This window comes from Zingiber officinale, chromosome 4A (assembly GCF_018446385.1).
Source record: "Zingiber officinale cultivar Zhangliang chromosome 4A, Zo_v1.1, whole genome shotgun sequence".
Classification (NCBI taxonomy): Eukaryota; Viridiplantae; Streptophyta; class Magnoliopsida; order Zingiberales; family Zingiberaceae; genus Zingiber; species Zingiber officinale.
Window position 1 is genome coordinate 92,461,360 of NC_055992.1, and position 71,392 is coordinate 92,532,751.

General features: G+C 38.5%; 4 protein-coding genes across 6 annotated transcripts; 2 read left to right on the forward strand and 2 right to left on the reverse strand.

Annotated features, from left to right (window-relative positions):
- The first annotated feature begins 24,380 nt into the window (after positions 1-24,380).
- On the forward strand, positions 24,381-37,312 carry LOC121970166 (coatomer subunit beta'-1-like). 3 transcript variants are annotated; one of them, XM_042520680.1, is made up of 26 exons: positions 24,381-24,588; positions 24,803-24,823; positions 24,971-25,032; positions 25,141-25,195; positions 25,621-25,657; positions 25,756-26,081; positions 26,166-26,297; positions 26,378-26,526; positions 27,099-27,167; positions 27,396-27,546; positions 27,620-27,685; positions 29,509-29,697; positions 30,028-30,168; positions 30,244-30,318; positions 30,471-30,647; positions 30,731-30,822; positions 30,911-31,027; positions 31,352-31,466; positions 31,572-31,643; positions 32,665-32,861; positions 32,968-33,061; positions 33,225-33,331; positions 35,153-35,285; positions 36,052-36,166; positions 36,726-36,761; positions 37,033-37,312. In XM_042520680.1, exons 1-25 carry the CDS (start codon positions 24,586-24,588, stop codon positions 36,743-36,745), a joined length of 2,715 nt encoding a protein of 904 aa, XP_042376614.1. In that variant the 5' UTR covers positions 24,381-24,585; the 3' UTR covers positions 36,746-36,761; positions 37,033-37,312. The 3 variants fall into 3 exon arrangements, 2 of the variants coding, with proteins under 2 accessions (XP_042376614.1, XP_042376616.1); XM_042520682.1 differs by having other exon boundaries at positions 36,052-36,151; XR_006108862.1 differs by having other exon boundaries at positions 24,382-24,588; positions 36,052-36,241.
- Positions 37,313-38,988: 1,676 nt separating this feature from the next.
- Positions 38,989-41,071, reverse strand: LOC121970167 (transcription factor NIGTH1-like). Its single transcript, XM_042520683.1, has 4 exons — positions 40,441-41,071; positions 39,726-40,352; positions 39,550-39,626; positions 38,989-39,463 (listed from the first exon to the last, which is right to left on the reverse strand). Exons 1-4 carry the CDS (start codon positions 40,643-40,645, stop codon positions 39,029-39,031), a joined length of 1,344 nt encoding a protein of 447 aa, XP_042376617.1. The 5' UTR covers positions 40,646-41,071; the 3' UTR covers positions 38,989-39,028.
- Positions 41,072-49,790: 8,719 nt separating this feature from the next.
- On the forward strand, positions 49,791-56,601 carry LOC121970168 (coatomer subunit beta'-1-like). Its single transcript, XM_042520684.1, has 12 exons — positions 49,791-49,925; positions 50,009-50,100; positions 50,189-50,305; positions 50,630-50,744; positions 50,851-50,922; positions 51,954-52,150; positions 52,257-52,350; positions 52,514-52,620; positions 54,443-54,575; positions 55,341-55,455; positions 56,014-56,049; positions 56,322-56,601. The coding sequence occupies exons 2-11, from the start codon at positions 50,018-50,020 to the stop codon at positions 56,031-56,033; spliced, it is 1,053 nt and encodes a 350-aa protein (XP_042376618.1). The 5' UTR covers positions 49,791-49,925; positions 50,009-50,017; the 3' UTR covers positions 56,034-56,049; positions 56,322-56,601.
- A 2,031-nt stretch (positions 56,602-58,632) lies between these two features.
- LOC121970169 (transcription factor NIGTH1-like) lies at positions 58,633-60,874 on the reverse strand. Its single transcript, XM_042520685.1, has 4 exons — positions 60,236-60,874; positions 59,521-60,147; positions 59,345-59,421; positions 58,633-59,259 (listed from the first exon to the last, which is right to left on the reverse strand). The coding sequence occupies exons 1-4, from the start codon at positions 60,438-60,440 to the stop codon at positions 58,825-58,827; spliced, it is 1,344 nt and encodes a 447-aa protein (XP_042376619.1). The 5' UTR covers positions 60,441-60,874; the 3' UTR covers positions 58,633-58,824.
- Between the last annotated feature and the right edge of the window lie 10,518 nt (positions 60,875-71,392).

Sequence of the window (71,392 nt, forward strand, 5' to 3'; positions counted from 1 at the left end):
CGACTAACAAGTAACGCATAGAGGCAAGATCTGGTCGAGGGGTGTGAGGTAGATGCAGACCGCGATAAATAGGACGAGCTAAGCTGTGCAGGAGTCGAAGGATCACAACTGTCTGTCAAGGGTAATCATTGCATACCAGGGAGATGTGCGGAGGCGGAGGTTCCTAAGCGAGAGGATGCTCTCATAACCAATGGCAGCCTGACAGATGTCCTTCACTACGAGACAAAACCCCTGTAAAGGCACAGGTTCCTAAACAAGAAGATACCTTCACGACCAATAGCAGCACGACAGGTGTCGGAGATATACGACAAAGACCAGCGTCTAACGTTTTCTGACAGGATGGCAGGTTCTGGAAGCAAGGCGGGTGCATAAAAAGGAGGAGATTCCTCGTACGCGGGTACGCGCTCTCTCGTCACTTTTTCCACAACTTTTCGTTTTTAGTCTCTCTGCTTTTTCTGGGGAAAAAGGACCTGACTTGAGCGTCGGAGGGCCTGATCCGGGGACTTTTTCCCTAGGTTCTTATCTCTAACGTGAGGGAGGGAGATCGTCTGAGTGTGTGCAGGGTCCTGCAGCAGCGTCAGCCGCCCGTGGGAGTCGAATCGCCCACGACTTTCCATCAACAACTAGGCCACCGCGACCAGCCTCCGTCCGACTCAGCTTTCGGACAGGATCAATACTGTTAGGACCCAAAGAAATTTAGATATACCCATAATGGTATAATATTATCCACTTTCAGCCTAAATCCTCATGGTTTTATTTTTGGGCTATATCCAAAATTTCTCATATCAATTAAGATATCTTTGCCTTATAAATCTATGATCTTTCCCATATATTTTCAATGTGGGACTTTGTTTACAATATTGCAACCCAACAATACCCCCTCAAACGAAGGACCACAGGCTTCCCATGTCTGATCCTTGACCCAACAGGTCTTCCTATCCCTTGGTCCACCAGACCTACTATGATTTCCCTTATAAATCTATGATTTTTCCCATGTATTTTTAATGTGGGACTTTGTTTTCTATCTTGCAACCTAATAATTCCTCCCTCAAACGAAAGACCACAGGCTTCCCACGTCCGATCCTCGACCCACCAAGTCTTCTCACCCCTCGGTCCACCCGACCTACTAAGACTTCCTGCTTGGTGTCTAATCCTCTCGATTCAGACATGGAAGCCCCCACTTCCTTTGTTCGAGGTCAATATTCTACTTACATAGCTCAATTAGATCATAGTTCTTATGCATAGTCAGTGGTTATACTTTCTAATAGTTTAGACTCTAAAACCAATTGTTAGAACCAAAAGGAATTTAGATATCTCTACAATGGTATAATATTGTCTATTTTGAGCCTAACCCTTCATGATTTTATTTTTAGGCTCTACCTAAAAGGCTTCATACCAATGGATATATCTTTCCCTTATAAATTTGTAATCTTTCCCATATATTTTTAATGTGGGACTTTGTTTGCAACCTTGCAACCCAACATATACTCCTCGTTATATACTTCCTTTAAGCGAGATATATGTGACCTCTTCTCCTTTAACAAATCTATTGTCGCCATATTATTTGAAGCATTGTCTGTTACCACTTAAATTATTTTTTAGGGCCCAATTTCTTCAATGCACTTGTCTACATATTTAAGTATATAATTCCTGATGTGTGCTTCATCCGATGCTTTCCTAGAAGAAAGGAAAGTTGTACCTTCTTTACAATTGACAAACAGATTCATGATCCATCTTCTTTTCTGGTCGATCCAAGCATTGGTCAAAATTAAGCAACCATTCAAAACTCATTCTTCTTCTTGTTTGTTTAATAGACTTTTAGTTCTATCTACATCTTCCTTTAATAAGGGCTTCCTTAATAGGTATTGAGTTGGAGGATGATAACTGGGGCCAAATTGACCAACTACTTCTATAAACCGCTTGAAGCTATCATTGTCAATAACATGAAAATGAATACTGGACTCGTACACCAATCGAGCTAAATATTGGAGCACACTTGTGTCCTTTGCTTCAAAAGTGCATCAAAAATATTTTGTTATTGTTTTATCTTCTTACTTCCACTCAATGAAGATTCAGAAACAATGACGGATGCAAATCAGTTCATAATTCTTGTCTCTAGACTCCCTTTATCTTTCTCATATTCTTTAAGAACAACTTCTTCTCTCACCTTCATTTCATTCATATGTTAGAGTGTATACTAAAAGCCTAGCTTTTTGTAAACATTTATTTTGAAATAAAGAATCACATTAGTCAAATGTCTACATTTATATGCTAAGTGTAGTTGTTCAATTAATTTATATTGTAGATAACATGGTGTGTGGTGTCACACACAGAAGATTATGTTATCAGTTCCTTATAAGTTATAAAAAGTAGCTCACGACTAGGATGGAAAGGAACAAACATTGGAATAGTCGTAGTGTAATTTAGTATTAATTTATCTTAACTATAAAATTACACTAGTGCACTTTGAGTGTATTGAACAGGACCATTTGAGGTAGTTTCTTTTTATACTGACTATATAAAAGAACAATACCTCTGTTATTATGGAAGTGTGTACTCTTAATCATGATATAATCACAAGCACATATACTTAATACTTATTTCTTTAATTTATCAAAGGGTGTGATTTAGCTCGTTAAATTAATTGGTCTGATAAGTTGGGAAATGATATTATTTATATGGTGTATTGTTGATTATAAAATGAAACTGTGTCCTAGTAATCTAGGTTGATGATGTCCCCTTGAGGAGCTTATAAGGATTGTCATGTAAACCCTGCAGGTGGACTTAGTCCGACATGATGATAAGGTTGAGTGGTACTACTCTTGGAGCTAGATATTAATTAAGTGAGTTGTCAGTAACTCATTTAATTAGTGGGCATTCTATATCTTAAACACAGGGAGACTAACACACTCATTATAAGAAGGAGCCCATATAGTAATATGAGATTGGTGCGGTAGTGCAATAATAACTCTTTAGTGGAATGAGATATTATTGATGAACTCGAGTTGGGTGTTCGGGGTGAACACGGGAAGCTCAAGTTCATCGGGAGACCAAAACCAATTCCTCCTCTCGATTCCTGTCATAGCCTCTTATTTATAAAGTTTTATACTCACCTAAACCCATCTTCTTACCCATCCATAGGTGGTCGACCAAGCCAAGCTTGGGGCCCAAGCAAGGGCCAACCAAGATAAGCCTTGGATGGATCAAGTGGTGGCTGACCCTAGCTTGGAGCCCAAGCTTAGGTGGTCGGCCACAATAAAAATAAAAATAAAAAGGATTTTATTTTAAAATCGTTCCTAATGTGGAAGACATAATTTTAAAAGAGAGTTTTAAAATTAAAATTTATCTTTTATAGTTTCTACAAAGGATTAAGAGAAAGGTTTGATATCTTTCCTTATTTGTAGATTGAAAGGAAGATTTTAATTTTGGAGAAAACTTTCCTTATTGTAATCATCCACATGTTTTAATAGAGATATTTTAATTTATAAAAGTTTTCTTTTATAACCAACCATGAAGGGAATTTTTAAAAGAGAAATTTTTATTTTAAAAATTTCCGAAAACAAATTAGGAAGTTTTAATTTGTGTTTAAAACTTTCCATGTTTGGAGGACTTGTAGGGGTCGGCCACATTAAAAGTTTATGAGGAAATTTTAATTAAATTTTCCTTATTAGCTATTGGCAAGGAAAATAAGAAAGTTTTAATTATGTTTAAAACTTTCTTTATTTGCCAAGACCAAGAAATATAAAAGAGAGGGTAGAGGTGTCTCACCTCACAACAACACATCTATTATTCCTCTCTTTTCTTCCTTGGTGGTGGCCGGCCCTCATCCCTCTTCTTCTTCCTATTCTTCTTCCTTGGTGGCCGGCGGCATCTCATCTCAATGAGTTCAAGGTGGCCGGATCTTGTTAGAGGAAGAAGGAGAGATAGGAGGCATTGTTTCTTAACGTCTCTTGGAGCTTGGTTGGTGGTCGAAGTTCTTCATCTCTAGGAGATTGTTGGTGGCCAAAACTTGCAAGGAGAAGAAAGAGGCTTGGGTGATTCTCATCTCGATAAATCGTCGCTCACACAACGTCTGAGATAAGAAGAGGAATACGATAGAAGATCGTGAGGTTTATTAGCTACAAAGAAAGGTATAACTAGTTGTCTTGTTCCGCATCATACTAGTTTTCTTTGTACGGATTTTGAAATACTAAACACAAGAGACTATCGATTCTAGGTTTCGAATTTATGATTCGAGTTTGTGTTTCTTTTGTTTTTTTCGATCTTGTGATTCGATTGTTCTTAATGGTTAAACCTAGGGTTACTATAAGGAGATTAAATATTGAATTTCATTGAAAGGCTTTGTCTAAGAAGTGGTGGATGATCACATACCCAAGAAGGCCTAGTACCTCGCCATGTTTAACCTAGAAGCCGATCTCTGAAATAAATATTTAATCAAATTTGTAACATGGGTGAATTTGGATTAATAATGTTAAGCATCGTTTGCGATCCAAGTCTAAACCTCTAAGAACAGATAAGTTGAATTTGGAATCAATAATGTTAAGTTCTGTTTGCGATTCCAAATTTAATTTCTAAAGAACACAATAGGTTGTTAAGAATGGTTCAGGACTTGTACAAAATTTTTGTACAGGGGAGCCAGTATAATATTCCGAGTAGCAACCAGCATTATATTCTTTTATTTCTTTTTTTTTTTCTCTTCAATGACATTCTTACACTTCATTTTACCTTCATCTAAAGATTTCTTACACGGGATAGCATTTTCCTTGATATTGACAACATATTGTTTGATCCTATAAATTCCACTACTGGTAATTTTTCCACACAACTTACATTTCAACTTATCCAAATTATTAGGATCCACCAAGTCTGCAAATTCCCATCCAACACTATTCAAATTATGCAAATTACACTTCAAAGGGGTATGAATCTCCAATATTGAATTAGATACTTCAGAAGATATAGTATTCAACATTTTACTACACAAGTAAAAAATTATCAATATCAATTTTTTAAAAAATATATATTTGAGTTAAGCAATGGTTATCAAGTATTCAAAAAAAAATAATTATCAATTCAAGCCAAGTGAAACAATAACATACAAGATTTAATAATATACAAATATATAATTAAATTTTATTAACCAACTTAAACCTAGGGATGTTACTAACCTGGCAGAAGAAAAAGAAGGAAGTTGTCGAAAGCTGGAAATAGGGAACAAGGCGCTGCACTCCGTCCCAGCAGTTAGAGTTGCTTTTCCTTCATCATTAGCAGCCTTAGCTAGCTATGGTGAGCTTCGACGACTGTTGTCAAGAAACAAGGTAAGGTGCTAGTGGTTGTTGGCTGAGATAAAGGCAGCAGCTACGGTTAATGTTATGGCTGACTGGCTGCTAGAGAAGAAAATGGCAACAAAGATGTTGCTCTTTGATAAAGAACAAGAAGGGGAGGGAAAGGAGGAAGATGCGGTGGTTGCTAGAAGAGGAAGAGGCCCTGTTGCTCGAAGAGGAACCTAACTTTAAAAATTAAAACGATTCAAAAATCACAATATAGACCTGTTTCATCGCCGCTAATCAATTTTGCATGCTTCTATTTCTCACGAAACTCATGATAATCGATTAGATGTGTTTAATCGATCAGCCAATCAATTCAGCATGCTTCTATTTCTCATGAAACTAATGCAAATTGATTTATCAAGCAATTAGAAATGTTCAATTGATTCAGCATACTTCTATTTGTTGTTTCTCGCAAAACTCATGTGAATCAATTGGCCAAATAATTAAAAGTGTTCAATCAATAAGCTAATCGATTCAGTAGACTTCTTTTCTCTCGAAACTCATTCGAATTGATTGGCTCAATCAATTATAGGTATTTAATTGATCGGCCAATCGATTCGGCAGACTTTTATTTAAAAAAAATCAAATACCTGCGCTTAAGCGATGCCTAGCCGCCTAGGCGGCCGACTAATGTGGCGACACCTATTGGCATCGCCTTTGCAAAAGGCAGGGTGGTGGGCAGCCCGCCTAGGTGGTCCTAGGCAGCGTTAGAACACTGAAATAAAGTGGAATCAATTTGTCCTTGTTTAAAATTTTTTGAGATTAAGTATATTGAAAGTCTTTCATACCAGATTCTAGGGGTTTGTTTTAGACTATATAAGGTCTTTTTTTAGTTTGAAAACATGATTAAGATAGTCTAAGTTTTCAAATCTAGGTGGTTGAGCTACATATACTTCTTCTTTGATAAAGTTGTTTAATAAGGCGGATTTAACGTTTATTTGATATAATTTAAATCCTTTATACGCTGCATAGGCTAGCAACATTTTAATGGATTTTAGTTTGGCCATTGGTGCATAAGTCTCGTCATAGTCTAAGCCTTCTACTTGACTAAATCCTTTAGCGACTAAGAGAGCTTTATTCCTAACAATATTTTCTTGGTCATCTAATTTATTTCAAAATCTCGACTGATGTCGAAATTAGAGGATGAATCATAATCATACGAAGAAGATGAAGATGCAACCAGCAAAATCATAAACCTAGTACAAAAGATATTCAAGAAGAAGGGATACATTAGAAGGAACATCAAAAGAATAATCCTAACACAAGACACACCAAGCAAGCCGATATCGGAGGCAACCTGCTTGGATATAACAAAAAAGGACACTATAAATCTAAGTGCCCCAATCAAAAGGAAGATAAATTAAAGAAGAAGAGATCTCTCAAAGCAACATGGGATAAATTATTTTCAGAATTGAAATCAGATCAAACCAACTTTATGGCTGTAGTAGTAAAGGAACAAACAACCGAGTTTGAGCCCAAGTATGAGTCTGAGTCCAAGTCTGAATCTAAGTACGAATCTGAATTAAGCCGCAGATTCATATCCAATTCAGAAGATCAAGAAGATGAGGTAAACTCTCCTTTATTTGATAAAATGTACAATATAATTACATGCTTAACTAGAAAGTTAGATAAATATAAGAAATGGTTAAATCTCTTCAAAAGGAAGTAAAAGTCCTTAATATGAAAATTAGTCTAAACTCTTCAACTAGCCAAGTTCAAAAAGAAACTTCAACTCAAGTTCAAAAACTTAAGAAAAAAAATTCCTTCCTAAAGTGTCAAGTTGAAGAGTTTAAGACATCATTGGAAAAGTTATACTTCATGCTATAAATATCTAAATATAATACTTGAAACTCATAGGGTTGTGTATAATAAAACTGGACTCGGATACAAATCTAACACTTAACATAGGACTTACATGTCTTTATTAACAATAAATGATAAATATGTTAAAGTTGTTGGGTCACTTTGGAGCTAGGGGGTGAATAGCTCGCTCACATCGTTGATGAAGATCTTTTGCAGTGGAAATACTCAAAGCAAGCTCTCAATGCTAATAAGTAGATTTACTTGGTATCAATCTCAAGTAAATGTGACTAATTTGTTTGAACCCCATGGTAGTTTTGATGTGATCAATCAGGTTAAGTTAGGTCCTGTTATATTTGATCATTGTGTCTAAGTGTGCAGGAGCATAAGAACACAAGAAGTCGAGTAGAAGATGCAGCTAGTGAGAAGGATGGCACGGGAAGGGAACCGACGGGCTCGGTGCATTTGAGGAACAAGTTGCTGTGGAAGAGTACACCAGTGGACGAGGAGGACGTGATCGACGTTCTGAGGGATGAGAAGCCTGAGCGAAAGCTTGCTTGAGGAGAAGACCAGTAAATGAGTTCATGTGAGCCCTATCCTGGATGGCTGCGATCACCCAGGCGATCAGAGCATCAGAAGAGCAAAAAAAGAGCTAGAAATACTGCTGGAGGCATCTTCAAAGGGAGTTGAAGGCGTTTCCGCACCTTCACTGTGGAAGACGCCTTTCGGCCCTATGGAAGGCGCCTTCGACCAGGTAAATTCTGCCGTTGTAAGAGGATAAAGTTTTATCTATACTTACCTTGCTAGAGGCGCCTTCCAACTTGTTGGGGTCGCCTTCCAGCATCAGATAAAGTTTCCCGGGAGCTATAAAAAGATCCCTGGACCTAAGAAATTAATATCAACTCTGGTAATCATTTCCTAGCAACTGTTTGAGTTTTTTAACGAGTGTAAGAGACTTCTCCGCCTTCAGAGATTTTTATTGTGTTTTTACTTGTCTTGGATTAACAACTATCTAAGTTGTAACTAAGTAAAACTTGTGTCTCTTCTTTCTAGTCGTTATTTTAATTTATCATTATTGTTTCTTTTAATTAGAGTTGAAAAGAACGGGAAAGGTATTATTTTTCAGGCAATTCACTCCCTCGAGTTGGCCGCCAAGGGTTCTAACATAATCCAAGGATTCACACACTGAGCACACTCTCCACTATATAAACCCTCCTTTTTAGAATAATCGGAGGTGGAGAAACCTTTTACAACACTCACACAAATATATAACTAAAAGCAAGAAGTAAAATGTACACAAATACAAATAAAACCTCTTCTTTCTTGATCTCATGTAGCTTGAGAATGCCTCTTGACTCTTGGAAGTGCAGCAACACTTTTCCCCAAGATCCTTCAAGAATCGACAATGATGAGTGTAAAGAGGCGGAGAGAATCGTGTGTTAGCACCTCCTGTGTTTGAACCTCACTGTTGCCTTTATACTCCGTGATCTAGGACTCCCAGTCGATTGACTTACTTCCAATCGATTGTCATGTAAGATTTGAGCAATCCCAGTCATCCAAAAGTCACAACTTATACAATGGTCATATCTCAATCGATCGGGTGATCAATTGGGAGTAGTTGGATTGATTGGTTGATCGATCCAGAAATCTTCTGTGCTTTCACAAAAGACCCCAAAATTGATTGACTAATCGATTCCAGCTTCCTCACGTCATTACGAGAGAATCAACCCTAATTGATCGACTGATCATTTAGAATATCCCAATCAATCGACTGATCGATTGGGGAGCACGCTGTGCTCTTCGTGCGAGCGACCTCCAATTGATCAGCTGGTGTAGTCCCAATCATCGACTAATTGATTGGACTATCATTGCTTGTGAAACTCCCCTAATCGATCAATTGATCAATTGGGTTGCAGTTCAATCGATCAACTGATTGATTGACCCACCCTAACTTGACTAATTTAAGTCTAGAGTCCTAATCCCAACATCCGATCAATTGTGACTTATTGGAACTCCATTATGCCTAGCATCTGGTTAGCCTTGATTTACTGGGACTTTGTCACTAAATGTCCAGTTAATCCTTCGATCTACTTGAATTTTTCTCCTCGTGTCAAGTGCATAGTCCTCCATGACTCACTTGGACTTCCAAACACTAGATGTCTGGTCAACCTTGACCCACCTGAATTTCCACTGCCTAGTTTCACTCACTAGGACTTTCTGACTGCCTAACTTCACTCACTAGGACTTTCACCTGGTTTCACTCACCAGGATTTTCTAATTAGCTTCACTCACTAGGGTTTTCACCTAGCTTCACTCATTATGATTTTCCTTCTGTCTAGCTTCACTACTAGGGCTTTCACAACTGTATGACTTCACTTACCAGATGTAAAATACCGAAAAGGGCGAATAACAATAAGGGATTTTTTTTTAAATTTTTAGAAATTTTCTGAGAATTTTTCGGAACTTGTATGCCGGGTTTTGAGGGGACGAATTTATAGGTACGGAGAAAGCCTGTTTAGGTTGTCCCATTTTAACGAGGAAAAGTTTATTTATTTTATTTCTTTTTCTTTTTTCTTTTATTTTCCTCCCCGACACTGTTTCTTTTCTTCCCCCAAGCCTCACGCGGCGTCAGCCATTTCCTTCTTTTCCTTAACCATCGTCGCACTCGACGTTCCTCCTCCCCCGTGTACAAAAGCAATCGGCCAAGACAAGTCCGAGCCTCTGCCCTGATTCTCGTCTCCCTCCCCCTTGCCCCTCTGCCCTAGAGTTCGAGCCCGACGCTGTCGACCGAGACTTCCTTTGCCCTAGCGTCGGCAGCTCGGTCCACGCCCACCTTTGACCACCACAAGAGTAAGCCAAGCAGTGTCGAGCCCGCGTCTCTGCTCGACACTGCCGAAGCCGACATCGTCGGTGCCCTGCAGCCGACCGAGCCCTTCGTTCCTCCTTTCCGAGCAGTTCACAGACTCCTCAACCAAGGTTCCCAAACCGATCTCTCACCGTGCCCTAGCAAGATCTTGAAGGTAAGTGTTTACCTAGGTTAGGATTTGGGCTTAGATCTTCCTCTATGCTCACTGTCCTTCCTCTGTTCTGCACCTGTGCCCTAGGTTTCTACCTTCGCCTCCGATCAATTGTCGCCGCACGAAGCTGTGTCCTAGTGGCGATATTTGAGGTAGGCGAATTGTTTAGCTGTGGATTTGATCCGTGATCTCCAATTTTGTGCTTGATCAATAATCTCCCTGCTTGATTGCTTCTTGATCCGATTGATTCCAGTAGGTTGTACTGTTCAGTGGATCTGGAAATTTGGGTGTTGTGGGGTGTTCCTGGTTCCAGCAACAACTCCATCTAACAACTCACTTTGTTCCAGTAGCCACAACAACGGCTAAATCGAGGTAAGGTGTAGGGATTTAGTTGATACATGTTGTAGATTATGTGTTGAATGTAATCTTGTGATGATAGTTTTGATTTAGGGTTAAAGGGTCGGGTCTAATCTAAGCTGCGATTAGATCTAAATTGTTAGTTAATCGAGAATAAATGAACGAAATAGGATTCTGGTAATTAAGAAATTATTTTAGCTATGTGATATATATATATATATATATATGTAGCTAAATTAAATGTGGCTATTACAGGATTCGGATTCGGATTCGGGATGAACACTTCGACATAGAGGTTGATTAGCTCGATCTACATTTGAGGCGGGTACCTTGACCTATCTATTTTGATACGTCTTGTTGATATGTTTAGTAGATTTTTTAACAAGTAGTAATAATTATGTTTATATCTGTATCGGCATGTCACTATTTATTTCCGAGCATGTTTTGTTTGTTACTTGTTTAGTGTTCATGCCCTGTTTGTTATGTATGTTATGGAGATAGTGACATGTCATACTTTATGATATATCAGACTGGTTAGATATTATACCTAACCTGTGTACGTAAATCATATTATTTGATCTACGTATTTTGGTACATGTTTATTTTTATAGAGGTAGATAGGATCAGGATATTTTGATGTTTAGTGGCATGCACCATCTCACATGATTGCATTGCTGTGCAATAATCGACTCCATTATTATTGAGCTCATCACCAGTTACATGGATCTGCACACACCACCACTCACGGGTTAGTGGTATATCAGACAGGGTGTAGTGCTGGCTCTGTCAGTGCTCCGCTGGTCCACTCATGGGTAGCGTGACGTAGCTGTTGGTGCAACTTTAGGTCAAGGTTGACCTGGTTGACCTGACTCGAGTTGACTTGACTCGAGTTATGTTTTGATGTTTGACGATGTTTGACGAGAAGAGAGTTGTATTCTTGATGTTTGACAAGAATATGTGTTTGGGAGATTATAGGTGCAACCTGGTTGACCTGATTCGGGAAAAGTCCAAGCAGGGAGCTTGACACGCGAAAAGTCCAAGTATGGAGACTTGGCACTGGAAAAGTCCAAGTACGGAGACTTGGCACGGGGAAAAGTCCAAGCAGGCAGCTTGGCACGTGGAAAGTCCTAGTGAGTGAAGCCAGGCAGTGGGAAAGTCCTAACTGGGATGTTAGGCAGTTAGAAAGTCCTGGTGAGTGAAGCCAGGCAGTGAGAAAGTCCTAACTGGGATGTTAGGCAGTGTGGAAAGTCCTGGTGAGTGAAGCCAGGCAGTGGGAAAGTCCTAACTGGGATGTTAGGCAGTGTGGAAAGTCCTGGTGAGTGAAGTCAGGCAGTGGGAAAGTCCTAACTGGGATGTTAGGCAGTTGGAAAGTCCTGGTGAGTGAAGCCAGGCAGTGAGAAAGTCCTAACTGGGATGTTAGGCAGTCGGAAAATCCTGGTGAGTGAAGCCAGGTGAAAATCCTAGTAAGTGAAGCTAGGTAAAGTCCTGGTGAGTGAAGCCGGGCAAGGGAAAAGTCTAAGTGGGTCAAAAGGATTGACCGGACACTTAGCGGGGAGTGCTAGCAGGTCAAGGGAGTGACCAGATGCTAGGGATGATGTACCAACAGGTCAAGGTTGACTGGATGTTGGTGTGGAAGCCTTAGGTTTAGGGCTGAGAAGTTTGGATCGGTCTGGTGACCGATCCAGTGATACTGCGGTTGCCCTGATCGGTCTGGTGACCGATCAGAATCAGATCAGTGGCTCACTGATTGTAATCTGATCGATCTGGAGACCGATCGAGGCAACGCAACCTCGCGGAAGAAAGCCGTGGATCGATCTGCTGACCGATCCATGCGCGAACGGAGCGTCCATGGATCGGTCAGGAAAGCCCGATCGGTCTATGGACCGATCAGAGGTTCCTGATCGATCCATGCATCGATCGAGACGCCGATCGACGAGGATCGGCTCGATCGGCGTGGACCGATCGGGATCTGGCCGACGCAACGCGGCTAGTTCTTCTTCTCTTCTTCGCAAGTGGATGCAGGTATAAGAGGCTGAGGGCTTCTACTGTGAAGGGTCTTCTTCTTGCTCTTCTTCTTGCTGCTGCAAGTTCTACTGCTGTGATTTGAGTTTGCTGAGCTCGATTCTGCTTGAAGCTTCGCGTGAGCTTCCTTTCGGCCGGGTTGAAAGGCAAGTAGCGAAGGTGTTTCATACATTTGTATTGTACTTTGCTTCTTGCTGCTTTCTACTCCTGTATTGCTGTTGCAAAGTTTGTGGCGAGGTTTCTCCACCCACAAGGAGTATTTATTAGCCGGTTATCCGGGGACTCATCCACCAACGGATTGATAGGCTTCGTCCACTTTACGGACACGCCGAGGAGTAGGAGTATTATCTCCGAACCTCGTTACATCTTCGTGTTGAGGTTTGCTTCTTCTTTTGCGTTTCTATTTAGTTATTTCCGCTGCGCTAACCCTAGTTTGTAGAAAGAAACGTGAGAATTTGGGGCGGCTATTCACACCCCCCTCTCTAGCCGTGTCCATCGATCCTAACAAGTGGTATCAGAGCGAGGTCGCTCTTCGCCGGATTAACACCCGAGGGAGCACAAGCTAGAGATGGATCAACTCGGAGACGACATCACCATTCCACCCTTCTACGATCGCGACGACTTCGCGTTTTGGAAGGTAAGAATGAAATATTTTCTTATGACTAATCTTGAGAATTGGAGTTGTGTCCAATTAGGTTTCAAGCCTCCGACGGACAAGAAAGGAGAAACCCTAGAGAAGAAGGAGTGGACCAAGGAACAAGTCCACAAATCCCTAGTCAACGATGAGGTATTGAAGATTTTGAATTTTCTTTACCTAATGATGTTTTGTGTAGGATAGGTGGATACAACAATGCCAAGGAGTTGTGGAACAACTTGGCTAAGTTCCATGAGGGGAACTCCACTTCAAGCCATGAAGAGGAGTCAAGTGAGCCAAGTAGCTCACTTCATGGAGATGTGGATTTAGAAGTTGAGGGACACTCAACATCTAAAGAAGAAGAGGAGGAGAGTTCTTCTTCAAGTTCGGAGCAAGAAGAAGCTTCTACCTCCGGAAGGGATGAAGGAGAGAGCGTTCATCCATCCTCACCTCTAGGTAACTCAAGCCATTTAGTTTCTAGCAAATTACACATAATGTGCTTTGAGTGTAGGGAATTTGGGCACTACAAGAGTAAGTGTCCAAAGAGGATTAGAAAGACTCCACCGGCGCCAAAGGTCAAGAAAGTCGGAGTCCCGATACGCAAAGGCAAAGAGCACGTGGTGTGCTTTCAATGCAATCAAAGGGGACACTATAGGAGTCAATGTCCGAGGGGGAGACAATCTCACAAGGACAAGAGACCGAACACGTCCATAGGGGGAGCTAAGGTAAACCCTAAGGTAATCTCTAAGGCTCATTTTTGCAATTCAAATAGAACACATGCTAGTAGTTTGATTGCAATTGTTAACAATAATGATAAGCATGATAATTATAGAAATCGATACACATGCTTAGGTGCCAAACATGCGAGCCTAGATAAGGATAACACTAGGAAAGCCAACCCTAGGATCAACTCATCTAAGGTTAGGGATAACCTAGGTAGAAATCCCAAATCATCTAGACATATGCCTAGGAATACCTCAAAGACAAATGACAAGTTAAAACTTGAGGTATTAGAGAAGGAAAATCAAGTCTTGAGGTCAAGACTTGATACTTTGGAAAAGGCTCTTAAGAACTTGGAGAAGTCATCTCTAGGGTTTAAGGGTCAAAAACCAAAGTCCAAGGACAAGAAAGGTTTGGGTCACAAACCTAAGTCCCAAATGGTCAAGCCCACTTATCACAATGTTCCATTCGATTATGGAACAAAATCTAGGGCTAGGAAGACCATCACCAAGGTCACAAGGGGAGTCACCCCTAGAGTTGATCTTGATGAGTCCCAAATGACCAAGGCTTTAAAGTCTAGGAGGGTCATTAGGAGGGTTGCTAGGGAAGTCATCCCTAGTGAATATTTAGTGAACCCAATGAGCTCCAATAGGTATTGGGTTCCTAGGAGTGTGATTCCATCACGCTAGATGGATTAGAGTGTGCCAACCTTATTTGGATAGATAGTTAATCTATTCATAACAAAAGGTGGCATTTGAGGAATTTTCAAAGGGTAATCAAGCCTTGAAAATGAAATTAACAATTATTCCTAAGGTGATTAGAATGTGTCAATCAAATTTGAGGAGTTTTCTAGAATCAATCTAGTTGGCACATAGTGATCTAAACATCTTTGGTATATGATTTGAGGTCTATCACACTTAGGAATATAGAATTTATGGCAAAATGATCAAAATTATCAAAAATGACAACTAAAGCTAGAATTAGGTATTTTCTATACCTTTATGTGCTATTTACCATATATTGTTTGCCATATGCCATGTCATGACATCATATTTATTTTATGGTCATTTGAAATGTCATGATAATGCTTAGGTTAGTTATATGTCATGCTTTATTTAAGTTTCATACTTTATGCCATGACATCATGGCATTAGCACATGTTTTCATTTATGATATCATTTTATGTCATGTCATCATTTCTTGCATTTATAATCAATGAAATTGATCTAAGGATAAACAACACAATTTGATATGGAGATCAAGTTGTTGTTTTAGAAAATGCATGAAAACTTAGCCTAAGATAACCTAAACCCATATCTCACATCAAAATTGACTTGGATGTGTTTGATACACCTTAGATGTGTGTGAGATATTAGGATGATGAGTTAGGATCAAGGTGCATAGTTCTTGTACCTAGATAGCCTAATTCAAAAATTGGGGGATCATAGGGAAAGCTTATGTACAAGTCATGTACATATAGCCCTAAGATTGTGGTCCTAAATTAAAAGGTTTAAAATTATTTTAAAATTGATTTGAAAAACCTTGATGAAGCTTTTCTAGTGATAGCATTCATCATTGAACATTGTGATACAAAGTTTAGTTAAACTTGAACTATTTCAAAGTTTTTGAACTTTGTATCAAGATTGAAAAATGGAAGTTATTTTCATAGAAAACTATTTTTCCATGATAGTGTATGATATGAGGAATGTATCCTCAAAGTTTCGTAATTTTTGGAATTTTCTTGAATTTATTAGGAGTTTCTGATTTTCCGGAAGGGAAAATCAGAAGTTCTGATTTCAGTGGCTGGATCGGTCCGGGGACCGATCCAGGGAAGATCTGATCGGTCTGCGGACCGATCCAGTGAGTTCCAGTAGCACGAGTGCGATCTGGTGAAGGGCTGATCGGTCTGGGGACCGATCAGGGCGTGCCGAATTTCTGATTTTTCAGCTGTTGTCTGAAATTTCAGTTATGGAAGTGGTGTTTTTGGATTTCTAAAGGTTTGGAACTCTCAAAGACATTGTTGGTGCAATGGTCAAAGGGGGAGTTGACCTTTAGGGGGAGTTTTACCTAATTGTCAAGGGGGAGTTGACTTTTAGGGGGAGTTTTTACTCCTTAAGACTTTTGAGGATTAGTGATATGAGATTATCACTAAGTTGATTGTTGAGTTTAGTATCAAGGGGGAAATTAAGAGTTTCAATGAAAGGTATGGGACTTTCATTAGGAAGAAACTCTTGACCTTGATACCCTCCTTTTTCTTTTTGATGTGTGTCAAAAAGGGGAGAGTGTTCATTGGAGAATTATTGTAGAACCTAAGTTAGGTTATCGGGTTAACCTAAGCTAGGGGAAGAATGTCAAGGAATGTTCAAGGAAGAACATTGGAATTCTTTTTGATGTGTGTCAAAAAGGGGGAGAATTATTGGAGAACCCAAGTTAGGTTATCGGGTTAACCTAAGGGGAGAATGTCCAGAGAATATTCAAGGAAAGAACATTGGACATTGGAAGATGGTTGGAAAACCTAAGTTAGGTTATCAGGTTAACCTAACTTGATTATGAGTTTTGTCAAACATCAAAAAGGGGGAGATTGTTGGTGCAACTTTAGGTCAAGGTTGACCTAGTTGACCTGACTCGAGTTGACTTGACTCGAGTTATGTTTTGATGTTTGACGATGTTTGACGAGAAGAGAGTTGTATTCTTGATGTTTGACAAGAATATGTGTTTGGGAGATTGTAGGTGCAACTTTGGTCGAGATTGAAAAGTCCAAGCAGGGAGCTTGGCGCGCGAAAAGTCCAAGTATGGAGACTTGGCTTGGAAAAGTCCAAGCACGGAGACTTGGCACGGGAAAAGTCCAAGCGGTAGCTTGGCAGTTGGAAAGTCCAGTGAGTGAAGCCGAGCAGAGTCCTAACTGGGATGTTAGGCGGTTGGAAAGTCCTGGTGAGTGAAGACTGAGAAAGTCCTAAGCGGGATGTTAGGCGGTGTGGAAAGTCTGGTGAGTGAAGCCAGCGGTGGGAAAGTCCTAACTGGGATGTTAGGCGGTGTGGAAAGTCCCGGTGAGTGAAGTCAGGCGGTGGGAAAGTCCTAACTGGGATGTTAGGCGGTTGGAAAGTCCCGTGAGTGAAGTCGAGGCGAGAAAGTCCTAAGCGGGATGTTAGGCGGTCGGAAATCTGGTGAGTGAAGCGGTGAAAATCCTAGTAAGTGAAGCTAGGTAAAGTCCCGGTGAGTGAAGGCAAGGAAAAGTCTAAATGGGTCAAAAGGATTGACCGGACACTTAGCGGGAGTGCTAGCAGTCGAGGAGTGACCGAGATGCTAGGATGATGTACCACAGTCGAGGTTGTTGGATGTTGGTGTGGAAGCCTTAGGTTTAGGGTCGAGAAGTTTGGATCCCGGTGGACCGATCCGGATATCTTCGGTTGCCCTGATCGGTGCAGTGACCAATCGTAATCGATCGGTGGCTCATCGATATGAATCGATCGGTGCGGAGACCGATCGAGGCAACGCAACCTCGCGAAGAAAGCCGTGGATCGGTCTGTTGGCCGATCCACCCATACCCTGATCGGTCGGCGGATCGAGGTGATAATCGCGGAAGGGAAAAGGGAGCTCGATCGGTCTATGGACCGATCGGGAGGTTCCCTGATCGATCCATGCACCGATCAGAGACGGAACAGAAGCGAAGCTCGATCGGTCGTGGACCGATCGAGGATGCCTGTTCGGTCTCATGGGGTACAACACCTAATTCGTTCTCTCTCGACTCTTCTTAGCAGGTGGAGGAAAATTGAGCTCGATTGATTTGAGTTTGCTGAGCTCGATTCTGCTTGAAGCTTCGCGTGAGCTTCCTTTCGCCCGGGTTCCTGCTGTTGTAGGCATCGCTTGAAGTTGTTGCTTCATCCAGTCGAAGAGAAGGCAAGTAAGCGAAGGTGTTTCATACATTTGTATTGTACTTTGCTTCTTGCTGCTTTCTACTCCTGTATTGCTGTTGCAAAGTTTGTGGCGAGGTTTCTCCACCCACAAGGAGTATTTATTAGCCGGTTATCCGGGGACTCATCCACCAACGGATTGATAGGCTTCGTCCACCTTACGGACACGCCGAGGAGTAGGAGTATCATCTCCGAACCTCGTTACATCTTCATGTTGAGGTTTGTTTCTTCTTTTGCGTTTCTATTTAGTTATTTCCGCTGCGCTAACCCTAGTTTGTAGAAAGAAACGCGAGAATTTGGGGCGGCTATTCACACCCCCCTCTCTAGCCGTGTCCATCGATCCTAACAGTAGCGTGGTAGCACGTCAGGGGTCCCTCAACTGGATTGTCTCAGGGAGATGAGAGCATTGAGCTCCCCCACTTATGATTTGGGGTAGGAGGATAGGTGTACTCCGACAGCATCCCGTCCACTCGGTCACTCATCAGGAGCAGTGATGGCAGAGTGCACGGTTGTCACAACCCTACCCACTCGATCTCATCATCGTGTGTGAGATGGCTGACTGACATCAGGGGTGACCAGGACATGTTATTAGCATCATATGCATTATTTGCATTTATTGTTTGTGGCTGTTGCACTTTATATGTTGCATATTGGATGGATGCATTGTTTGACATGCATACATGATTTATGATACTTTGGGTCTGACGACCTTGATATCCCTATACCCAGGTTCTGGTTAGTACAGTTACTCCTTACCTTACAGTTTACACTTTTCATATGTTATATCCAGGAGACTGTACGCATATTTATTTCTGCTAGTTATTATTTACTATGTATGTCAACTAGGTATCTGCTGAGTGTTGGACTCACACCCTCCTCCGTTGATATTTTCAGGTGATGCTGTCAGGAGGTTCCAGTCGCTAGTCCCCCACCACTGCGCATCGCGACGAGTTCGCACATTACGATTTTCTTATTATGTTAGACTATGTTTTCAGACTTATAGCTTTTGACATATGGATATTGTATGGTTTTGTTATTTGGCGATGGATTTTCATTTGGATGTATGCTGGAGTTTTGTACTTTATGGGTGTAGTTGAGTAGGATATCAGTTTTGTGCTTTATGGATGTAGTTGAGTAGGATATCAGTTTTGTGCTTTATAGGTGTAGATGAGTAGGATTTTTACGATGTTTTCCTTATCTTTGTTTTAGTTTAGTTGTTACTATTAAACTGCGTGGATGTTTCCTATATTTGTACTGCTATATATTATTATTGTTTCGGTCGTGTTGGCCGAGGTATATGTGGCCCTGAGGGCATTGTAGGAAATTTCATATTGTCACCGGTACAGGGGAGATGCTGCCAAAATTTTCTCTGGCAGGGACTACCTGGGGCGTGACACCAGAACTTTTCATACCAAATGTCCAGTCAATCCTAATCCACTTAGATTTTCATCTTCTGTCAACTTTCCCATTAGATTTACCCTTGCCTAACCTCCAGTTAGAATTTCCTAGTCAAGTATCTGGTCAACATTGACCTACTTGACTCTTCTTCATATTAAATTGGTCAGCCCTGACCAATCTCCCCAAATAGATAATTACATTTATAATCTCTATATATTGTCGAACATCAAAACTCAAACTTAGTCAACTTAATCAGCTTTGACCCAGGAGAAATTGTATCAACAAAAGCATAGGTTTTAAAATCACATTTGATCAAGAAAGTAGGAAATAATGAATTTTTTAATTCCAAAAGAGTTGATTTACTATTTAGATAAACAATACCAAATTTGTAATTCAGCGGAGGGAAAAATTAACTCATCATTAATTTAGGGAGAGCATATTCTTCTACTTTGTTTGTTTATTTTATGCTTTATAATACCATGCTTTCTTCATGTTTAACTTAGAATCATTAGATATGAAAAATATATAACCAATCTTAATAACCTATCATCGGAATGAATTGGGATGATAGTAAGCTAAGGAAGTTTTGTCAAAGCCATGTCTAGGTTAAATCATATGTGTTCTACCTGATGCACTAGACTTAGTGAATCTAGTGGAAGCTACCCCAATCAAACATAAGCTAGACACCAAAACTTAGTATTAAGTTTTTTGGGTTGGTTATTTTTGGGATGCTTTGTCTTAGGTATGTGGTTAGTTTAATAATGTTCGTTGTAACTCACCATAACTTGAAAACTTATCCTATAAATTCCTTCTTGATGAACCCAAAACTAAGTTTAAATCTAACAAAGGTTAAATATTTTTTTTAAATAAAATAAAAACTTAATAATTAATCTTGATACAAATTTTCCTGGTTTCTCGTTCAAGTTCACGATCTGTCCAAATCGTATCTTTTGCGAAATCAGTTTTTATCGATCGACAGAATTCTTCTTTGGTCGACTGAACATTAAAACTTCCTTTGCTGTTTGATTTGATCTTGTCTAATCTTTATTTGCCAAATATGTTTGGTCAACTAAAAATAGGTTCGGTTGACTGAACTCTATGATTTTCTTTTTGCTTGATTTGAATCTGGATTGACTCATATTGAAGATCGATCGACTGAACCACTTGTTCGGTTAACCGAACCTTTTAATTACCTAAACTTTATTTTCCTACCAAACCAAGTTAGCATAATATAATAATAAAGATATTGTAAAAAGGAGTTAGAACTAGATAAATATACATGCATCAATATGACAGTTATGGCTATTTGATCTCAACTTAGAAACCTCTATTGGTTTCTTTAGAGCCGTCAATTTAGGTTAGGTCCGTCGAGTTGGCCCATCCCGCCAACCAATTTAAGTGGGTTGTGTTAGAATTTTATTAACCCAAGTCCGCCGTGGGCTGACTTGCCTAGGCCCGCGACCTACGCGGGTCGACCCACGACGAGCTTGGGTTGGCCTGCGGGTTGAGAAACACATGTAAGCTAAGTTTTATGTCAATTTATTATCTTTCTTATTATAATTTTAAAAATAGTACTTTTATCCAACATAAGTACTAGTTTGTATCTATTTATATTTAAAATATATATTTCTGGATATATTTGATTGATGAAACCTTTTCAAAGTAAAATGTTGAAGATATGAAATATTTTTTTTTTACTTTTTTTTTAAAAAAAATTTGATGGGTTCACAGGTTCGTCTGCCAAACCCGCAACCCACCTTAGATTGGGTTGGGTTGGAAATTTTCCAACCCGCCAAGTTGACGGGTCGATCCGACCCGCCTTGCCAAATGGTCGACCCTCCACGGGCCGACCCACCCCGCCACGGGTTGGCTCGTCTAATAGCCGTGGGTTTCTTCGATCAGAGTAATACTAAGGTTTGTCCAACCAGAACACGACCTTATTGCACTGCATTCTTGTAGCTTACCTTGATTTACCCATTAAACATCTAGTCTAACTGACCTGTTTGGACTTCTACTTAGGAAAGTCCTAATGGTCAGTAGAAGACCATATCTTCAACGTTCTAATCTAGCTGACCCATCAAGTTCACTGCTAGATCAGCTCATTTGGTCTTCTGCATGGTGGTCTTTCTGATCCACTAAGACTCCTTGCTTAGTGTTTGGTCATCTTGACCACTTTGTCTTCTTGATGTCTAATGTTTGGTCTTCCTGACTAACCCATTAGGGCTTTTCATGTTTAGGGATCTACACACTTAGTTTACCCATTAAACATATGATATCTAACTTTAGGTCATTTGTCATATATCAAAATAATATATGTTCGATTATTAGGGACCAAAAAATGGTTCGGTTGATCAAATAAAAAAGTTTTAAAAGAGGCCCCGAGGTTCAAGGTTAATAATCAATTTCTTTCAGCAACTCTGATCAATCTCTCTCTACTGCTTTGTTATGTACAAGTGATGATATGCTAAAGTTGTCCGACAACTTATGCCAAGTTCTATGTATTTGTTGTTAGTAACTTTTTATTATTACGTGTATTAACTATTAGAGGGATAGTAGCTTATTACTATCACCTCCATCCCTGTACGCTCTCCTCCTTCTTCGAAAGCTTTTCAGAGAGGAGATTTTAGTGATCACCCCTTTAATGATCTAAAGGATCGTGGGTCTTGAAATAGTATTCACTGGACTATGAACTAAGTAAACTATCCGAGTCGTTCTTGTCTTGTTATATTTTCCACTTCTTATCTCTATTTTTGTATAATGAAAAGAATTTTCGATGAGTAATGATATCAATCCCCCTTCTTTTATCTTACTTTTCTGTCTTACAGGATTGACTAAGGGTGCACCATACTTTGATAATTATCAAAGAGTGCACTAATTTATCTAGTCTTTCTATTCTACCCATCTCGTCAAACCTGACTTTTTATTCTCTTTTCTCTCTCATTTGTATGCAACTTTCCTCTCTCTCTTATATTTCCCCCTCTCTTTTCTTCGATTAAAATTTTCTTTTTTCCCCCTCTTTTACACATCCCATGGAAGTTTAATCCTGAAGCATCTTTGGAGAGCCCGAAATAAGTAACGAAGGACATCTTTGAACTCTTTGTAATCTTAATTAGAAACCAATATGACCTGAAATGAATGTAATTTGAGCTCTTTAGGTCAATTAGTGCATTTTAATCAAAACCATTAATAGAGCTAGGTTATTTAGATTTATGTAAACTTGCATCCATCCGATAGGGTTGAGTGAGAGGAAGGTATATATGACGTCAAACCTTAGTTCTGATCAAGGAATACAATGGGCATGGTGTGGAGAAACTAGGATTGCATTGGGCCTGATCTGCTCTAAGAGTAGGCCTAACGTGGTCCTGTCTCTCCACACCAAGCTCACGTTGGACTTGATATACTCTTAGATCAGGTACAACATAATCCTGGTCTCTACGAACCAGGCTCAAACATTCCAACTAAAAGTTAGTATAATACTGGAGTATCTCTAGGGAGTTCAAAATAAGTAATAGAGAACACCTTTAGATTCCCTGCAATCCTAGAAATTTATAAGACCTGAAATAAGTATAATTTGAGCTCTCTAGGTTGATCAGTAAATTTTGATTGAAATATATTGATGGACCAAGCTATTTGAATTTCTATAAACTTACACCCATCTGATAAAGTTGAGTGAGAGGAAGGTAGATATGATGTCAAATCTTAGTTTTGATCAAATAAAACTATGTGCTTGGTCTGTGGAGACCAAGAGGCCAACATAAGCTTGATTTGCTCATATCACACCCATGTTAGACTTGATCCTCTCAGATCAAGCTCACGTTGGGCTTGATCCTCTCAAATCAGGCCCAACACGGTCTTGTCTCCTTAGGACCAGACCCATAGTTTTTCTTGATCAGAACTAAAATTTGACATCATATTTACCTTTCTCTCATTCAATTTTATGGTATGAGTATAAATTTATAGAAATATAAATAATCGTAGTTCATCAGTGAATTTTAGTTAAATAAAAAATTTATTGATCAATTTAGAGAGCTGAAATTGTATGTATTTTCAGATCTGTGAATTTTTGAGAATATTGTAATGAGTCAAAAGATATCTTCTATTTTTGATATCGAGCTCCTCTAGATGGGGACATGTACCGAAAGGAAAGGTCTCCTCGGATGATTCTAATGACTAGCACATGAGGTGTTGTCACAATGAGGTCTGGGGTTCGAATCTCGGCAAAGTCGAGATAAATGCCTCCCTTATGTGCTAGTTACTATTCCAAAGGCTAGTAACCGTCCTGGGATGGATTGACGGGGGCGCTAGAGACGAACATATTCGCCTTTGATCATAATATATCGAAAGGAAAGAATAACGAGTTTAATATGAAAAAAAAAAGAATAACAGAAAAGTTATATGGGAATGGGACAGGATTGAGAGTCAAAAGTCAGTTTGAGGGAGATAAATTAATGCGCACATCTCATACGTGCAATTCCCGAATAAACAAACTTCAACGCGTCTATGTGCTCTGTTAATTACACCCCTAGATCAATCAAACAAACACTGACAATTTACAAATAAGGACCAGTTCTTCTCCTTCGTTTTGACACCTCTACACGATGTAATTATCCTCTCCACGAATGAGATCTACCTCTCAGGCTGCACATCCGACGTGTGGGTCACACACGCAGTGTGTGTACATACGTTACTTCCCAAATCGTCGGTAAAACTGGAAGGCAACGCTCGGAGGCGCGGGCGCCGATAAAAAAAAACACAAAAAAAAGGAATACACTGCGGAAATATATCCTTCAGGGAAGGGAAGAAAGATAGAAAGGAAAGATGAGGGTTTGGCTACGGCTGCGACGCGCCTTGTCCGCGGCTGTGACCTCGCGGCGAGGTCATGACCTCGTTCAAGATGGAAAAATGGACTAAAATAAATTCGCGAATGAATTTAAAATCCCTCCGTTCATTATAAGTAAACAATGAAAAATACATTGATTTATGTGGAATCATCATTTCTGTCGTTTGCGCTGCTGAGTAAATAGGGCATTAGCGACGACGACTACAGATACCAACGCACTACTACTAGTTCACTCATGGAGACAGAAACAGAGCATTCCTTCGACCCGCGAACCTTAATCAAACCGGGCGGCAGCAGAAGCAGAACCGGCCCAGGGCCTTTTTGTAAATAACTTCTGCCCTTCTCCCGTTTCGTGTACTCCCGTTAAAGCCGAAACTCGTCTCCTCTCTCTCTCTCACTGCCCTTCCTGCGATCTATTCGCTTCCTTGTGTCGCCGGCTCTCAGCTATCTTCCCCGATCTCTGCCCTCTCAATTCCTCGGCTCCTGTGATCCGGCCGAACCGGTCCGCGGACGTCTCCGCCTTGGCGCATCTCGTGCTCTCAGTGACTTCGGGAAGATGGTACGTTCATCTGCCTTTTGGCCTCCTCGTTCGGATCTGCGTTCTTTCGCCTTAAGTTCACATGGTTTAGTTGGATTTTTAGTGTTTGTTTATATTCCATGGCTCTCGCGCTTAGGAATTGTGAATCCGCGAGATCTGAAGTTTCGATTGATCGCTGACGATTGTTTGTTTCTCTTTCTTTTTGTTGTTTTGGCGCCTTGGGGACGGATTCCAGCCTCTCAGATTAGACATCAAGGTATGTGCCACTGGCCCTAGTGATGTTTTTGGTAGAAATTGTGTAGATCTCGTGCTTTTGTTGAACCCCCCCTGATCCACGGTTGAAATGCATGCTGCATTTAATTGGTTTGTTCTTGGATTTTGCTTACAATTGTCTCTGAATCAGAGGAAACTTGCTCAAAGGTCAGAAAGGGTAAAATCTGTGGATCTTCATCCAACTGAGCCATGGTAAAAATGAATGTCTTCTCTGTACCCACACCTCTAATAGCCATGATTGATGCTGTTAGATGCTAATACTGAATGATCCATAACCTGGCTATCATTTCCGTGCTGCAGGATTCTTGCGAGTCTTTATTCTGGAACAGTTGGTATCTGGAACTATCAGTCACAGGCAAGCAGCTTCTTTTTCATATTTTTTTTATTTGAAATCTATTCTTTTGGCATGAAGCAACTTAGACCTGATTAGTTCTCTGAAAACATACTTTCGTCGCTCCATTCTGGTACATGGTTGTTTTTTCATGATTGACCAAGTAGACACCATGCCAGCTAATCATACATTCGCCCCAAAATGCTCAGGATGCAATCACAATTCTCTTGTTCAGATTCTTTCATGCATCTCATTTTCAAATTGATCCTTATGATTTTAGGGTTTGACAATTTGAAGTGCTCTGTCTTAAGGCACATTTTAATTACAATTTGGATAATGAATTTGATTTAAGGATGCATTTTTTGTGAGATCCTGCAATTTCGAATGAGACGTGCATTTTACTCACGTTTGATTTGACTGATAGAGTTTAAACAATTGTTTTGGTGCAGACAATGGTAAAATCTTTTGAAGTAACTGAACTACCAGGTATACTAAAGACTGCATATGATATTTGGTTTGCATTCTCAGAGTTATCTGCATACCTGAAACTTTGTAAAGCTAAACATCTAGTGTTGAACTTTCAGTGAGATCTGCAAAATTTGTAGCACGCAAACAGTGGGTGGTGGCTGGTGCAGATGATATGTTTATCCGTGTCTACAATTACAACACAATGGACAAAGTTAAAGTATTTGAGGCGCATACAGACTACATTAGGTGTGTGGCTGTACATCCAACCCTGCCATATGTGTTGTCATCATCAGACGACATGTTGATAAAGCTTTGGGACTGGGAGAAGGGTTGGATGTGTACCCAAATTTTTGAAGGACACTCTCATTATGTGATGCAAGTGACCTTTAATCCAAAGGACACCAATACTTTTGCAAGTGCCTCGTTGGACCGAACAGTAAAGGTGTGGCCCTAATATCTTTGAAATTGGATCTGATTTTGTTATGGTTTCTGGAACAACTTATGACTGTTTGATCTGATTGACCAGATTTGGAATCTTGGTTCTCCTGACCCAAATTTTACATTAGATGCTCATTCCAAAGGAGTCAACTGTGTTGATTATTTTACTGGAGGCGATAGGCCATATTTGATTACTGGTTCTGATGATCAGACTGCCAAGGTCTGCCTCATTCAATCTAGTTTAGATGTGGCTTCTGTGTTCTACCCTGAGCTTTCTGTTAATGAGTTTTATTGAATCAGGTTTGGGACTACCAAACTAAGAGTTGTATACAAACACTCGAAGGCCATACCCATAACGTCTCTGCTGTATGTTTCCATCCTGAGCTTCCAATTATAATAACAGGTTCAGAGGATGGAACTGTTAGAATTTGGCATGCAACTACCTATAGGTACATCTACAAATTCAAAATCTTGTTTTGATTATGAAACAGGGAAGATTCAAATTTTAGATCTACCCCTCTTAATTAAAACTTTAGATCTACTTCTTACTCTGCTATCATGTTGCTAGCCACTTTATCTAGAAGCTTAAATTGTTAGGAAAGAAACCAGATTCATCTAGTGAATCATCTTACTTGCCCATATGGAACCAATGGAAGTGGAGCCTCCTAACTTCAACAATGGCTATTGATTAGTTAATAATTTTTTTATTTCTACTTTGGTAACCCAAGACCTCTAACTATAGCCAAGAGCTATACTAATTAATCTAATCTGTAATTTTTTTTCCCACTTACAAACTTGAGTGTATTGTCTTTAACCAATTAAAACTATAATTGTTTGCTAAATCTTTTATCCATTTAATTACAAGTGGTGGTTCTTGAAACAGTGTTCTAGTTAAACTACAGATTTTCAGATGTAATGCACGTGGAAACATAACACTTTTGTGACAGTCTACATTCACTTTGTTTTTTTTTTGAGTTTGTATCTTCTCCTTCTCCTAGATTATTTTATTTCCATTTTACAGACTTGAGAATACATTAAACTATGGTCTGGAACGAGTTTGGGCTATTGGATACATGAAAGGATCAAGGAGGTATGAAGTAGACTTACACTTTTGTTATTTTTTTCGTGTTATATTATGCATTGGATTTGGAGATGGATTTGACAAAATCTGTTGACAATTTTGAATGTATCATTTTTTAAAAGTTTCTTAAATCTATGTAATGCTTACGAGGTATGAGAAGCTCCAAAAATTTACTTCAGGAATTCTGTTGTAAGTTCTTTTTAGTATTTCTGATTAATTTTCATGGATGTTTTCTAGAGTTGTAATAGGATATGATGAAGGAACCATTATGGTGAAGATTGGTCGTGAAGTTCCAGTTGCCAGCATGGAGGGCAGTGGAAAAATTATTTGGGCAAAGCACACTGAGATTCAAACAGTTAATATCAAGACAATTGGAGCAGACTATGAGGTTTGAAAGTTCTAGTGTTCTCTTGAGAAGAAAACACGAACCTCCTGAGGACATAGTATTTGTTATTCCACAGGTCACAGATGGTGAAAGATTGCCTTTAGCTGTCAAGGAATTGGGAAGCTGTGATCTGTACCCACAAGTAAGTTTTAGCTGAAAAGCAACAATTTTGTCTAAGTGATCTTCTCCAGTTTAACTGGTGGAAATATTCACCAAAGAACCCCCACGATCTGAGAGGTTGGGAAAACCAAGGACTTTGCCTTTGTAGTTTGCTGCTACATTATGCATGAATGGAAAAAAAAATACCGGGGTAGTTTTAGCAAATAGTTGAAGAACCTGCAATATTTGCTGCTTGTCCTTAACCACATAACAAAATTTTAATGATATTGGGAAGTCAGAGTTTTGTTATTTCACTGAAATCTACACAGTTTGTAATAACACTTCCATCCTGAGTATTCAGTATAGGTATGTTCATCAGACTTGCAATACTTGCTGCTATTTAGTCACATTGTTTTGACTGTTGAACAATGTTGGTGAAAGATTCAAGTGCTGACTAATTTGCTACTTAAAACTACTGGCCTACAACTTATAAAACTATTGTTCTGAGGGGTTGGGAAACCCCAAAACCAAGGACTTTGACTTTTTAGTTTGCTGTTACATTATGCATGAATGGAAAAAAATATATAAAACTATTGTTCTGAGAGGTTGGGAAACCCCAAAACCAAGGACTTTGACTTTTTAGTTTGCTGTTACATTATGCATGAATGGAAACAAAATACTGGGGTAGTTTTAGCAAATAGTTGAAGAACCTGCAATATTTGCTTGTTGCCCTTAACCACATAACAAAATTTTAATGATATTGGGAAGTCGGAATTTTATTATTTCACTGAAATCTACACAGTTTGTAATAACACTTGTGTCCTGAGTATTCAGTCTAGGTATGTTCATCAGACTTGCAATACTACTGTTGAGCTAAAACTATTGTTAGGATATTGTTGATATTAAATACTAGTTTGAAGATTCATCAGCATTTCCATGAATTCTACCCCATTTTGAGATGCTATACTGGATACAATAATTGCTTCCTCTATGCTGAATTTGGTGCTACTTTTTGTGGGTTAACACTGTTAAATTTGGATATGGCTGATGCATGTTTGTGAGTGCATGGGTGGATCAGTGGATGTGAGGATTTATTCATGGTGTAGGACCATCTTTGTGGGAAAGATTCTCCAATGTGCTATCTTTTCTTATTTATGACCTGACTAGGCTTCCGTTCTTTGCTTCCTGGAACACTATCATTAGCTATGCAATTCAATTTTTAGTAATTCCTTGTTTGCCTGGGAGAGATGGTTCAAAGGATGAATATATAAACGGGCAGAAAGGTGGAGGGGAGAGATGAAAAGGATATTCTTTGTGTTGTCTCCTTGAACTGATGTAAGAGAAAAAGGCTGGATCACTTTTTTATAATCAACAAATGATAAGTAATTTTCCATCTGATTTTGGGCATCTGATTTATGGACTGATGCTTAAATTTTTTCTCATCAAATATCCTTCTCTTGTCTCTTGTCTCTTGTTTGACAAAGGAAACGAGTGATAAATGATCACATGCATGTAACTTCATGTCTTTGAATTTCTTGTTTCAGATCATTCTGCCTTCTTTGTGTTTACTTTCTGGATCCTGATTGATCTACATGTTAATTTTATATGTTTAAAAGTAAAAGATTACTTCCATAACATTTTACTCTTAAATTAGGTAATCTAACAAGAGGCTAAGAAGGGACTTTGGTTTCAATTATAGTCAAATATTCTTTTGGTAGTGTTGATCTCTAGTGAAATGTACATTTTTGAAGTTGCCAAAACAACTTGATCTAATACTTTCAACATGCCTATCGCTTGTTATTTTTTGAAGTTATCTCTTTCAATTAATACGCATTGTACATTGGTTTGCTCTGTTTGTTCTTTCAGAGCTTGAAGCATAACCCAAATGGAAGATTTGTTGTTGTCTGTGGAGATGGAGAATACATTATATATACTGCATTGGCATGGAGAAATAGATCATTTGGATCTGCATTGGAATTTGTCTGGTCTTCTGATGGAGAGTATGCAATCAGGGAAAGTACATCAAGAATTAAGATATTCAGTAAAACCTTCCAGGTTTGACATTTCTCTCATGTGTTTCTACAGTAGAATTTGCATGATTGATAAATTTACTCGCATGGAAGTTAGAATGAAAAAGTCACTGAGAGATAGTCAAGAGTATTCTTTATTCAGTTCTCTTTTATTTTCTCAATTCTGCAACGTCACCACCAAGTCATGTTTAAAATGCACTTTCTTATTTTTTGAAGACAGTTAATTTAGATTTATAGTCATGGTTTTCTTAATCAGATTTGCATGCGTACATATGCTATTACTTTATAGTGGAAGTGAAGTATATTAACTATTGAGACATTTCCTCTGATTATTGACCGTGATGGATTATTTCAGGAGAGAAAAAGCATACGGCCAACCTTTTCTGCTGAGCATATTTATGGAGGAATACTATTAGCAATGTGCTCCAATGACTTCATTTGTTTTTATGATTGGGCTGAATGTAGATTAATACGTCGGATTGATGTTGGTGTTAAGGTATGTTCACTACTTCCCTTGTAATATGTTGCCATACTTTAAGCTGGTTCCTCTTAGCTTTGTTGATTGCTGCAGAACCTGTATTGGGCTGATAGTGGTGATCTTCTAGTCATATCAAGTGATACATCATTCTACATACTGAAATACAATGTAAGTTGTCATACCAAATTTGCCCCTTCAGTAAATATATTACATGTATTGTAGAGATATTAATTATTTACTATGGATGTGTATGCTGCTTTACCCATATAACATACAATATATTGAAAATTGTATATTTAATTATTTTGTGTTTCTTTCAGCGAGATGTTGTTTCCTCTTACCTAGAAAATGGTAAGCCGGCAGATGATGATGGGGTAGAAGAGGCATTTGAGCTTCTGCATGAAGTAAATGAACGTGTTCGAACTGGTATATGGGTTGGTGACTGTTTCATTTATAATAATTCTTCTTGGCGACTAAATTATTGTGTTGGTGGCGAGGTAACCTTCAAATTTTTTTGCTACCTTCTTTATTTCAATGTATGTTTTACACAAGTATAATATTATTGGTTTGTCATGCTTAGGTCACCACCATGTTTCATTTGGACCGCCCTATGTACTTGCTGGGATATCTTGCTAGTCAAAGTCGGGTGTATCTTATTGACAAGGAGTTCAAGTAAATTGGCATGAGGATATTCTCATTTTTTCATGTTTCATTTTTCATTGATGGGTTATCTTTGTCTAAAAACCTCTGTTCATTTCAGTGTTATGGGCTATACCTTACTCCTCAGTTTGATTGAGTATAAAACTCTTGTTACACGTGGGGATCTAGAACGTGCCAAAGGAATTTTGCCATCGATTCCAAAGGAACATCACAATAGGTACATAATTTCTCCTGGGGTTCCAGTTTTTCTTGGCCTTGTTTGCTAGTAGAGCCGTTTAGTAAATCGAGTTAAGTATCTTGATCCTTTACATTACACTAACCATTGTCAAATTTTATAGCCCTGATCATATATCTAATTATAATCCAAATTCAAAATGCACTTGTTTTCTGACACCATCTTCCTATAATTGTAATTACAAGGCTCTTGAATGGAGTTGTATTTACATTAGCTCAAACGTCCAAGTAATTTTGCTTTGAACATAGTATATCCTTATTATTTTTAATTTGACATTGAATATTAATTGGAACTTCAATATGTTAGTGTGGCACATTTCTTGGAATCCCGGGGAATGGTAGAGGATGCTCTTGAGGTAGCAACTGATCCTAATTACAGATTTGATTTAGCTCTTCAGCTTGGTCAATTGGAAATTGCAAAGGTACATTTTTGGATACTTCAATGTTATAACATGCTTATTCTTTTTCTTAGCATTGTACTTGTGTGACTAGTGTCTTCTATTATATTATTGTTGTTTCGTCTTCAGGAGATTGCTATTGATGTACAAAGTGAATCTAAGTGGAAGCAGTTGGGAGAGCTGGCTATGTCTACTGGAAAGGTAATATGAAACCTTGAAAACTTTAATTTGCCTACAAAGGCATGAATATATAAGTTGGCAAGATTCCCTTGTAGTTCAGCAATGAAAAGAATTGAAATGAAAAAGGAAATGTTTTGTTATTCAAGTAGATTGACTTATCAATAGCAACTATTCTGGTAAAAATGGACTAAAGTTCTAGCCTTGAGTTTCAGCCAGCAATTGGCATTGAATGCCATAGGATAGCCTGAAATTTTGTTGTGGCAATAAATGGATAACTACACAAGATATGGGTGTTGGAAAGAGTACTGAGAAATACCCATTTAGTCCTCTAGCCTTCTCATCGCCATTTGCCCTTCCTGTTTCATAGCTACAAACTGAAATGGGAAGCAGGGAGGAGTGGTTTCTTTGAATATGATTTGCAAGCATGTTAATACAATGCTAGAACATGAGTATAAGTTTCGATTATCTTTTGGAAGGACTTTGGTCATCTGTGGTTAGAGACTTTTGGGACCCTATGGATGAGCTGGTTCGCAGTAAAAGATCATCATTTTATGGTTTCAAGTGGAATGCTAGAAAAATGGGTAGAATTTGATCCTGTGTTCCAATTATGTTTTGGAAGGACTTTGGTGGTTCATGGTTAGAGGCTTTTGGGACCCCCCTATGTGCAAGCTGGTTCACTGAAAAAGTTCCTTATTTTGTATTCTCAAGTAGATTAATTAGAGATATTTTTGAGGAATATGATGTAAAATTGGTTGGTGGGAGTATGCCATATTTTATACTGTAACTTATTCTGTTAGCATTAATTGGACATTGTGGTATTTTACTGGTTCCAGCAAGGACAGTTCTATATTCTATGGTAATGCACTGAATTTCTTAATTTTAATATCTGATGGATCTAGTCATCTGTGTCATTCTAAATTTAGTGTATCGTCTCTGAAAACTAGCTTGTTGAATTGGAAACTTTCTATGTCATTTTGCCCTAATACTTTTTGACAGCTGATATAGTACAGGTACTGACTCATATTTCATTCTTGTCATGCAGTTAGAGATGGCTGAGGAATGCCTATCACACGCTATGGATTTGAGTGGGTTGTTGCTTCTTTACTCGGCCATTGGTGATGCTGAAGGGATAACAAAACTTGCATCTCTCGCAAAAGAACAAGGAAAAAATAATGTTGCATTTCTTTGTCTATTCATGCTAGGTAAACTGGAAGGTTGCCTTCAGTTATTGGTAGAGAGGTAATTTCATATTGTAATGGTTGTGAGCTATTCTGCTATTTCTATCTTATATTTTTGCTGCCTTGTGAAAATTTATCTTCCTTCATTAAGCATCCATGTTTTGCAGTAATCGCATTCCAGAAGCTGCTCTGATGGCGAGGTCGTATCTTCCAAGTAAAGTATCAGAAATAGTATCAGTTTGGAAAAAGGATCTTAGTAAGGCATGCTTTTTTCCTCCACTGATCCTTTTTCTAAACAACACGCTTTTTGTTAAAATATATGGCAAGAAAAGTTGGATATATTTACTTATGAGATGCTTAGGTGTCCTTGAAATTGCCTTGTGAGGTTTGCAACTCTATTTCCTGACTTTTTGATTGTGTGAAGGTCAATTCAAAAGCTGCTGATTCTTTGGCTGATCCTGAAGAGTACCCTAATTTATTTGAGCATTGGCAGATTGCTTTGGCTGTTGAGTCAAATCTTGCTCCTAACAGGTTTTGATTATATTGTATCTTATATTTTATGACTTGCACTCATTAACATAGGGTATTCTATAAAATTATTTCAGTACAGTGAAACAACTATATTCCGTTGTATTCTCATGATGAATTGTCATAATTTGGTTCTGGATTCTTGATAAGGGACATAAAAGGCCCTTTTCATACCTAAATATTAGGATAATGTTTGGATTTGTAATTAGGCTTACTATGGGATGCTACTCATTTATTTTTCTTTGCTCAGTTTACTTTTTATCTAATATGATATTTCAATTCAAATGAGTATGCTTGTTTGTTTGGCCTACAACTAGTTTGTTTAACTTAGAACTTTGCTAGAATTGACTGTGGAATAAGCTAAGAGGATTTTTAGTTTCCAATCCAGCTTATGTTGTCAAATGGCTGGATATGATAACTGACCAATTTTTCTGTTGTATATATGTATTATGAAAAAAAACACGCATTCACAGCTCTGAGGTGATAGTCAATAAGAGCAGGATTAATACATGTGCAGTCTAACAAATTCCTATTATTTTATCAACTATTTATAATACATGTTGACCTAGACAGTCCACAGAATTACCTTTACTTTGACCATAAGGAGAAGACTGTTTAACCATATCAATATTGACTTGGACCTTAACAAATTAATGATTGGTTAGTCTGAATAATCTTGATTTGGGTCATAAACAGATGAAATGTGATTCTCACTGCATAAGCCTATGGATCCATTTTTTTTTAAAATGATCTGCGTCTTATGTCTACTTTTCTACGAAACATACATCTAATTGCTCAGTAAATCTAACTGGGAGCTGTTACACATTATTTGTTGAAGTATTAAAAAAGTTGTTAACCTGTTTGAAAAACATTAATGTATTAGACGGGCAAGGCAACCATTGTAATATTTTCAACATAGCAATGACTTTTGTGCTGGAAAATGAAACAAGGAATCCTCTGTATGGAAAACTTGAGAAATGGCACCCATTATATAAAGAGAAGAAAAATGAGAGGACTTTTTTTCTTTTTTTTGTTAACGTTTATACAATTACATTTAGGTTAACTTTTAGTTCTCATCCCACTTTATCCAAAATCTCAACCTTGAACAAATTAACTGCATGATATATAAAATGTCATTATATCAAAGTTATTTTAGTATTTGCAATGACTAAGATAAACTTGCATATGAAGGTTTATCATTGGGCTGTATAATTAATTAGCTATTCTTAAGTCCTTCCTTAAATTGTCTTTGTAAATAGCTATAAGGTTGTTTACAACTGCAGTTGCTAGGAGTTTTGCTTGAAACAAATCCCATGTTATGATACCGATTCTTGTTTCTCTGAGTCTGGTAAGTATAAGTATTTTGTATTATATTTTCTTCCCTTACACATGCCAATTCAATCAAGGTTTCTGAATTGGCTGCTAGAATTTAGCACTTCAATAGACCAATGTATTCATTATCTATTGAAATAATTTAGCTCTTCGACATTCTAAAGTATTTGTTATATATGAATAGAATTCATCTCTTCAATATACCAATGTATTCATTGTATATTAAAGTGTGAAATTTGTTAATCCTAAAGTTGGAGTAGGGAATTTGATGGTTATGCAAAGTGTCAGTCTCAATAACATTCTTTTGATTGATTGGAAATGGGCATTAGATAATACTATCTAGCAATTTTAACTGGGTAGTTAGTTCTCAATTCTCATGTTTTTCTTTGATTAGTTTGAGTGTTTGTGTTGTCTCTCTTGGATTCAAATGTTTGCTTGAGTTATTACTTGTTTCAACCAAGTTAGTTACCTGAGTGTCATTTCCAATAACAGGGGTAAGTATCCTCCATCTGAGGAATACTTGAGCTATGTGGAAAAGTCCAATATTAATCTTGTGGAAGCTTTTAGAAGAATGCAAGTTGATGAAGAGAGCACGCCTCTTGAAAACGGTGACTATGGCCATGAGGTAGGAGCCAAATTTTTTTAGACTATGATAACTTGGCTCATTTCTTATGCAAACTTCATACAGTCATGTTTATTGGAACACCAAAGAACAGGGTTAGATTTTGATCAAATCTAAGTTGTTTGTAGTGTCCAAGCAGCAAGTGGATACTGTTCTTGTACATAGTGAACCTTATCATTTTGAAATTGGTCAATTTTGTGATGATTACGTGAGCTTGTTAAAATGGAAAATTGTGACGGTATTTTGATGGCACCAAAATGACAACAATGTTGTATGGGATGGAGAAAAAAGCTCCTTAAGAGAGTAGTATCCAATATACTAGGAGAAAAATGAAGTGAAGGATGATTAAACAATTAAAATATTTGGCAGGATAGGCTGTTCACTCCTACATGACTAGTCGATAAAAATATTTTTTTTTGACAGAATAGGTTGTTCAATCCTGCATGATTACAGTGTACAATGGTATTAGGACAATAAATGCTACAACTTTGCTTCCTATGAACAGTTTAGAGATGGATAAGCCTGACATCACTAATTTACTCATCAATTCTTTGATGTCACCAACAGATTTCCTATTCCTATATCTATTTCATAAAGTCGCAAGAAAAGTTGAAATTTCATTTCTTAGTATAGAAGAAATATAAATTGCTTCTTCAAGTTGGTTATTCGTCACTTTCTTAGGATAGAAGAAATATTAATTGCTTCTTCAAGTTGGTCATTTGTCATACTTCTATTGGTGTTATATTATATACTGGCAAACAATATGCAGGTGATACAGGAGGATGGGGTAGAGGAGATCCCAGAGGAACCTGTTGAAGTTGATGTAGATGATTCGACTGATAGCTCAGTGCTTGTCAATGGGAATGAGGGTGAGGAACAGTGGGGTATGAATAATGAAGGAACTTCCTCAGCCTAAACGCACTTGGTTCAGCCTCTGTAAAATCGAAATTTTGTGTCTGGTGATTAATTGTTTCTCATTCTCAATTACCTCATTTTCTCTCGAATGGTACTAATGCTCGTGATATTAGTAAAAGCCAGGAACTAACTGAAATTTTGGATAGAGCCTCAACAAAATACATATTGAAGCTTGTCTTCATTGGAGCAATATACAATTGGTTTTCAATATTGTTGAAACTGATTCTCAACATTATCTGTATTTATGAAATCTTTGTTTTCCTTAGTTTGAAGCTGAATTCAATGGATGACATTTTTAGCATGCTTGAATCCGTTACCCTGTTTGCTCTTGGTTTCTGTTTGAGAAAAAAGAATATTACTCCAACTTTTTTTTTAAAATTCCTAGTTATCTGAATTATTTGAGTTCTTAAGTTCATTGTCTTGTTGCAAATTGTATGGATCTGTTTTGAATTATATGGTTTATTTCTTTGCTTTGTATTTATGTTATACTGTAATTCTATTGAGTCTCTCTTTATATTTATCTTGCAGTGCTAACTCCGCACCAATAGCAACTTCTCAGGAAAGGTATCTTCAATAGCTCATGAAGTTTGTTGACCTTTTTTTTTTCTCTTTGACTTTTGATTTTGTAATCTGGATATGCAAACAATAGAAATATATTGTATTACATCTCATTTCCCCCCCTCATGTGAGTCATTTGCTGGTTAGTTGGCACTATTGAACTCGCATTTGTTAAATGATTCAGTCTCTGTATTGCATAATTGGATATAATTACTTTTTTTTTGTAAAAAAAATTATGTTTGATGTTTGACTTTACTCTGCATTTATTTATGGTCAGGCTCTAGAAGCAAATGTCGTGGCACACTGTTATCCTTCCCACTTTGAGATTTCTTCCTTGCGATCCTTCAGCTTCCAGAATTGCGAATCATAATAAACGCATTCATGAGATAGCATAAATCTAAGTTGTTTGTACACCGTACCCATCTTAGAGATATAGTTGAGGTTTTTAGATGATTGGTTTCCCAGCAATCCTTATTTGGGAATAGCAGACAGCTTCTTCCAGCTATTGTATTCAATCATATCATTTATATAGATTTATTATTCGCTTCTTACAGAAATTTCTTGAGCGTAGTAATTTTGTTGATCTCTTCATCCTGGGCGATTAACACTTGAATGTTTCTATGGTTTTTCATTAGTCTGATTGAATCCAAAAACCATTACATACTGCTGAGCTATTTGATGCAGAGTTATTAGGTTTGTCTTAAATCTTGTTTTCAGTATGTTTTTGATAAAATTTTATAGGGCGCGTGGGACAATAGAAAACTGGACTTTTTTTTTTTGAAAGTTTGGATGTGCCAATAAGCATCTAGCCAGGCATGATTTATACTTCCTAATAGTTATTACTAAACTTCTTATATACTAATATCTACTTGCCAAGTTTAGAAGATGTATTTTAATAGTTGTGACAAATGCATCTGACTTGCATCTAATACCAAGAAAATGCATGTGGGAAACTTAGAATAGAAACGGTTAAAGAATTTTTAAGCATTGCTAACAGTTTATAGAGCTGTGTAACAAAGTTAGCTCATATCTTTGCTGATTGGGTTGCATGCTCGATGAATGCTTCCTGTCGAATACATAGAATATAATTTTACATGATGTAAGTAATTCAAGTTGACTCGTGATAGACATAATTCCATTGTTGTATCAAAAATATTTGTTGGGGATTGATGTGCTTCTCAACTTTTAATCGGATTCGGTTTTTCCCATGGTCCCAAATTTTGAATGTCTGTATGTTGTATGGTTGATTTGAATTTAATCTAAGAGCTCTACCATTTGAATAGTCCAAGAGTTTAATGTGTTATTAGTGCCTTGAGGAAAATAACTAGATATCGGATTATCATTGGAAAAGAACAGCATGATTGGCTGGATGATACATGTTGGTAGTTATGAACCTGTTCAGTACCCTTTGAGGTTGATGTTTGTAGATTCAATGTTAAATCTGGAATCTAGTACAAGTTCATATATAGTCTTCCCGATGCAACTCATTCTTAAACCAAACCACTATCTATTGCTTGGATATACAATCAAGTTGATTCTTACAATTTCATAGATTATTTGAAGCTTGATAATTTTGTCTCATCCCTAAATTTCTCATTGTGTTTGTTGCTCTATGACTGACAAATGAGTCAATTGAATGTTGCCATCGCTCAACCTAGCCCACGAATTGTGTTTGACTAGGTATTTGTCTCGATTGGCACGAGCTTGATGGTTGCACCAAAAAGGGTCCACTCAAAACATGTTTGGTTGTGGACCTATTGAACACAAACCAACTTATTTATTTTAGGATTGTGGCAAGCATCACCTAAATTGTACCAAGTAATTCCATAGATTTGGCTCGCTTCTCTAATGATAACTAGCATATACACAATTTTATATTTCACTCCATGGGTATTTTACTTTATATCCCAATATTGAGCAACTCCAAACTCAATCAAACCCAAATACCTACAAAGATACATCCAATTATCAGATATCCATAGTTGACTTCCTTCAACTGCTCATTGCACAACGGCGGAAAAGTATGCTAGCAATTAAGTTTAGGAAATCGTCCACATGTATGTCACAACACTCTCCCCTCCGGTTATCCACCACCACTCTCCCAATAATATCAAGAAGACAACAAGGTCAACTTTACAAAAGTTTCACACAATCTCATGACAATAACAAGTCAACAAGCCCTTGTCACGTTCTTCTCCTAAAGCTACGTAAGGCTTCTCTTCCTCTCTGTCTAATTATTGCTGCTGCTGCTGCTTCTGCTGTATGTACGTCCATTAGAACTTGCCCTCGGCTTTGACCGCGGGCAGCGCCGCCTTCCCCTCACGCTCATCGGTCTCCTCGTCCTCTTCCTCACCCTCGCCTTCCTCCTCCTCTTCCACCATGCTCTCCGACCGTTCTCCGCTGCTCGCCTCAGACTCCGGCGACTCCCCCTCCCTCGCCTTGTACGTCGGCGGTTGGGGGAGCTTCAGCTGCGGGTGCAGCTGGTGGTAATGCTGCGGCACCGGTGCCACCGTGGAGTAGAACTCTTGTGGGACGGGCGTGGTGGCACAGTAGTGAGCAGCCCCCGTATGGGCACCGTAGATGGCGGGAGCGGCCGCCGACGTGGCGTACTCCGGGGGAACCCATATGCCTCCCAGCACCACCAGCTGCGGTGCCGTGGCCGCCGCCTGTGGCGCCGGCGCTGGCCGTCTTGTGTGAAGCCTATATTTCTGATAGAAGAGAGAGCAAATGATTAGTCCGCTTTGTGAGTACTAACTACGGCCGGAAAGGGAACAGTCACTGGAATTGGCAGAACCTGCAAGTGGCTTTTCACCTCATCATTGGTCAATCCATCAACCTTCATCAGCTCTCTTATCTGCTTTGGAGTCGCCACTGTTCCAATTGTTCAGATAAAAAAAAATCAAATCTTTGTTAGACTCCATTGTTTTTTATATTTATCTTTGTTTGCAATTAAGGTTATGGATAATTGACCTTGAGAGCCTCCCAATATTTGAAGAGCATTGACAAAGCGCCGGTGCAAGTCAGGCGACCAGCATCTCCTTGCTTTCCTATGAGCTGGCGACGACGGCGCCGCCTGGCTTTCCTTCGGGTGGCCGCCACCTTCCTTGCAGTGTTCTACCCCGCCGCCATTTTCTCTTCTACCATTGACACCACCGCTTTCCGCCTCGACGCACTTCGTTTCCTCAACGGCCTTTTCTGAGGACGCAAGCGCGAGCTCCGGCAGAGCGCACGGAGGCGCCGCCGCGGCCGTTCTGGTCCCGCCTCTGTTCTTCTCCTTGGAGAATGGAAGGAAGGCACCGCCGTTCCTCTGTTTGGCGTCCAGCGCCAGCCTGGGGCTCACGTCGATTGCTTGCTCCGCCTCCAGTTTCTTCGCCGACACCAGCGGAACTTGCTTCTCCGCCGCGTCGTCGCCCGGTTGGATCCAGAGCTGGGACGACAGCATCCAACTCGGCTTCTCAGATGTCACATTGACAGCGCCCTCTTCGCCCCCATCCACGTTCATGTTCTTAAGAGGTATGAACTCTTCCAGCACCGGCCGCGCCGCCCCCTGCTTCGCGTGGCGCGTCGTCTCCAGCTGCTGCTTGTAACACTCGATTGCTATTGCACAAAGCAAAACCAATCACAAGCTGGGATTTTTATACCATTACCAGTTTCACCATATGAACCTCGGCTATTAAATCGGTACCATCGTTTAGAAGCTGCATACACAGAGGTAGCTCGCGTTTAAAAGCTTCGATCTTGTTGCGTTCTTCTTCGAGGCGCACCAGGAACTCTTGAATCTTTTGGCTGTTCGCCGGCTGTTGCTGCTGCTGTTCTGGGATTTGTTTCTGGATGATGGAGTAAGTGTTAGGTGTATAATCGAGGCTGAGCTCGGCGGGTACTGAAGCCATGGCAGCTGTTACTGCTGCAATGAACGGAGGCTGCAAGATCTTCCTAAGACGGAGGTTTTGGGGGATGATGCTGTGTGCTCACAAGAGGAATCAAGGGGGATTACCCTCTTTGTAGGTGAGTTCGAGGTGGGAGAATAAAGTGAGATTTGAGAGGAGCAAAAGAAAAAGGAATCAGATAAAGAAAGGATGGTAACTTCTTGCAAAGAACAAAGGCAAAAGTCTCTTCTTACTCCCTCCCCTGTTTCGACTCCTTGTACTGCTCCAAATCAACTGCAGACATTAAAAAGATTCTTCTTCCTCCTCCTTCACTCGCATATTTGTTCCTTGTCCTTTGTGGAGCTTCCAAATTCAGACCCCAATATTGAGGCAAATTCCAGTAGAGGACATTCTGAATCGCAGAGGACATTCTGGTAGATGACGAGCTAAAAAGATAGCCACAGATGTCAAAGTGAAATTTTTATAGAACCATGATTCTGAAATGATTAAACTATAATAAACAGGCGATAAGATATAGACGAAGCAGCGTATGCAAAGATTCTCAATGGCAGAGGCCATTTAAAAGGAAAGGGGAAGATGCTGGCCTCCTTTTCTTTAATTTGTGTTCAAAAGGTATTCACTGTCTCTAACCTTTCACACACAGGGAATTCATGGCAGAGGGCAGAATATCTATTGTGTGCTTCAAAGGACCTCCATAAGCAAGGAATATCTCCATGGTGGTGGCCAGTGCACAGCTCGAGTTCTTGTAGAACAAAGAAATTTAGACAATTTATCAGAGGGCTCGTCTAAAATTGAAGGGTCATATTGATCGTTCTGATTAAACTTTTTTACAGGAGCGAAATTCAGATAAAAAATTCACAGGAATGAAGTGCGAATCTTCGGCTAGTTCAGTAGTAGCTTTTGGAGGACGTTAAACAGATTCCTCTACGTCGACGGAGGGAAGAGAAAGTGAAAGAGAAAGAGAAGGAACTGCGTTGCATCGAATTCGATGTGCAATCATGAAGCTTGGTCGCTTTCTGCACCAGTCTTCAGGTACAAGACTCCAATGCGCGCCTTTTCCTGATTCCCTCCCGCTCTCACCTCCCTCCGTTTCCCTTCTCTTCTACTCGCCGAGCTTTTGAGACGACGACACATGGCTTCGATATTCTCATTGAATATACCTTTTGTCTAATGCGAGCAGGGAATATTCCGATTGGCCCCTTGCACTTAGCTTTAATTATTCCCTGCGTCTCCTGCTTCTTAATGTGGTCTGTGGGACTGAGGACCACGGGTGATGCTTCATGCGGATGTGAGCAAGAGTCTATGTAACGGGTCTTTATCCGGTCAGGGAATTTGGATGGTATTTTTCAAGACTTGATTAACGTAGAGATTATGCCCTAGTATTTGATCTTTTGCGTTGGTCCGACTTTCAAATTGATCCAGACTTGCCGACTCCCGGACCTTCTGAGCTTTGGGCATGTAATGGTTATTAAAATTAAAAGATCGGATGATTATAATAATATCCTTTGACGATCCCTTCGTGATTTGTAATGACCCTTCAATGAAAAAGATCTCTAGGGGTTTCTTTATATAAAGATAAGGAGAAGAGAAAGTAAAATTTTTTTTTTTTAATATATTCATTTCTTATTCTGTTCATCCTTATATGTTTACAGATCTATCTTAACATTCTTATATATGTAATTCTCATCTTCTGTTCATGTGCTTGAGTTATAATCCACAGATCTATTTTAACATTCTTATATCTGTAACTCTCATCTTTTGCTCATGTCCTTGAGTTATAGTTCAACATTGAATTTCATATAACATAGCAGGTATAATTACAATTTTATATAATTTTCCTTTAAGTTTTAGAGATATTTTATGGTCACATAAAACACCCGATTTTCTTCTCTATTTCAACCATCCTGCTTGTATTATATGTAAGACATCTCTTTCAATCTTTCATTGTTTTATAAAAATGATCCTAAATATTTAAAGCTATTGGTCTTAGCGACTCACCATCTCATATCTTAACAATTGTCTCATTACATCTAATATTGCTAAACTTAAATTCTATATATTCAGTCTTTATTTTACTAAGCCTAACACCTTTCCCTTCTAGTGTTTCCTGCCAAGATTCTAGTTTAACATTTATTCTTTCAGGTATTTCATCTACTAAAATAATATCATCTGCAAACAACATGCACCACGGTACTTGTCTTGAAAGTGTGTAATGAGTTAGTCCATAATTAGTATAAAGAGATAGAGACTTAGAGCTGATCTTTGATGTAACCCTTGTAGGATCGTTATGCTGGGGGGGGGGGGGGGGATAACACTCTTGACTTTCACTCTTTTCGTAAACCGTTTCAAGAGTATGTAGCGAAAATAAAGAAATAAACAAAACAATGACACAAGTTGATTTTACTTAGTTCGGAGCCTGTGACGACTTCTACTCCAAGGTTCACACTCGTTGAGTGTTTACTCTGAGAAGTTCACTATCAATCTGTAAATTCAAGTACAAAGGTGAAGTATAATGACAAAATAATTGAAGTACTATGAATACTTATACTGACGACTTTAGAATTCGGAGAGGTGTGCTTTGGGTTGTCGGAGTTGCGTAACGGCTTCATAGACTTGTCTTTGGAGTAGCATGCAAGAGTGGAAGATGTTCTTAATGATTCCTTGTTCAAGTAGCTGGTTGAACCTTATTTATATAGTCGAGTTGAACCTGATCCAGATCCACTGATCTCGGGATCATTGTTTGACTCGATGTTGATCGGTCGACTAATCCTTCTGAATCTGTCCAGCTTTCCATCTAGATGCTGCCACTTTGGATAGAAGTCTTCGTTCAGTCGACCGATCCAGCCATTCGGTTGACCGGACCTTTGACGCTCCCCCGACTATCTGGTCCAATCAACCCGATCTTGGTCCATTGATGTTCATCCACTTATTCGGTCGACTGAACCCGAGGTTCGGTCTGTTAGGACCTTCGGACGCGGCTAGAGAGGGGGGTGTGAATAGCCGACCCCGAATTCACGTTTCTTCCTACAATTTTAGTTAGCGCAGCGGAAATAAAAGATAGAAACGAAACAGGAGAATATCAAACCTCAAACGCGACGATATAACGAGGTTCGGAGATGATACTCCTACTCCTCGGCGTGTCCGTAAGGTGGACGAATCCTATCAATCTTGTCGGTGGATGAGACCCCGGAAAATCGGCTAATAAAAACTCCTTCTGGGTGGAGAAACCTCGCCACAATCTCTCTTGCAACAGCAAGATTGGAGTACAAAGATAAAGCAAGAAGCCAAGAACAATATGAATGTAAAAACACTAGTTTGCTTGCCTTCTCGTCGACTGGTGATGAAGCAACCACTTCACGGATGCCAACAACAGCAGCAACTGATCAGTTGGAATCCAGCCGAGGGAAGCTCACACGAAGCTTCAGCAGTGGAGAGCTCAGCAAAGCTCAGATCGCAGAAGCAAGAAGAAGTCAGCAGCACTGTTATCACCTTCCTTTTTGTAAAGGCCTTCAATCTCGATTTATATACTGAACCTGATAAGAAGACAAAGAAGACACAGAAATCTAGCCGTTGTGCCTCAACGGCTAGGCCTGGACCGATCAGGCTATGGCCTGATCGTCCAGGAAATCCCTGATCGGTCTGTGGACCGATCAGCCTATAGGTGGATCGGTCCACAGACCGATCCCCTTATTGTTTTCTGAATCCCATCGCTTCTTACTGATCGGTCACCAGACCGATCAGATAACCCACAGAAAGCTGCTGTGTGGTTACTGATTGGTCACGAGACCGATCAGATAACTAAGGTATCACTGGATCGATCGACAGACCGATCCAGAAAGCCAAAGTATCACTGGATCGGTCAACAGACCGATCCAATGCCTCTGTTGGTTTTAGAGCTTCCCAGCCTTAAACCTTAGAGCCTTTCTAGTTTAGAGAACGAGCTACCGAGCCCTCTCTGACCTAGTCCGGAGAACGAGCTACCGAGCCCTCTCCGACTTCGTCCGGTCCAGAGAACGAGCTACCGAGCCCTCTCCGACCTAGTCCGGAGAACGAGCTACCGAGCCCTCTCCGACTTCGTCCGGTCCAGAGAACGAGCTACTGAGCCCTCTCCGACCTAGTCCGGAGAACGAGCTACCGAGCCCTCTCCGACTTCGTCCGGTCCAAAGAACGAGCTACCGAGCCCTCTCTGACCTCGTGTGCCAAGATTCCATGCTTGGACTTTTTCCCGTGCCAAGCTCCCTGCTTGGACTTTTCTGTGCCAAGTCTCCATACTTGGACCTTTCCTATGCCAAGTCTCCATACTTGGACTTTTTCCCGTGCCAAGCTCCCTTCTTGGACTTTTCCGTGCCAAGTCTCTATACTTGGACCTTTCCTATGCCAAGTCTCCATACTTGGACTTTTTCCCGTGCTAAGCTCCCTGCTTGGACTTTTCCATGACAAGTCTCCATACTTGGACTTTTCCGTGCCAAGTCTCCATACTTGGACTTTTCCTATGCCAAGTCTCCATACTTGGACTTTTTCCCGTGTTAGGTCAACTCAAGTCGGGTCAACCAGGTCAACCTTGACCAAAGGTTGCACCCACAATCCCCCAAGTTCCTATTCTTGTCAAACATCAAAATACAACTTCTCTATTCTTGTCAAACATCAAAATATACCTCGAGTCAGGTCAACTTGAGTCGGGTCACCCAGGTCAACCTTGACCTAAGGTTGCACCAACAATCTCCTCCTTTTTGATGTTTGACAAAAACCATAATCAAGTTAGGTTAAACTTAGGTTTTCCAATAGTTCTCCAATGTTCTTCCTTGAACATTCTCTGAACATTCTCCCCAAACTCCAATGTTCTTCCTTGAACATTCTCTAGACGTTCTCCTCCTTTTTGACACACATCAAAAAGAGTGAATCAAGGTCAAGAGTTTCTTCCTAATGAAAGTCCCATACCTTTCATTGAAACCCTTAATTTCCCCCTTGATACTAAAATCAACAATCAACTTAGTGATAATCACTTATATAAGAAAAACTTGACGAGCAAAAATTTCCCCTAAAAGTCAACTCCCCCTTGACCATTAGGTAAAACTCCCCCTAAAGGTCAACTCCTCCTTGACCATTGCACCAACAATGTCTTGGAGAGTTTCAACCCTTTAGTAATCTAAAGCACCAACTTCCATAGCTGAAATTTCAGACAACAGTCGAAAATCTCGAAAATCAGCATTTTGGCACGCTCTGATCGGTCACCAGACCGATCAGGACTCCACTGGATCGGTCACCAGACCGATCCACACTGCCCTGGATCGGTCTAGTGACCGATCCAGACTTCCCTGGACCGATCAGGATCTTCTCTGATCGGTCCACAACTCTCTGATAAGAATTTCTGATTTTTCTCCCGAAATTCAGAAACCCCTAAAAAATCACAGAAAATTCCAAAAATTGTAAAATTTTGAGGATACATTCCTCATAACATATATTATCATGGAAAAATAGTTTTCTATGAAAATAACTTCCATTTTTAAATCTTGATACAAAGTTCGAAAGACTTTGAAATAGCTCAAGGTTAATCCATCTTTGTATCAACTTGCTCAATGATGAATGCTATCACTAGAAAAGCTTCATCAAGGTTTTTCAAATCAATTTTGAAATGATCTTAAATCATTCAATTTAGGACCACAATCTTAGGGTTAAATATACATGACTTGTACGCAAGTTTTCCCTATGATCCTCAATTTCGAATTAGGCTCATCTAGGTACAAGAACTATGCACCTTGATCCTAACTCATCATCCTAATATCTCACACACATCTAAGGTGTATCAAACACATCCAAGTCAATTTTGATGTGAGATATGGGTTTAGGTCATCTTAAGCTAAGTTCTCATGTATTTTCTAAACAACAATTAGATCTCCATATCAAATTGTGTTTTAATCCTTAAATCAATTTAATTGATCATAAATGCAAGAGATGATGACATGACATAAAATAATATCATAAGTAGAAATATGTGCCAATGTCATGATGTCATGACATGAGGTATGAAACTTAAATAAGACATGACATATAACTAACCTAAGTATTATCATGACATTTCAAATGATAATAAGTTAAATATGATGTCATGACATGACATATGACAAACAATGTATGACAAATAACATATAAAGGTATAGAAAATACCTAATTCTAGCCTTAGTTGTCATTTTTAATAATTTTGATCATTTTACCATGAATTCTATATTCCTAAGTGTAATAGACCTAAAATCATATACTAAAGATTTTTAGATCACTATGTGCCAATTAGATTGACCCTAGAAAACTCCTCAAATGTGGTTGGCACATCCTAATCACCTTAGGAATAATTTTTAATTTCATTTTCAAGGCTTGATTATACCTTGAAAATTCCTAAAATGCCATCTTTTGCCATGAGTAGGTTAACTACCTATCCAATTAAGGTTGACATACCCTAAACCATCTAGCGTGAAGGAATCACGCTCCTAGGAACCCAATACCTATTTGAGCTCATTGGGTTCACTAAATATTCACTAGGGATGACTTCCCTAGCAACCCTCCTAATGACCCTCCTAGGCTTTAAAGCCTTGGTCATCTGGGATTCATCAAGATCAACTCTAGGGGTGACTCCCCTTGTGACCTTGGTGATGGTCTTCTTAGCCCTAGATCTTGTTCCATAATCGAATGAAACATTATGATAAGCGGGCTTGACCACTTGAGACTTAGGTTTGTGACCCAAACCTCTCATGTCCTTGGGCTTTGATTTTTGACCCTTAGACCCTAGAGTTGACTTCTCCAAATTCTTAAGAGCCTTTTCTAAAGTGTCAAGTCTTGACTTCAAGACTTGATTTTCCTTCTTTAATACCTCAAGCTTTAATTTTCCATTTTTCTTTGAGGTATTCCTAGGCATATGTCTAGTTGTTTTGGGATTCCTATCTAGGTTTTCCTTAACCTTAGATGAGTTAACTCTAGGGTTGACATTTCTAGCATTGTCCTTATCTAGGCTAACATGTTTGGAACCTAAGCACATGTATCAGTTTCTATGGTTATCATGCTTATCATTATTGATAATTGCAATAAAACTACTAGCATGTGTCTTATTAGAATTGCAAGAATGTGCCTTAAAGGATACCTTAGGGTTTGCCTTAGCTCCCCCCATAGATGTGCTTGGTCTCTTGTCCTTGTGAGGTTGCCTCCCCCTTGGATATTGACTCCTATAATGTCCCCTTCGCTTGCATTGGAAGCACACCACGTGCTCCTTGCCCTTGCGTATCGGGACTCCGGCTTCCTTGACTTTTGGTGCCGGTGGAGTCTTCCTAATCCTCTTTGGACATTTACTTTTGTAATGCCCATATTCCCTACACTCAAAGCACATTATATGTAATTTACTTGAAATTAAGTTACTTGAGTTACTTAGGGTTGAGGATGGATATAAGCTCTCTCCTTCATCCCTTCCGGAGGTAGAGGCTTCTTCTTCTTGCTCCAGTCTTGAAGAAGAACTCTCCTCCTCTTCTTCCTTAGATGTTGAGTAGCCCTCAACTTCTAATTCCATACCTCCATGATGTGAGCAACTTGGCTCACTTGACTCCTCTTCATGACTTGAATTGGAGCTCTCCTCATGGAACTTAGCCAAGTTATTCCACAACTCCTTGGCATTGTTGTATCTACCTATCTTACACAAGATATCATTAGGTAATGAAAATTCAAAGATTTTCGTTACCTCGTCGTTGATTATGGATTGGTGGATTTGTTCCTTCGTCCACTTCTTCTTCTCGAGAGGTTCTCCTTCTTTATCCACCGGAGGAATAAAACCTACTTGTACACAATTCCAATTTACTAGGTTAGTCATAAGAAAATACTTCATTCTTACCTTCCAATACGCGAAGTCGTCGCGATCGTAGAAGGGTGGAATCGTGATGTCTTCTCCATGTTGATCCATTCTCTAGCTCGTGCTCCCCCGGGTGTTAATCCGACGACGAGCAACCTGGCTCTGATACCACTTGTTAGGACCTTCGGACGCGGCTAGAGAGGGGGTGTGAATAGCCGACCCCAAATTCACGTTTCTTCCTACAATTTTAGTTAGCGCAACGGAAATAAAAGATAGAAACGAAATAGGAGAATATCAAACCTCAAACGCGACGATATAACGAGGTTCGGAGATGATACTCCTACTCCTCGGCGTGTCCGTAAGGTGGACGAATCCAATCAATCCGTCGGTAGATGAGACCCCGGAAAACTGGCTAATAAAAACTCCTTCTGGGTGGAGAAACCTCGCCACAATCTCTCTTGCAACAGCAAGATCGGAGTACAAAGATAAAGCAAGAAGCCAAGAACAATATAAATGTAAAAACACTAGTTTGCTTGCCTTCTCGTCGACTGGTGATGAAGCAACCACTTCACGGATGCCAACAACAGCAGCAACTGATCAGTTGGAGTCCAGCCGAGGGAAGCTCACACGAAGCTTCAGCAGTGGAGAGCTCAGCAAAGTTCAGATCGCAGAAGCAAGAAGAAGTCAGCAGCACTGTTATCACCTTCCTTTTTTGTAAAGGCCTTCAATCTCGATTTATATACTGAACCTGATAAGAAGACAAAGAAGACACAGAAATCTAGCCGTTGTGTCTCAACGGCTAGGCCTGGACCGATCAGCACATGCTCGATCGGTCCAGAAATCTCAAGAGGTGGATCGTCCACAAACCGATCCCTATTGTTTTCCAATCCCATCGCTTTATCGACGGTTACTGCATCGATCGATAACCCACGTAAAGTCGCGGTGGTTACCGACTGGTCACGAGATCGATTAGATAACTAGAGACACCGGATCGGCCGATGCACCGATCCGCATGCAAACAGTGGTCATCGACCTGGCCAATGCATCGATTCAATGCCTCTGCTGGTTTTAGAGCTTCCCACCCCTAAACCTTAAAGCCTTCTAGTCTAGAGAACGAGCCTACCGAGCCCTCTATGACCTAGTCCCGAGAACGAGCTACCGAGCCCCCTCCGACTCTCGTCCGAGATATTAATTATTTACTATGGATGTGTATGCTGCTTTACCCATATAACATACAATATATTGGAAATTGTATATTTATTTATTTTGTGTTTCTTTCAGCGAGATGTTGTTTCCTCTTACCTAGAAAATGGTAAGCCGGCAGATGATGATGGGGTAGAAGAGGCATTTGAGCTTCTGCATGAAGTAAATGAACGTGTTCGAACTGGTATATGGGTTGGTGACTGTTTCATTTATAATAATTCTTCTTGGCGACTAAATTATTGTGTTGGTGGCGAGGTAACCTTCAAATTTTTTTGCTACCTTCTTTATTTCAATGTATGTTTTACACAAGTATAATATTATTGGTTTGTCATGCTTAGGTCACCACCATGTTTCATTTGGACCGCCCTATGTACTTGCTGGGATATCTTGCTAGTCAAAGTCGGGTGTATCTTATTGACAAGGAGTTCAAGTAAATTGGCATGAGGATATTCTCATTTTTTCATGTTTCATTTTTCATTGATGGGTTATCTTTGTCTAAAAACCTCTGTTCATTTCAGTGTTATGGGCTATACCTTACTCCTCAGTTTGATTGAGTATAAAACTCTTGTTACACGTGGGGATCTAGAACGTGCCAAAGAAATTTTGCCATCGATTCCAAAGGAACATCACAATAGGTACATAATTTCTCCTGGGGTTCCAGTTTTTCTTGGCCTTGTTTGCTAGTAGAGCTGTTTAGTAAATCGAGTTAAGTATCTTGATCCTTTACATTACACTAACCATTGTCAAATTTTATAACCCTGATCATATATCTAATTATAATCCAAATTCAAAATGCACTTGTTTTCTGATACCATCTTCCTATAATTGTAATTACAAGGCTCTTGAATGAAATTGTATTTACATTAGCTCAAACGTCCAAGTAATTTTGCTTTGAACATAGTATATCCTTATTATTTTTAATTTGACATTGAATATTAATTGGAACTTCAATATGTTAGTGTGGCACATTTCTTGGAATCCCGGGGAATGGTAGAGGATGCTCTTGAGGTAGCAACTGATCCTAATTACAGATTTGATTTAGCTCTTCAGCTTGGTCAATTGGAAATTGCAAAGGTACATTTTTGGATACTTCAATGTTATAAAATGTTTATTCTTTTTCTTAGCATTGTACTTGTGTGACTAGGTGTCTTCTATTATATTATTGTTGTTTCCTCTTCAGGAGATTGCTATTGATGTACAAAGTGAATCTAAGTGGAAGCAGTTGGGAGAGCTGGCTATGTCTACTGGAAAGGTAATATGAAACCTTGAAAACTTTAATTTGCCTACAAAGGCATGAATATATAAGTTGGCAAGATTCCCTTGTAGTTCAGCAATGAAAAGAATTGAAATGAAAAAGGAAATGTTTTGTTATTCAAGTAGATTGACTTATCAATAGCAACTATTCTGGTAAAAATGGACTAAAGTTCTAGCCTTGAGTTTCAGCCAGCAATTGGCATTGAATGCCATAGGATAGCCTGAAATTTTGTTGTGGCAATAAATGGATAACTACACAAGATATGGGTGTTGGAAAGAGTACTGAGAAATACCCATTTAGTCCTCTAGCCTTCTCATCGCCATTTGCCCTTCCTGTTTCATAGCTACAAACTGAAATGGGAAGCATGGAGGAGTGGTTTCTTTGAAGACTCAAAAGTATGATTTGCAAGCATGTTAATACAATGCTAGCAAATGAGTATAAGTTTCAATTATCTTTTGGAAGGACTTTGGTCATCTGTGGTTAGAGACTTTTGGGACCCTATGGATGAGCTGGTTCGCAGTAAAAGATCATCATTTTATGGTTTCAAGTGGAATGCTAGAAAAATGGGTAGAATTTGATCCTGTGTTCCAATTATATTTTGGAAGGACTTTGGTGGTTCATGGTTAGAGGCTTTTGGGACCCCCCTATGTGCAAGCTGGTTCACTGAAAAAGTTCCTTATTTTGTATTCTCAAGTAGATTAATTAGAGATATTTTTGAGGAATATGATGTAAAATTGGTTGGTGGGAGTATGCCATATTTTATACTGTAACTTATTCTGTTAGCATTAATTGGACATTGTGGTATTTTACTGGTTCCAGCAAGGACAGTGCTATATTCTATGGTAATGCACTTAATTTCTTAATTTTAATATCTGATGGATCTAGTCATCTGTGTCATTCTAAATTTAGTGTATCGTCTCTGAAAACTAGCTTGTTGAATTGGAAACTTTCTATGTCATTTTGCCCTAATACTTTTTGACAGCTGATATAGTACAGGGACTGACTCATATTTCATTCTTGTCATGCAGTTAGAGATGGCTGAGGAATGCCTATCACACGCTATGGATTTGAGTGGGTTGTTGCTTCTTTACTCGGCCATTGGTGATGCTGAAGGGATAACAAAACTTGCATCTCTCGCAAAAGAACAAGGAAAAAATAATGTTGCATTTCTTTGTCTATTCATGCTAGGTAAACTGGAAGGTTGCCTTCAGTTATTGGTAGAGAGGTAATTTCATATTGTAATGGCTGTGAGCTATTCTGCTATTTCTATCTTATATTTTTGCTGCCTTGTGAAAATTTATCTTCCTTCATTAAGCATCCATGTTTTGCAGTAATCGCATTCCAGAAGCTGCTCTGATGGCGAGGTCGTATCTTCCAAGTAAAGTATCAGAAATAGTATCAGTTTGGAAAAAGGATCTTAGTAAGGCATGCTTTTTTCCTCCACTGATCCTTTTTCTAAACAACACGCTTTTTGTTAAAATATATGGCAAGAAAAGTTGGATATATTTACTTATGAGATGCTTAGGTGTCCTTGAAATTGCCTTGTGAGGTTTGCAACTCTATTTCCTGACTTTTTGATTGTGTGAAGGTCAATTCAAAAGCTGCTGATTCTTTGGCTGATCCTGAAGAGTACCCTAATTTATTTGAGCATTGGCAGATTGCTTTGGCTGTTGAGTCAAATCTTGCTCCTAACAGGTTTTGATTATATTGTATCTTATATTTTACGACTTGCACTCATTAACATAGGGTATTCTATAAAATTATTTCAGTACAGTGAAACAACTATATTCCGTTGTATTCTCATGATGAATTGTCATAATTTGGTTCTGGATTCTTGATAAGGGACATAAAAGGCCCTTTTCATACCTAAATATTAGGATAATGTTTGGATTTGTAATTAGGCTTACTATGGGATGCTACTCATTTATTTTTCTTTGCTCAATTTACTTTTTATCTAATATGATATTTCAATTCAAATGAGTATGCTTGTTTGTTTGGCCTACAACTAGTTTGTTTAACTTAGAACTTTGCTAGAATTGACTGTGGAATAAGCTAAGAGGATTTTTAGTTTCCAATCCAGCTTATGTTGTCAAATGGCTGGATATGATAACTGGCCAATTTTTCTGTTGTATATATGTATTATGAAAAAAACACGCATTCACAGCTCTGAGGTGATAGTCAATAAGAGCAGGATTAATACATGTGCAGTCTAACAAATTCCTATTATTTTATCAAATATTTATAATACATGTTGACCTAGACAGTCCACAGAATTACCTTTACTTTGACCATAAGGAGAAGACTGTTTAACCATATCAATATTGACTTGGACCTTAACAAATTAATGATTGGTTAGTCTGAATAATCTTGATTTGGGTCATAAACAGATGAAATGTGATCCTCACTGCATAAGCCTATGGATCCATTTTTTTTTTAAATGATCTGCGTCTTATGTCTACTTTTCTATGAAACATACATCTAATTGCTCAGTAAATCTAACTGGGAGCTGTTACACATTATTTGTTGAAGTATTAAAAAAGTTGTTAACCTGTTTGAAAAACATTAATGTATTAGAGGGGCAAGGCAACCATTGTAATATTTTCAACATAGCAATGACTTTTGTGCTGGAAAATGAAACAAGGAATCCTCTGTATGGAAAACTTGAGAAATGGCACCCATTATATAAAGAGAAGAAAAATGAGAGGACCTTTTTTCTTTTTTTTGTTTAACGTTTATACAATTACATTTAGGTTTAACTTTTAGTTCTCATCCCACTTTATCCAAAATCTCAACCTTGAACAAATTAACTGCATGATATATAAAATGTCATTATATCAAAGTTATTTTAGTATTTGCAATGACTAAGATAAACTTGCATATGAAGGTTTATCATTGGGCTGTATAATTAATTAGCTATTCTTAAGTCCTTCCTTAAATTGTCTTTGTAAATAGCTATAAGGTTGTTTACAACTGCAGTTGCTAGGAGTTTTGCTTGAAACAAATCCCATGTTACGATATCGATTCTTGTTTCTCTTAGTCTGGTAAGTATAAGTATTTTGTATTAAATTTTCTTCTCTTACACATGCCAATTCAATCAAGGTTTCTGAATTGGCTGCTAGAATTTAGCACTTCAATAGACCAATGTATTCATTATCTATTGAAATAATTTAGCTCTTCGACATTCTAAAGTATTTGTTATATATGAATAGAATTCATCTCTTCAATATACCAATGTATTCATTGTATATTAAAGTGTGAAATTTGTTAATCCTAAAGTTGGAGTAGGGAATTTGATGGTTATGCAAAGTGTCAGTCTCAATAACATTCTTTTGATTGATTGGAAATGGGCATTAGATAATACTATCTAGCAATTTTAACTGGGTAGTTAGTTCTCAATTCTCATGTTTTTCTTTGATTAGTTTGAGTGTTTGTGTTGTCTCTCTTGGATTCAAATGTTTGCTTGAGTTAGTACTTGTTTCAACCAAGTTAGTTACCTGAGTGTCATTTCCAATTACAGGGGTAAGTATCCTCCATCTGAGGAATACTTGAGCTATGTGGAAAAGTCCAATATTAATCTTGTGGAAGCTTTTAGAAGAATGCAAGTTGATGAAGAGAGCACGCCTCTTGAAAACGGTGACTATGGCCATGAGGTAGGAGCCAAATTTTTTTAGACTATGATAACTTGGCTCATTTCTTATGCAAACTTCATACAGTCATGTTTATTGGAACACCAAAGAACAGGGTTTGATTTTGATCAAATCTAAGTTGTTTGTAGTGTTCAAGCAGCAAGTGGATACTGTTCTTGTACATAGCGAACCTTATCATTTTGAAACTGGTCAATTTTGTGATGATTACGTGAGCTTGTTAAAATGGAAAATTGTGACGGTATTTTGATGGCACCAAAATGACAACAATGTTGTATGGGATGGAGAAAAAAGCTCCTTAAGAGAGTAGTATCCAATATACTAGGAGAAAAATGAAGTGAAGGATGATTAAACAATTAAAATATTTGGCAGGATAGGCTGTTCACTCCTACATGACTAGTTGATAAAAATATTTTTTTTGACAGAATAGGTTGTTCAATCCTGCATGATTAGAGTGTACAATGGTATTAGGACAATAAATGCTAGAACTTTGCTTCCTATGAACAGTTTAGAGATGGATAAGCCTGACATCACTAATTTACTCATCAATTCTTTGATGTCAGCAACAGATTTCCTATTCCTATATCTATTTCATGAAGTCGCAAGAAAAGTTGAAATTTCATTTCTTAGAATAGAAGAAATATAAATTGCTTCTTCAAGTTGGTTATTCGTCACTTTCTTAGGATAGAAGAAATATTAATTGCTTCTTCAAGTTGGTCATTTGTCATACTTCTATTGGTGTTATATTATATACTGGCAAACAATATGCAGGTGATACAGGAGGATGGGGTAGAGGAGAGCCCAGAGGAACCTGTTGAAGTTGATGTAGATGATTCTACTGATAGCTCAGTGCTTGTCAATGGGAATGAGGGTGAGGAACAGTGGGGTATGAATAATGAAGGAACTTCCTCAGCCTAAACGCACTTGGTTCAGCCTCTGTAAAATCGAAATTTTGTGTCTGGTGATTAATTGTTTCTCATTCTCAATTACCTCATTTTCTCTCGAATGGTTCTAATGCTCGTGATATTAGTAAAAGCCAGGAACTAACTGAAATTTTGGATAGAGCCTCAACAAAATACATATTGAAGCTTGTCTTCATTGGAGCAATATACAATTGGTTTTCAATATTGTTGAAACTGATTCTCAACATTATCTGTATTTATGAAATCCTTGTTTTCCTTAGTTTGAAGCTGAATTCAATGGATGACATTTTTAGCATGCTTGAATCCGTTACCCTGTTTACTCTTGGTTTCTGTTTGAGAAAAAAGAATATTACTCCATTTTTTTTTTAAAATTCCTAGTTATCTGAATTCTTTGAGTTCTTAAGTTCATTGTCTTGTTGCAAATTGTATGGATCTGTTTTGAATTATATGGTTTATTTCTTTGCTTTGTATTTATGTTATACTGTAATTCTATTGAGTCTCTCTTTATATTTATCTTGCAGTGCTAACTCCGCACCAATAGCAACTTCTCAGGAAAGGTATCTTCAATAGCTCATGAAGTTTGTTGACCTTTTTTTTTCTCTTTGACTTTTGATTTTGTAATCTGGATATGCAAACAATAGAAATATATTGTATTACATCTCATTTCCCCCCCTCATGTGAGTCATTTGCTGGTTTGTTGGCACTATTGAACTCGCATTTGTTAAATGATTCAGTCTCTGTATTGCATAATTGGATATAATTACTTTTTTTTTAAAAAAAATAAATTATGTTTGATGTTTGACTTTACTCTGCATTTATTTATGGTCAGGCTCTAGAAGCAAATGTCGTGGCACACTGTTATCCTTCCCACTTTGAGATTTCTTCCTTGCGATCCTTCAGCTTCCAGAATTGCGAATCATAATAAACGCATTCATGAGATAGCATAAATCTAAGTTGTTTGTACACCGTACCCATCTTAGAGATATAGTTGAGGTTTCTAGATGATTGGTTTCCCAGCAATCCTTATTTGGGAATAGCAGACAGCTTCTTCCAGCTATTGTATTCAATCATATCATTTATATAGATTTATTATTCGCTTCTTACAGAAATTTCTTGAGCGTAGTAATTTTGTTGATCTCTTCATCCTGGGCGAATAACAATTGAATGTTTCTATGGTTTTTCATTAGTCTGATTGAATCCAAAAACCATTACATACTGCTGAGCTATTTGATGCAGAGTTATTAGGTTTGTCTTAAATCTTGTTTTCAGTATGTTTTTGATAAAATTTTATAGGGCGCGTGGGACAATAGAAAACTGGACTTATTTTTTTTGAAGTTTGGATGTGCCAATAAGCATCTAGCCAGGCATGATTTATACTTCCTAATAGTTATTACTAAACTTCTTATATACTAATATCTACTTGCCAAGTTTAGAAGATGTATTTTAATAGTTGTGACAAATGCATCTGACTTCTAATCCCAAGAAAATGCATGTGGGAAACTTAGAATAGAAACGGTTAAAGAATTTTTAAGCATTGCTAACAGTTTATAGAGCTGTGTAACAAAGTTAGCTCATATCTTTGCTGATTGGGTTGCATGCTCGATGAATGCTTCCTGTCGAATACATAGAATATAATTTTACATGATGTAACTAATTCAAGTTGACTCGTGATAGATAGGGATGTAATCGAGCCGAGCAGAACTCTTGATGTTTGAGTTTGGCTCGTTTATAATCGAGCTGAGCTCGAGTTTTATTTAACGAATATATTCATGGTTCACGAGCTTATTTGAGTTTTTATCGAGTCTAAACGAATTTAATAAATATAAATTATAAATTTAAATATTCATTAAAAATTAAATTATATATTTTAAAAAAATTATAATATTTTTGTTAAAATTTATAATTTTATTTTAATAAATAAATTTAATATATTTATCTATGTTTTTCATAAGTAGAGTGTAAAATTTATAAATTCAATATCAAAACTATTCTTTTTTTTTTATTTAAAAATTGATTTATGAGTTTAACGAACATATTCATGAGTTAACGAGTCGAATATTGTGAAGCTTGAGCTTGGTTTGTTTATCTTAACGAGTCTAATTAAACGAGCTCAAACGAATTTTTATCGAATCGAGCTTCGAATAGCTCACGAGAGGCTTGATTCATTTACATCCCTAAGTGATAGACATAATTCCATTGTTGTATCAAAAATATTTGTTGGGGATTGATGTGCTTCTCAACTTTTAATCGGATTCGATTTTTCCCATGGTCCCAAATTTTGAATGTCTGTATGTTGTATGGTTGATTTGAATTTAATCTAAGAGCTCTACCATTTGAATAGTCCAAGAGTTTAATGTGTTATTAGTGCCTTAAGGAAAATAACTAGATATCGGATTATCATTGGAAAAGAACAGCATGATTGACTGGATGATAAATGTTGGTAGTTATGAACCTGTTCAGTACCCTTTGAGGTTGATGTTTGTAGATTCAACGTTAAATCTGGAATCTAGTACAAGTTCATATATAGTCTTCCCGATGCAACTCATTCTTAAACCAAACCACTATCTATTGCTTGGATTACAATCAAGTTGATTCTTACAATTTCATAGATTATTTGAAGCTTGATAAGTTTGTCTCATCCCTAAATTTCTCATTGTGTTTGTTGCTCTATGACTGACAAATGAGTCAATTGAATGTTGCCATCGCTCAACCTAGCCCACGAATTGTGTTTGACTAGGTATTTGTCTCGATTGGCACGAGCTTGATGGTTGCACCAAAAAGGGTCCACTCAAAACATGTTTGGTTGTGGACCTATTGAACACAAACCAACTTATTTATTTTAGGATTGTGGCAAGCATCTCCTAAATTGTACCAAGTAATTCCATAGATTTGGCTCACTTCTCTAATGATAACTAGCATATACACAATTTTATATTTCATTCCATAGGTATTTTACTTTATATCCCAATATTGAGCAGCTCCAAACTCAATCAAACCCAAATACCTACAAAGATACATCCAATTATCAGAGATCCATAGTTGACTTCCTTCAACTGCTCACGGCACAACGGCGGAAAAGTATGCTAGCAATTAAGTTTAGGAAATCGTCCACATGTATGTCACAACACTCTCCCCTCCGGTTATCCACCACCTCTCTCCCAATAATATATCAAGAAGACAACAAGGTCAACTTTACAAAAGTTTCACACAATCTCATGACAATAACAAGTCAACAAGCCCTTGTCACGTTCTTCTCCTAAAGCTACGTAAGGCTTCTCTTCCTCTCTGTCTAATTATTGCTGCTGCTGCTGCTTCTGCTGTATGTACGTCCATTAGAACTTGCCCTCGGCTTTGACCGCGGGCAGTGCCGCCTTCCCCTCACGCTCCTCGGTCTCCTCGTCCTCTTCCTCACCCTCGCCTTCCTCCTCCTCTTCCACCATGCTCTCCGACCGTTCTCCGCTGCTCGCCTCAGACTCCGGCGACTCCCCCTCCCTCGCCTTGTACGTCGGCGGTTGGGGGAGCTTCAGCTGCGGGTGCAGCTGGTGGTAATGCTGCGGCACCGGTGCCACCGTCGAGTAGAACTCTTGTGGGACGGGCGTGGTGGCACAGTAGTGAGCAGCCCCCGGATGGGCACCGTAGATGGCGGGAGCGGCAGCCGACGCGGCGTACTCCGGGGGAACCCATATGCCTCCCAGCACCACCAGCTGCGGTGCCGTGGCCGCCGCCTGTGGCGCCGGCGCTGGCCGTCTTGTGTGAAGCCTATATTTCTGATAGAAGAGAGAGCAAATGATTAGTCCGCTTTGTGAGTACTAACTACGGCCGGAAAGGAACAGTCACTGGAATTGGCAGAACCTGCAGGTGGCTTTTCACCTCATCATTGGTCAATCCATCAACCTTCATCAGCTCTCTTATCTGCTTTGGAGTCGCCACTGTTCCAATTGTTCAGATAAAAAAAAATCAAATCTTTGTTAGACTCCATTGTTTTTTATATTTATCTTTGTTTGCAATTAAGGTTATGGATAATTGACCTTGAGAGCCTCCCAATATTTGAAGAGCATTGACAAAGCGCCGGTGCAAGTCAGGCGACCAGCATCTCCTTGCTTTCCTATGAGCTGGCGACGACGGCGCCGCCTGGCTTTCCTTCGGGTGGCCGCCACCTTCCTTGCAGTGTTCTGCCCCGCCGCCATTTTCTCTTCTACCATTGACACCACCGCTTTCCGCCTCGACGCACTTCGTTTCCTCAACGACCTTTTCTGAGGACGCAAGCGCGAGCTCCGGCAGAGCGCACGGAGGCGCCGCCGCGGCCGTTCTTGTCCCGCCTCTGTTCTTCTCCTTGGAGAATGGAAGGAAGGCACCGCCGTTCCTCTGTTTGGCGTCTAGCGCCAGCCTGGGGCTCACGTCGATTGCTTGCTCCGCCTCCAGTTTCTTCGCCGACACCAGCGGAACTTGCTTCTCCGCCGCGTCGTCGCCCGGTTGGATCCAGAGCTGGGACGACAGCATCCAACTCGGCTTCTCAGATGTCACATTGACAGCGCCCTCTTCGCCCCCATCCACGTTCATGTTCTTAAGAGGTATGAACTCTTCCAGCACCGGCCGCGCCGCCCCCTGCTTCGCGTGGCGCGTCGTCTCCAGCTGCTGCTTGTAACACTCGATTGCTATTGCACAAAGCAAAACCAATCACAAGCTGGGATTTTTATACCATTACCAGTTTCACCATATGAACCTCGGCTATTAAATCGGTACCATCGTTTAGAAGCTGCATACACAGAGGTAGCTCGCGTTTAAAAGCTTCGATCTTGTTGCGTTCTTCTTCGAGGCGCACCAGGAACTCTTGAATCTTTTGGGTGTTCGCCGGCTGTTGCTGCTGCTGTTCTGGGATTTGTTTCTGGATGATGGAGTAAGTGTTAGGTGTATAATCGAGGCTGAGCTCGGCGGGTACTGAAGCCATGGCAGCTGTTACTGCTGCAATGAACGGAGGCTGCAAGATCTTCCTAAGACGGAGGTTTTGGGGGATGATGCTGTGTGCTCACAAGAGGAATCAAGGGGGATTACCCTCTTTGTAGGGTGAGTTCGAGGTGGGAGAATAAAGTGAGATTTGAGAGGAGCAAAAGAAAAAGGAATCAGATAAAGAAAGGATGGTAACTTCTTGCAAAGAACAAAGGCAAAAGTCTCTTCTTACTCCCTCCCCTGTTTCGACTCCTTGTACTGCTCCAAATCAACTGCAGACATTAAAAAGATTCTTCTTCCTCCTCCTTCACTCGCATATTTGTTCCTTGTCCTTTGTGGAGCTTCCAAATTCAGACCCCAATATTGAGGCAAATTCCAGTAGAGGACATTCTGAATCGCAGAGGACATTCTGGTAGATGACGAGCTAAAAAGATAGCCACAGATGTCAAAGTGAAATTTTTATAGAACCATGATTCTGAAATGATTAAACTATAATAAACAGGCGATAAGATATAGATGAAGCAGCGTATGCAAAGATTCTCAATGGCAGAGGCCATTTAAAAGGAAAGGGGGAAGATGCTGGCCTCCTTTTTCTTTAATTTGTGTTCAAAAGGTATTCACTGTCTCTAAACTTTCACACACAGGGAATTCATGGCAGAGGGCAGAATATCTATTGTGTGCTTCAAAGGACCTCCATAAGCAAGGAATATCTCCATGGTGGTGGCCAGTGCACAGCTCGAGTTCTTGTAGAACAAAGAAATTTAGACAATTTATCAGAGGGCTCGTCTAAAATTGAAGGGTCATATTGATCGTTCTGATTAAACTTTTTTACAGGAGCGAAATTCAGATAAAAAATTCACAGGAATGAAGTGCGAATCTTCGGCTAGTTCAGTAGTAGCTTTTGGAGGACGTTAAGCAGATTCCTCTACGTCGACGGAGGGAAGAGAAAGTGAAAGAGAAAGAGAAGGAACTGCGTTGCATCGAATTCGATGTGCAATCATGAAGCTTGGTCGCTTTCTGCACCAGTCTTCAGGTACAAGACTCCAATGCGCGCCTTTTCCTGATTCCCTCCCGCTCTCACCTCCCTCCGTTTCCCTTCTCTTCTACTCGCCGAGCTTTTGAGACGACGACACATGGCTTCGATATTCTCATTGAATATACCTTTTGTCTAATGCGAGCAGGGAATATTCCGATTGGCCCCTTGCACTTAGCTTTGATTATTCCCTGCGTCTCCTCCTGCTTCTTAGTGTGGTCTGTGGGACTGAGGACCACGGGTGATGCTTAATGCGGATGTGAGCAAGAGTCTATGTAACGGGTCTTTATCCGGTCAGGGAATTTGGATGGTATTTTTCAAGACTTGATTAACGTAGAGATTATGCCCTAGTATTTGATCTTTTGCGTTGGTCCGACTTTCAAATTGATCCCGATTTGCCAACTCCTGGGCCTTCTGAGCTTTCGACATGTAATGGTTATTAAAATAAAAGATAGGATGATTATAATAATATCCTTTAACAATCCCTTCGTGATTTGTAATGACCCTTCAATGAAAAAGATCTCTAGGGGTTTCTTTATATAAAGGTAAGGAGAAGAGAAAGCAAAAGAAATTTTTTTAATACTTTCATTTCTTATTCTGTCCATTCTTATATGTTCATGGATCCATCTTAACATTCTTATATCTGTAATTCTCATCTTCTGCTCATGTGCTTGAGTTAAAGTCCAACATTGAATTTCATATAACATAGCAGGTATAATTACGATTTTATATAATTTTCCTTTAAGTTTTAGAGATATTTTATGGTCACATAAAACACTCGATTTTCTTCTCTATTTCAACCATTCTGCTTGTATTATATGTAAGATATCTCTCTCAATCTTTCATTGTTTTATAAAAATGATCCTAAATATTTAAAGCTATTGGCTCTTAGCGACTCACAATCTCGTATCTTAACAATTGTCTCATTACATCTAATATTGCTAAACTTAAATTCTATATATTCAGTCTTTATTTTACTAAGCCTAACACCTTTCCCTTCTAGTGTTTCCTGCCAAGATTCTAGTTTAACATTTATTCTTTCAGGTATTTCATCTACAAAAATAATATCATCTGCAAACAACATGCACCACGGTACTTGTCTTGAAAGTGTGTAATGAGTTAGTCCATAATTAGTATAAAAAGATAGAGACTTAGAGCTGATCTTTGATGTAACCCTTATAGGATCGTTATGCTGTGGGGGGGGGGGGATAACACTCTTGACTTTCACTCTTTTCGTAAACCGTTTCAAGAGTATGTAGCGAAAATAAAGAAATAAACAAAATAACGACACAAGTTGATTTTACTTAGTTTGGAGTCTGTGACGACTTTTACTCCAAGGCTCACACTCGTTGAGTGTTTACTCTGAAAAATTCACTATCAATCTGTAAATTCAAGTACAGAGATGAAGTATAATGATAAAATAATTGAAGTACTATGAATACTTATACTAATGACTTTAGAATTCGGAGAGGTGTGCTTTCGGTTGTTGGAGTTGCGTAACGACTTCATAGACTTGTCTTTGGAGTAGCGTGCAGGAGTGGAAGATGTTCTTAATGATTCGTTGTTCAAGTAGCTGGTTGAACCTGATCTAGATCCACTGATCTCGGGATCACTGTTTGACTCGATGTTGATCGGTCGACTAATCCTTCTGAATCTGCCTAGCTTTCCATCTAGATGCTGCTGCTTCGGATAGAAGTCTTCGTTCAGTCGACCGATCCAGCCGTTCGGTTGACCGGACCTTTGACGCTCCTCGGCCTATCTGGTTCAATCAACCTAATCTTAGTCCATTGATGTTCATCTACTTGTTCGGTCGACTAAACCTGAAGTTCGGTCGACTGATCCCTTGGTCGAACCTTCACCTTGAGCCGATTTGATCTCTAAGATTTGGTTGACAGATCCTGACATTCGGTCAATCGAACCAAGCAAAAACATTAACATGCAAGATGTTAGTTTCCTGAAAAAAAGTTAGAATAATAGACAGATAAGGTATTTTGATAGTCTTTAGACTGTCCGATTCTAACTTTTGGATTTCTCGAAAATCCTAGTTTGAGCTGACACTTATTGTTCCATCAACGGGAAATATATCCTCACTTACTCCTCTCAAGAGAGTTTATCTTTTGCCAGACTGGTCCTCCAGACCGTTTGGACTTTTGTTCAACATTCGAGACTTAAGGACTTTTTCGTTGGATGCCCGATCCCTAACCCATCTAGTCTTCTGCCTGATGTTCGTGGCCCCCAGGACTTCCACTTAGAATCTATGACCCTAGCATTTCACCTAACATCCTCGATCTGCCAAGACTTTGCCTAGTCCCCCGACCAAGACTTTATTGCCTAACATCAACTAGGACTTTCCTGAACACTTAGTTTAACTTGTTAGAACAATAATAACACTTAACTTAGAACTCTTTGTCATTATCAAAACTCAGGTTCGATCATTTAATGCTCTCCGCACCAATAATCTTTCCCTTTTTGATTATGACATCATAATTCATAGTTAAGTACAACAGATAACAAGTAAGAATAATTTAGTATTTTTATAAGTAGGTCAAATTTTTCTAAGTGTCTAAGTTTCACAATACAACTAAAAATTAAGAGTTTAAAGACTCCCCCTTAAATACAACACTTTCTTAGCAAATATTTAGTTTTCAAAAGTTCAATTTTTCTTTCAAAATACTTAGTTTAGCTACAAATACTTTTTCAAAAATATTTATTTTTCTTGCTTTTAAACTTTATTTTTTGAAAAATACTTTACCTAAAAAAAACTTACCTTTGAAGAAGAATTTTAAAAATTTGAAAAATACTTTAACTTTGAAAAAATATTTACCTTCGAAGATTTGAAAAATGCTTTGTCTTTGAAAAAATATTTACCTTTAAAAATTTTAAAAATACTTTAACTTTTTAAAACAAATATTTAAAATTTTAAAAAAATACTTTAATTTTGAAACAAATATAAAAAATTAAAATTTTAAAATATACTTTAACTTTGAAAAAAATATTTAAAATTAAAATAAAAAAAAATACTTTAACTTTGAAAAAAATATTTAACTTAACTCCTTTTATTCCCCTTTGACATATATCAAAAATATTAAGTAGAGAAAAGAAGCTATTAATAAGAAAAATAACTTTTAATCTCTCCCTTGATTAATACCTTAAGAACTCTTTAAGTAAGTGCTGTAAGTTTGAGGGGAAAGTCAATAATTTTTATCCTATAGTCCAAACATGTAAAGCTCAAAGTGAAGAGAATTTTTTTAAAGGAAAAATAAAATTTAAAAATATTTATCTATTTTCCATAGAAGAAATGTCTAACCATTAGTTATCAGCCATTTACCATAAGGTATTAGTGTTTACTTGGTTAGTCAAGTTAACTAAATGATCTAGTTAGGTTTACTAAAAAGGATGACTTAACTTGATCAATTTGAATTGGTATTTATAGCTCAGACTTATGTTGATGCACAGACATAAGTATTCTGAAGTCTAAATAATACCCTATGCATCTCACACAATTGTAAGTATTTTTTTATACATAAGCATGATATTCCTAGTGTGCTTGTGAGATGCTTTGGCTGAGACCTATGGGTACATGCTTTTTAGGGAAAAATCCTGGGCTAAGTCCAATTTTTGAAAACATTAGTAAAATTGAGAGTTTTTCCTTTAAGAAAATAAAATAATTTATCCTAGAATTTTAACACAAAGCTGTTAAGGTTTTTAAAGAGATAATTAAATTTTAAAAAACTATAATTTTTAAAAAGTCAAAATAATAAAAATAATTATTTTAAAAACTTTAGAATCTATTCTACTAAGCACATACCTAATTATTTTCTAAGTGTACTCAACTCAAATTCAGGTAAAGGTTTTAAGAAAATATTTTCTAAGTTTGACTTGAACTCAACATAGTTAAGTATAATATCACCCTTAGCTACATGATCTCTTACAAAGTGATGCTTAACTTCTATGTGTTTAGTCCTTCAGTGATGTATTAGATTTTTAGTTAAGTAGATTGAGCTTATGTTATCAATTGAAAATTTTATATTCTAATTGATAATCCTTTAAAGTGTGCATAATCCATAATAGTTGAGATGCACATTCACTCATAGTTATGTACTCTGCTTTAGTAGTGGATAAAGCAACACAGTGTTGCTTTCTATTGGACTAACTTATTAGGCACTGACCTAGAAGTTGACAGCTTCCACTTGTACCTTTTCTATTTAGTTTGCATCCAGCATAGTTTGAGTTTGAGTACCCAACTAAGTCAAATGTATTAGTCCTAGGGTATCAAAGTCTTACACTTAGTGTCCCCTTAATGTATCGAAGTATCCTTTTTATATTAGTTAAGTGTGATTCTTTTGTACAAAATTGATACCTAGCACACATACCTACTGTAAATAACATATCATGTCAACTTGCAGTTAGGTATAGTAAACTTCCTATTGCACTTCTATAATATTTTAAGTCTACTATTTTCCTTCTAAATCAGAGTAAATTTTAACATTGGTTGTCATTTGGGTATTTATGTTTTTGGAATTTTCCATTCCAAACTTTTTAATTAACTCTTTAGCGTATTTCGTTTGAAAAACATAAATTCCCTCTTTTGTTTGTTTTATTTGTAAACTTAAGAAAAAATTAAGTTCGCCTACTAGGCTCATTTCAAATTTATTTTCCATTAATTTAATGAGTTATTTTAAAAATTTAGTATTTATTGAGCCAAATATTATACCGTCTACATAAATTTAAGCTTAAAAATATCTTTTTCTAAGGTTTTAACAAATAAGGTTTGATCTATTTGACCTTTGTTAAATCCCTTAGATATTAGGTATGTTGATAGTCATTCATACCAAGCCATAGGTGCTTGTTTTAGTCCATATAAAACTTTCTTTAGCCTAAGGACATGGTTTAAGTGCTCTAAGTCTTCAAATTCTTGGGGTTGATTTACATAAACCTCTTCTTTGATGAACTCATTGAGGAATGTTGATTTTTCATCCATTTGATATAACTTGAATCCTTTATGTGCTTCATAGGCTAACAACATCCTGATGAATTCAAGTCTAGCTACAGGTGCATAAATTTCATCATAACCTAACCCTTCTACTTGGCTGAATCCCTTGGCTACTAGTCTAGCCTTATTTCTTACTATTTCACCTTTATCATCTAGTTTATTTCTAAAGACCCACTTAGTATCAATTATAGATTTATTTGCAGGTTTAGGTACTAGTTTCCAGACTTGGTTTCTTTCGAATTAAGTTAGTTCTTCTTGCATCGCAATTATCCAATCTGGGTCAGGTAGGGCTTCATCTATAGTTCTGGGTTCAATTTTAGAAATAAGTGCTATTTGACTTAGGTTTCTATAAGATGATCGAGTTTGAACTCCTAGGGTTGGACCACCTAAAATTTGGTCAGATGGGTGATTAGATCTTATCCTTGATGGTCTTATGTTAGGTTCAACAATTAGTTCTTCTGATTCACTTGTTTATGCCTAATCTTATTATCTTCATCATTTTCTATATTTCTTATATTTTGATTATTATTTTCATTGATTAAATTAGGTAGGTTATTTTTTTAATAAAAAATTACATTAGATGTTTCTTCAACTTTTAGAGTATTTTTGTTATAGACTTTATAAGCCTTATTGGTTGTGGAGTACCCAAAAAATATGCCAGATGTTGATTTGGATGTAAATTTACCTAAATAATCTTTAGTGTTTAATATGTGTACTTTACATTCAAAAACTTTTAGATAATTTAGATTAGGTAGTTTATTGTAATATATTTTATAAGGATTTTTATTATAAAATTTATTAATTAATATTTTGTTTTGAATATAACATGCTATATTTATTGCTTCTGCTCAAAATTGATTATTTAGGTTATATTCATTTAACATGGTTCTAATGGCTTCTTGTAATGCTATATTTTTTTATTCTACTAGATCATTTTGTTGGGGAGTTCGTGGACATGAAAATTCATGATTATATCCATTAGTTTGACAAAATTTGGTAAACTTATGATTTTTGATTTCCCCAAATCACTTCTAATTCTTTTAATCTTGGCATCTTTTTCATTTTCTATTAATTTGAAAAATTATTAAAGATTTCAAATGTTTCATCTTTAGTTTTTAGAAATTTTATCAAAGTAAATTTTGAGTAATCATCAATTATAACTAAGTAGTATTAGTTTTTGCTTAGTGACTTAATTCCGTGTGAATCAAATAGGTCTAAGTATAAGAGCTCAAATATTGAGTTGGTTTGATTTAGGTTTGTTGGTTTATCGGTTGACTTAGTTTATTTGCCTTGTTGACAAACATTATAGATTGTGTTGGAGATCTTGCGGCCGGCTAGAAGGAGGGTTAGATAGACGGTGCCCCCAATAATTCTCTTCCTACGTATTTGTTAGTGTGCAAGCGGAAATATTATACAAACACAAATACGAAAGCTAACGACAAAGAAGAAATGCAAACCAATACACGTCGATGTAATGTGGTTCAGAGATTAGGGATTCTACTCCACGACTGTCCGTAAGGTGGACAATCCCTATCCGTTGGTGGATTAGCTCCCAGCAAGCTCCGGCTATCTTAAGCCTCCTTGTGGGTGGAGAAACCTCACCACAACTCCAACTAAGACCTTGGATTACACAGGTACTTGAGAACTAGTAGACTGCTAATTAGACTTTAACCAAGTCCAATTTTGTCATCTTGGCCAGCCATCCCAAGCTCCTTTTTTTAAAGCTTGGAAGAAAACAACCCTGCTATTTTACCGTTACCAGTCGACTGATCCTTGCACCAGTCGATTGGTGCCAACCCAACGACTCTCTACTAGTCGACTGGTGCCATGTACCAGTTGACTGATCCTAGTCATTTCGAGAACAGAAGCTCTCTGTGCTTTCCCTCAGTCGACTGATCCCAGTACCAGTCGATTGGTACAACCCTAAACCTAGGGTTCCCTTTCCCGAGTACATTTCTCTCGCACTCGGACCCTCACGACTCACTTGCCTCTTCTTCTTCGTAGCTTTGACCTTTTGCATTCAAGCTTACTTCCTTTGGCTCTTATCCCTCGGATGTATCCAAGCCCGTAGCTCATCCCATTGCCATCCTTCACGTATGCCTTGAAGTGCGCTTCCCTCGGCTCTTGTCCTTGCCACCTTATCCACGGTCCCTCGGATGCTCCATCCTTCACCGGACCCGAAGCCATCAAGCTGAGTCGTATGTGTATCCTGTAAACCTGCACACTCACATACATATATCAAATAATGAGGGTAATCCTAACTTAAACTCTTTGCTCAAATACTAAAACACATGGTCGCACGGATCATTGGGATTGCTCCAAAAATCTCCTCCTTTTTGATGTTTAGCAATACGTTTAAGTTAGGGAAAGATATAGCAAATAAACATGCTAAAAAGAAATAATGGACTTACATTGCGCTACACTTGGACTTACACCGCCGAATGGACTTACGTTTCCAAGGCTACACACTTGAACTTACACCGCCGAATGGACTTACGTTGCCAAGGCTACATACTTAGACTTACACCACCGAATAGACTTATGTTGCCAAGGCTACACACTTGGACTTATATTGTCAAATGGACTTACGTTGCCAAGGCTACACACTTGGACTTACACCGTTGAATAGAAATGTAAACATGCATTAGAACATCCTATCACAAGGCTCCCCCTACACCTAAGCTCCCCGATGAGCTAGGATTCCCACAGGGATTTTTAAGAACCTATCACAAGACTCTCCCTACGCAAAGGCACTAAAGGTTTTCCCAACTAAACCTTACTTCTCCCCCTTTGCCTAACATTCAAAAAGCTCTACAACAATATCCCAATTGTTGAAAACTTGTTATCCAAACCGACCTTAAACTCATGTATTTATCCCCTATGGATCTCATACATCTGAACGAGTTAACACAGTCAAAATCAACACTAAAAAACACTTTTAGGCTGGTACCAGTCGACTGCCCCCTTTGATTTCAACTCACAGAGCCCTCTATGTTCAAAACTCACTGTTACCAGTCGATTGGTATCTGCACCAGTCAACTGGTACCCATCAAAATGAGCTTACAAAGACATTCTGTTCTAAAAAATACTATTACTAGTCGACTGGTATTTGCACCAGTCGACTGGTATCCTATTTATGCAAAAATCAACATTTTCTGACCAAATTCAGAAATGAACTAGAAATTTCATTGACCTCCAAAAATTATCAAATTTTGTAGAGAGGTCTGTTTTACTAGTGTGTACATGGGAAAAATACATTTAAAAAATGTATATATATCAGATCCAAGATCGACACAAAATCCAAAACTATCTAAATGGTTCAATTGATCCTTAACCTAAAGTCCTAGTTTTGGCTTCCTCTTGATGTATTTGCCCATACTTACCCACAATGCATCCCTAGCATTGGTTTATATAGCATCTATACATCTAAAACTAATTATCATGGTATACAACCCCAATGTCATATTTCTTTCATGAAATATAAACTAATTGTGCTAAATCCCTAGGTTTGAGACTCAAGTCCGTCTCTAAACCACTTGACACATTTCATGACTCCTCTAGACTCCCAAGTAAAATCCACTTGAGATCCATTTACCATGGGTCTCAAATTGACTTTTTGAGCTCCTCCTAGAGCTCTTAATCTTAGTTACCTCCCTAGGTGACTCATCCACAATTGCTAGGCTACATTAGTGCACCTCCGGTAACACTTAGCCTACAAACCTAACCTTTTTAACCTTGGATACCTTGTCCTTGGTTAATTTCTTCATACTATTAAATGACTTTCCTTTGCCATTTATTAACTTTTCCTTACTATAGTCATATACAATCCTAGCATAAGACTTTACCTTAGTTTTAGAGACACTAGATCGGTATCCCAAACCTGATCTATCATTGTTGGGTCTTTGGCTACCCAACACCATACTTAACCGTCTAGATCTACCATTGAATCTATGTAGGGTTTTCTCCAATTGATCAAGCTTTACCTTCAAGGCTTGATTTTCCCTTTCTAGGTCCCTAACCCTAGAGTTGATTTGTCCACATTGGACATTCCTAGACCTACCCTTTCTAGGAATATGTCTCCCCTTTTTGGGATTAATGCCTTGGTTTTTCTTAGGTCTACCGTTTCTAGATTTATCATGCATTGGTCTCCTAAGGTTATCTCTAACATTTACCCTATTCCTATCATGATATCTAAATCCGAAATTTTGCATGGGCATACTATAATTAACAAAATCATTTCTCCTAACATGCATGGAAGAATGAAAATTTAAATTATGATTCAAATTACAGTATACCTCCCTTACCCTTGAAGCTCCCCCTTGATTTGAGCTCCTCTTCTTCTTCTCCCATTTCTTAAAATGTGCAAACTTCTTGATTTCCCTCTTCTTGGGAAATTTGGTGTGGTAGTGTCCCTTCTCCCCACACGTGAAGCATCTAATGCACATTCTCCTCCTTTGGGTTTCTTCTTTCCTACAACTCAAATTAGATTCTAAAGGAATTGAATTGAGTTTCGGAGTTACCTGTTTCTTACCCAATGGACATCTACTCTTGTAGTGTCCCTTCTCATTACACCCGAAGTAAATGATGTGGTCCTTTGACTTGACTTCGGTGGAGATGCTCACTAAGTTAACCTCCAAGACCTCTTCTTCATCCGTCTTGGATTCTTCTTCAACCCTTGAGGATGTTGATGATGCTTCCTCATCCTCCTTCTCCTCCTCGGATGTTGAGCATGACTTAACTTCCTATTGCACCACCTCCTCTCCTTGAGCAATTGAACCCATTTCCTTGGGCTCTCTTTCTTCTTGTGTAGGCATAGGTTCTTCCCAAGGAATCTTCTTTATCTTGCTCCACAAATCATGAGCATTCTTGTATTTACCTACACGGCTCATCATGTCATTAGGCAAAATATCAATTAAAGTAGATATTA

Coding starts and splice junctions, on each gene's coding strand:
- LOC121970166 (XM_042520680.1), top strand. Junction 27,547..27,619: donor CAATTGGAGCAGACTATGAG/GTTTGAAAGTTC, acceptor GTTATTCCACAG/GTCACAGATGGTGAAAGATT. Junction 30,169..30,243: donor GGATTGATGTTGGTGTTAAG/GTATGTTCACTA, acceptor TGATTGCTGCAG/AACCTGTATTGGGCTGATAG.
- LOC121970167 (XM_042520683.1), bottom strand. CDS start 40,645: ATGGCTTCAGTACCCGCCGAGCTCAGCCTCGATTATACACCTAACACT. Junction 40,353..40,440: donor TATGCAGCTTCTAAACGATG/GTACCGATTTAA, acceptor TTTGTGCAATAG/CAATCGAGTGTTACAAGCAG. Junction 39,627..39,725: donor AATATTGGGAGGCTCTCAAG/GTCAATTATCCA, acceptor CAATTGGAACAG/TGGCGACTCCAAAGCAGATA.
- LOC121970168 (XM_042520684.1), top strand. CDS start 50,018: ATGTTTCATTTGGACCGCCCTATGTACTTGCTGGGATATCTTGCTAGT. Junction 50,101..50,188: donor CTTATTGACAAGGAGTTCAA/GTAAATTGGCAT, acceptor TGTTCATTTCAG/TGTTATGGGCTATACCTTAC. Junction 52,351..52,513: donor GGAAAAAGGATCTTAGTAAG/GCATGCTTTTTT, acceptor GATTGTGTGAAG/GTCAATTCAAAAGCTGCTGA.
- LOC121970169 (XM_042520685.1), bottom strand. CDS start 60,440: ATGGCTTCAGTACCCGCCGAGCTCAGCCTCGATTATACACCTAACACT. Junction 60,148..60,235: donor TATGCAGCTTCTAAACGATG/GTACCGATTTAA, acceptor TTTGTGCAATAG/CAATCGAGTGTTACAAGCAG. Junction 59,260..59,344: donor AGGTGAAAAGCCACCTGCAG/GTTCTGCCAATT, acceptor CTCTTCTATCAG/AAATATAGGCTTCACACAAG.